General features: G+C 49.7%; 1 protein-coding gene across 1 annotated transcript; it reads left to right on the forward strand.

Moving 5' to 3' along the window:
- Positions 1-9,430: 9,430 nt before the first annotated feature.
- Positions 9,431-42,221, forward strand: LOC144112883 (fibroblast growth factor receptor 4-like). The gene is made up of 17 exons (XM_077645706.1): positions 9,431-9,551; positions 16,548-16,820; positions 20,125-20,234; positions 20,844-20,999; positions 21,847-21,970; positions 22,331-22,527; positions 22,774-22,909; positions 26,593-26,810; positions 27,118-27,257; positions 28,126-28,241; positions 29,038-29,148; positions 29,626-29,816; positions 30,177-30,299; positions 30,395-30,465; positions 30,911-31,048; positions 39,273-39,378; positions 42,098-42,221. Exons 1-17 carry the CDS (start codon positions 9,488-9,490, stop codon positions 42,194-42,196), a joined length of 2,373 nt encoding a protein of 790 aa, XP_077501832.1. The 5' UTR covers positions 9,431-9,487; the 3' UTR covers positions 42,197-42,221.
- Positions 42,222-71,676: the final 29,455 nt, after the last annotated feature.

Here is a 71,676-nt window from a genome sequence, read left to right on the forward strand (position 1 = left end):
CTGTCACGTCATGTGCTTGATAAAACGACCATGTCGAATGTTCACTTCCATCTCAAAAGACGCGCAAAAAAAAAACACTAGGCGCTTTCAATCATTCCCGAAAGTGGAGAAAGGGCAAAGCGAAAAAGAAACACCCTAGAACAGAGAATGAAACGCGTCCAGAAGACGTGATGCTCGCAGCCACGCGACCCAAGCGCCGATCAATCACGCCCGAGATATCGCCGCACGGGGAAGAGGTAAGAGAGGGCCAGTCGAACCGACGTCACAGCGTCGTGTCCAGGGCAACCAAGAAGAGCAATGAATGGGCGGCGTGTCGCGTGGAGGCATGGAGGGGATTGGGAGAAGCATTGCAATTAGAAACATCGCGATGAAACCCGGACAATACGAAAAAACGACACACACGAGCGCTGACTCACAACCGAATTTTTATTTTGAAGGAAAGATGCATAAACAGAAGACCTGAGAGGGTGGGTAACAGGGCTGCTGCGGCGATAACCGGCAATCAGTGTGGTCGCGTCACAAGATTTCAAAAACAGGAACAAACGAAGTAAGCGATAAAAAGACGGTGTAAAGAGCCGCAAAAAGGGGGTCAAGTGACAGTAACAAAACCAATGAAACAAAAATATAACCAATGAAAAATTATCCAAAAGGGCGGAGAATGCGTTAAAACCATGATGGACACAGAGGGGAATATACAAGTGAATACATAAAAAATGAAGAAGGTACAAGCTTTAAAAAGGTGCCCAAAAAGGGGAGATTATAAGCGTTAAAATCTTGTAAGACGCTGCGGAGGATAAAACAAGATAAAGACACTACCAACAAGGGATCATTGAATCATTCAGCTGAATGTGGCACAAAAGAAACCTTACGTGTTCTGAACCTTTTTTTTTTTCATTTACTCACCGTTGTATCGAGTCTTCAGCGCATGTTAAAGAACTCGGAATGGTTGAAAATACTGGCGTCTATCACTCCGGCATGCCCCATATCCTTGATGTATATTTTGCGAGTAAACATCATTATTAAAATTCAACTGCATTTGTATCTGAAGAAGACTCACGTTAAGCACTTAACGAGCGGCGCTTTTTGCTCGAAGAACTATTGGAGGGTGAAATATTAGCGGCCTCCTACTCACAGCAAAGGCGAGCACCAAGTTCATTCGCGCCCACGCCTTTCGCGCCAGCGGTAGCGGTCTTCTTGCGGAGCACAAAAAGGGCCCGCACGGGGGAGATGGCGGCGATGCGGGTGTTTGCACAACTTCGCCGGCTCCATGCGCCGTTCTCGGCCCCGCGGGGCGTTGAGAGACGCGGAGCACGTGTGCCGCGATCGGTGATTCATCGTCGTGCGTCTCAATCGATGTCTCCCGCCACAATGGCTCGTCGTCGGGCCGTCATTCTGTCGGCGAAAAGTCTAATTACTCCGTCGTGGCCGGTGATTGACGCAGGGCCACGCGCGCACACGCTGCAGCGCGCGGAAGCGCCGCGTATTGGGCGCCGCCTTTGTTTCCGCCCTGCGGGGAACGGAGCCCCCGTGTAGATGATCAATTTGTAATGCGTCTGGCCGACCAAGACAGAACGTTCTGCCGGGGCGCGGCGTAATGCAGGGGAGAAGCTATTCTTCCCTTGCGTAGGAAATCACCTGCGACTCGGCTAGCAATACTGAGCTGGGTTCGATCAGTGTCTTTTTATTTTTACGAAACTGTCTGTCCCAAACTGCTGTTTGCTTTTTCCACCCGAACATGCTGACTACGGACAGCTTTCTCTGTGGGTGGCATCTTCTGGAATGCAGTGTTGCCGTCATGAAAACTTTCATTGCACCGTCCAGCATGTGTTCTAACGGGCAATGCAGACAATTTGATAAGCCGGTAGGACAAGAAATGAAGGCTTAAATAATACTATAGGCATAGCCACGGCATTTCACGGACAACACCCGACCAATTTTCAACTAAACACAACATAAAATAAAGCACGTCAGTCCGTGTCACCATGCATCTCACCATACAGTGGCGACAAGGTGCGTGAGGATTCCACTGACGTGTTCTCTAAGAAAAAAAAAAACGTTGACCAGCACGAGTCGCTTCTGGACGCTAAAAACCTGCGGGTAAATTCATGAAGCTAACGCAAGTTTGATTCGCGATGGGTCGGTGCCCGCGATTTGATGGACGTCGATGTTCGCTCTCCGCAGGCGCACAATTTTCGATGGCGCGAGAAGTGGCCCAAGTTTGTTGAGCCACTGCGGCGAGGGTAATCGCGTTTTCGAAATTCTAAAAACAGATACGGGTATTACTTACGGTGGACTACAGTTTTCTCAATAAATAAGCAGTCCAAAGGTAACAGTTAAAACTTAACTATACAATATTAGTTAACCAGCCTGCTAGTTAGCTCGTTTTAGATGTACTCTGAAGCACTACACCGCTGACAATGCTATGCCGAAGAAAGCGCTCTTCAAACTGAAGAAGTCCATTTTTAGTTGTAAACTGCAGAAAGTTTGAGATAAAAGACCCTGTACATGAGAGGCAGCGTTCACACGCTCTCTCATGGTAAGGACAGCGGTCGTCGTCTTGAGGAATGATATGCGTTGCAGAATACAGCCTTGAGCTCGCGGCGGAAAGGTCTGCGGGCGAAAAATCCACGCAACTCAGCGCATATGTTCGAATATTCCTCAGAGTGCTGTGCGCACGCTTTTGCAAGCACCATCGCTTTTCCACGCATCCCATTTCCGTTGCAACCAAGCGACGCTAGATACCAAACACAAACTGCCTGCAACCGGCGCCGCGCAGTGCCCAGTTTCTTCAAAGTTCTATTTCCGCTTTCGCAAGCCATACGTATACGTCCGCCATGGAACTGCGGAACTCATGAACACTAGTTCCACTGATGTCACATGTCCCACGGCGCAGTGAGATGAAGGAGTCTGCGTTCCAGTCGGAACTTTGATCTGCATACTTTCCTATTTTCTCGGAATTCATGCGCAACAAAGGAAAGGGAATGCCGGCACACATCTTTGCCCCATCCTCTCATTCACGGCGCACATAAAAGTGTACGCAACTTGTTTTGCGCTGGCTTCTGTTAGTGCCGGGACTTAATGTGTGATGAATGGCTGGAGCTTACATTCGAACCCTGCTGATGTACGCTTTCGCGTTTCGCGCATATGCCGGTGCGGCACCGGAACATAGAGGTGCGGTTATATATATATATATATATATATATATATATATATATATATATATATATATATATATATATATATATTATCACGTGTTCTCTGTCTGCAATGAAAAAACTGTCGACGAGAGAGCGCACTAGCGTCTACTACCAACGTGCACGTATCATAGCTGGCAATTCCAAGCAGGCAAAGCGTGCAAATGTTAGAAGGCAATAGCGGGCTCACTTTACTTTTGTCCGCACGTGCACGTGTATGCGTTCACTTGTTTTGCGCGCCTCAGCTTTTGCACAAGCCCTGAAACTAGATAAGTTGTTTAATAGAGATATTTTATTACAGAAATGGGTTTTAAAAAGTACAATTGACATCCCGAAAACAGATTATAAGGTCATGACGTGGAGACGTCAGGACCCGACAGAAATTAATTAATCATCAGCGAGGGTTGAAATTTCGTGTGTGCTATGCTACACGTTTCTTATGAAAACTTGCAAATTTGAAAGTTTTCATCCGACCGGATCATAATTCGTGGCTGAAAGGAATAAACGCGGAAAAAAGGGAAATACGCCTGAAAATGCGGTTAGCACAAACAAGCAAAACAAATAAAGTAACAGCTAGAGTGTGAATAAAAAAGAAAGAGGAACAGCAGGGAAAAATAAACTTGCGTGCAAAAGCACGGTGCGGTGATCCTGGCTGTTGTTTTCTATTCGCATCCAAGTCATCGTCGCATTATAACATGATGCATTTTCGCAGTACAAATGAAAGTCTCGAATGAAAAATAGGATAGAAAGGGATAAGCTATAGCTGGCTTAGATAAATGCGCTCCATTTGTTGAAACATGTGCAGACTTCCATGGAAAGGATGTCTACCAGGCTGCTCACCTACACAGAATGTCATCGCCGCAGCCAGGGATATGTGCAGTGATCGATGGAAGCTGAAAAAGAAGAACAATTCGAAAGGGCTACCGCCAGGGTTGGATTTATGGGCTTCTCTGGAAAAAGGTGGCTAGGGGAGGGGGGCGGCAACTGGTATATATTTGCACAAAGAATTACCTCAAATATTTCGCCGAAAAAAAAACATTTTGGGAAGTCAGTGTGGTTTTCCTATGGAAATTCTTCTTGCTTGAAAGGGGCGACGGGTAGGGGGCTTCAGTCGGCTGCCGCCAACCTTCCGGTGATCTTGCAGCACACTGCTCGAGTCCCAAGCTTTGTCTTACGCATTCACGCCGCGTCGAAACGAGCCAGCGGCACAAAGCCTTTTCTTCTCGCGGCCATTTTTCAAAGCGGTGCAGGTTGCTGCGGCTATAGCGGTGCAGATATATCCGGATCTGGACCATTGTGCATCCCAGCACCCCGGCCTCCCGTTATATTTTTTGTTTACTCTTTTGGCTCTCTCGCTGTCTTGGCGCGCAATACGTGCCCGAAATAACGACGATGCAAGGTCGCTCGGTCGCCGCCGCCGTCAGTGCGTTGCCGACAACAAAAGCTGGGAGGTCCGGCACGCCGTCTGATAGGCGTGCACAGTTCGCGCGCTCGGCGCTAAACAATTCCCTTGGCGGCCGTTTGTCGAAGACTGTAGACACGGTTACGCCGCAGAGCAGAGGCTCCCCGAAGGCCAGGGTCCTGTTCGCTTTGTCGGCTAAGTGCCGTGTAGGAGGGCAGGCGAGGTGCAACTGGTGGCGAAGAATATGTTAAAGGTGTTGAAGGCACAGTCATGAAGACGAAAAATGGACCTAAACTCGCACTGAACATTGGGAGAACGGCTTGTGAGTCCAGCCAATCGGCCGTTTATGTAGCATGCTTTCCATGACCGAGGGCAAGGAGCTTCGTTGACGTCTGGGTCTTTTACGTGAATACGGGCCTTCGGTCAGAGAGGCGCCACGGTGAGCTGATCTGGGCCTACTGAAATTACCTTGTTCGTTATGAAAGCCGCTTAGGGTGTGCAACATTCACATGCCGCCTTTATGGAGCATAGAACCCACAATTGCGATCGATGATGATGTCCAAATGGTGCATTTCTCTTGCAGATGCCACCGTTAGGCAGTGAAGGCAACTCTTATAGGGCTGTCAGTTCTCTTTTGATCTGTTACAAAAGGATGCTGAAGGTAAACATTCAAAACACCTGTTAATAAAAACAAACAAACGAAGAAACAAAGTGCATTTTGTGAGCGGGGATATAGGCGGGAGAAATCGAATCTTGATGCAGGGACAGTAGGTCTACTGAATTCCTACAGATAAATAAGAAAAGGTACACTTTAGAAAGCTCAAGACTTTGCCGGAGAGGTGACTGATGGGAGAAAGAGGGCCTTCACGAATCGCTTTCTTGCGGCCTCTCGGGGGTCTGAACCGTATCCCGTGTCTGGCGTCCATCTTGGGCGCTCGGTTTCGACTCGGCTGCATGCTGTATGCAAGTATCAGCGCGATGTGCGGCGCCCAAGGACATCGTGACCCATGGAAACCGCTTCGCCACGCACACTGCGACCAGCGGGCGAGGCTCGGCGGACGATCCCTCCTGGCGGGCCTTTCTGCGAGACGCGGCGGCGCTATTTTTGGGAGGCCTACAGCGCGGCGCTCACGAGACCGCCCCGTGGCCTACGGAGCCGGATAAGAGACCCATCCCTACAGAGGGTGCACTCGCCATCTGGACCTCCGGACCACACGTCTTCGTCTTCCATGCACCAAGGTGCAGCAGCCCCTCCGTGCCTCCCCCCCCCCCCCCCCCCTTCTGCGCGACCTCGTCTGGTTCGCTCTGCTCAGCCAAGCTGAATATAATGGGGTGCAAAACAGATTCTTTCGTCAGGCAACAGCAATTATCGGTGCCAGTCAAGTGACCATTTCATTTGATTCTTGCTATAACCCCTTCACCTCTATGACGTTTCTTCTCAACGTAAGAGTGCCCAGATGTTATTTTACTGCGAACTCTTAATAAGTAATCGCCGTTCCGCCCCTCAAGATACCGGCTTGTCAAACCTCCGGGTAAAGCCATGTGAAGTTGATACGACTTCACTGGTGCAGCTAAGCTCCTTATCATACCAGACGTGGGCTCATGCAACATGACAACATGCGCTTTTGTGCATGCACCATGGCGGCGGAATATCGATGGAGTGGAGAGGCGTTCATCATGGCGAGATGAGAGATCAGCCGCACTGCTCTGCTGCAGGCGGTCGTCGTTCAACTCTGTTGATTCCCGCTATAAAGCGAGGATCGCTTTCGTTTTCGGCATTATGCCGGAACGTTTATCTTTTTAATACGCTTAGTTCAATTGCTTCTGCTTCGGCTAACGCCCTTTGCTGACACCCGCAAAATTCTGCGACAAGAAAACAAGCATTTCAGAGTGACAGTATGCATAAATCACCTGCCACCGCCACGAGGACAGAAGGAGCTAGGGTCTCAACGCTTGTAGAGACGCGTAAAGATAAATACCTCACCGAAAAAGAAATTACGGAATAATTAAGGGCATTCCATGATTCGAACTTGCTGGCGTTCTATAGAAATAAGGTCAAGCCGTCAGCTGCCACAATCTAAACTGCTTGCAGGAAAGGAAAAAAAGCCTCCAGCAACTCCTGTTGCCTGTAAACGGTGTGTTCTTAGACACAGTGTGCTGGTATACGGAGAAATCTCGCGGCGCCAACAACCCACGATGAGGACGCTTGGCCCGTTTAGTGCCGAACGGGGCGGCGATGAATGATGTTCTCTCGGTCGCGCGCCCTCAATGAGAACTTGACCCCAATGTGATGGCGACGGTGGATGTCTTCGCTGGCGTGTGGTCCACCCACCGCCTACACGGACTGCTCGCTACGGGACTGCTAGTAAGGGGCTGCACCCTGAGCGGGCCAGAATTGGCGGGCCAAAACGGAAAGTTTTGTTTTCCACAGTTTGCTGTTGTTTCCAGTTTGCCTTCGTCCTGGGCCTTTTCTGCAAGTGTGCCATAAGCGAGCAGCGCAGTGCAGGCGGTGGCACAGAGGATTTATTGACAAATAGTGAAGCAGAGCTTGCGAGTGGCTCTGCGCAGAGATTATTAATACTATATGTTATGAGCACGCACACAATTATGCGGCTTAGAAAAAGACTGTCGCTTCAGCAGTGTCTCGTCGTCGAAATTCATGTGGCTCGTTTTTCGTGGTATTCTTGGGGAAGTAGACTTAAATTTCTGCGTTTTATGACATTTGCGTGGAGTCATTGAAGTCAACCAGCTGTGACACTGCGGGATGACTTTTGTTCTTTTACCGCTACAAAATGAGCTGGTGCGAACGCTGAAAAAGGCAGGGCACCGAGAATTTCTTGCCAGTAACCAAGTTGGAAGCAAGGCTATTAAACTATAGCTGTCCGCCTTGAAGGCACCAGGAGTTTCTCTTGCCGCTTGCTTGGGTCAGATGAGTTTTGTCTGCAGTGCCGTGTCCGTGATGATGTCCTGAGTGCCGCAGGTGGTCCCATAGCCTAGCGCCTCTCGTCTGGGCGCGCCTGGCTTTCCGCTTCCAAGGCTCGTCGGAACTTGGCAGCGTCATCAAGAAGGCGCCGCGCAGACTCGCTGGTTTCCGCGGGCCCCGCTAAATGGCTGCTCCATTTCGTCCGCGCGAAGGCAGGGCCCTGAGTGGCACTCGCGAAGGGAGTCGACGGCGGTACGGGCGGCGTCCGAAGACGGCTCTCGCTGGCGGCAGAGGAGCGATTCCGTGCAGCAGCCATGTTTGTGGGGAGAGGAAAAGGGATGCCTCCCGCGTTGTCTTCCACGCCAACTTATGTGCTCGCTCTTTGTTGTACTGGCAGCGCAAGATACATGAATCTACCGCAGCTGGGCTCGCAAAGAAGGGTGTCTCCGCTGCACAATAACGCGCTTGCTATCATAGAATTTCGCTCGAAATGCCTGCTTTGATTAAGCGAAGGTCTCTACGCATTTTGACATGGAGTGGAACAGTAGGCTCGGCAGCGTGAGGCTATATACCGCTTCGGTAGATCTCGGATGCACGAGGCACCAAGCGCGGCCTGGAGCCACCGTTGGCCGCAAGCTAGACTGTCCCTGCTACGCTGCATGAAACTGTGGGACCAGCGCTGTCCCAGCGTCGTCGTCATGGTCGCGGTGGCCTTCGTCACCCCGCCGCCAGGGCGGTTGCGAAGACGGCGCCTTCCTCAGCCCTCCGAAGCACGCCACCTCGCCGCAGTATCGCTCTGTCGATGGATGCTCGCAAGCGGGCGCTGACAGCTCCCAAGGTTCCATTATGCTGCTCCGGGAACGAGAGGCAGGCGCCCAGAGCGCGGCAGATAAGGCGCCACCCCGAGAGGCGCCCTGCGATCCCTATCGGCGCCCGTGCTTGTTTCCCCGGTGCCTCGCGGACCAGCGTGCAGTGGACGCTCGCCGGCCTCACGCAGCGCCGTCGTTTTGCCGCGCGAACGATTTATCGCGTCACCTCGGCCAGCAATCCGGTCGGCACATCGAGTGTGGGGGCGCTGCGAACCGTCGTCGTGCAGTTGAGAAAACATCAGACGCTCTCCGATGCTGCCGAATACGCTTGGCAGGGAATACATGCTTGCATTGTCTTTTTGTCACGTTCGGTCAAGTCCCGGAGAGTGCACACGCGCCCTTACACCGGTTGAACACGGTTATGAGTTCCTGCCAAATCCTTCTGGCACGACGCACAAACAGCGACCAGGCTGCGTGAACTCGGTGGTCGGCCCGCGTCTTTTCTCAGTAAATAATTACAGCACGGAAAGCAAGCGTAGATGAGGGAGCACATACACGTGTTCTCGTTAAATGGCCCTTTCCTTACCGCCAAAGACAGTTGACATGGTTTTCGTGCGAGAGTATCTTGCTCTGTTGTAGTGGTTTCCTCCCTTGTTTAAACTTCCTGAGACACACTGATATTTGTTTTTATATAGAAAATTCCGAATGAACCAGAATATATCAATTGCAGCGCGACCAGCGGATCTTTTTACTCATATATGTGTGAAAATCATGACAGTTGTGGTTGTTTATTATGAAATCCTCGAGCCATTTGCGACACGATCATCTTCCAATGTGCTCGTAGGTGCCTCCGTTTGCTTCTGATAATTGAACAAATTTTGGGGAACTGCCCACAGGTGGCCGAATATTGTGCGCACGGCAATCTTTCAGTGCGTGTTTTGAGAAACTGCTGGCCTCAGGTGTGATGTCGGCAATGTACTGCAGTTAAAGCTGCTCTTCTGTTCTGGCTCCGTCCTTTGGGCGGGTGCGATGATATGGAATGTTGCGAGTGCGGTCCATTGCTTGTTTCCTACTTACCTCGTTCTTTCCTTGTTCTCTATTGCTCTTCGCAGAGACCTAGGGCATGATCAGCTGAGCGAGGAGCCTGTACCAACGGACCATGTGTCGCTTCCGCCTAGGAGTCCTCACTTTCATCAGCCTGTTCTGTTTCGCCTCGTCAGAAGGTAGGTTCAGGCTCTTGTGAGGCCTGCTGTTTCTTATGAGTACGACTCTACCCTCTGAGCGACAAAAAATGATGAGGGGTTCTATGTAAACTTAGTACCGCATTTTTTCGAATGTAACGCGAGTTTTTTTTCCGAAAATAAAAGTGCGTTACGTTCGTGTTTACCTTTATCCGCCCGCAGAGTAGACCCTCACGTTACAATCGGGTAAATACGGTGTACTGCTGTGACCGAAACACGGAAAGTGGCCGAATGACACATCTAATCAGCCAAGTAGTCATTAACACAAAGGAATAATATGAACCCAGCGTCTCCCCTTCTTGATTTTTAATTTGTAAAAAGCGAGGGTGTTAATATCGAAATAGGTAGATTTTGGTGCTAGGTTCCGATTTCAAAAATTGGTACTGGCCACCCCTCAGTAACCGTTAGCTAAGCAATCCTGCTAGTAATGAATCAAGCGACTGCGCTTTGTATTCGATATGCATCGTTCATGGCATCGGCCTCAAAGCGACGCAGCTGCGCGATCGTTTTAGCCACGCGACAAAGGGTCTCGTACGTGAAGAACTGCATTTCAAAGCGTCATTTAAAGACAGTTTCAGTCAACCAAATTTTCCGTGCATCGCGTAGCGAGCCTGAGACTTCTTCGGTGTACATTTTGAACGTACTTCTACGTTCACCTGGTCAGACATGAAAGCTTCCTTCAGTCAATAGTAAAACTCGTCACTTCAAACAAAGATCCTGGACGACACGCGGGATTAAACGTGGGTGGAAAACGTGAGGTGAAGTTTTTCATTCCCAAAGATTCCTGTCTTTGAGTTGGTATTTTGCCTCCTTTTTATTATTTTCGCGTCTCGACGCCTCACCCGCGCTTGATTTGCTCTCTTTAAACCGCGGCCGTTTTGATAAAGAAGTCATCTGTCATAAAACTTTTGACTGGTTTTCTTTCTAGTTGTACGCTGCTGTGCTACTTATTTTGGGAGAGCTATAAATACAGTTCTTTCTCGTTTCACCTCACACTTTTCGACGGCGTAAAAACCGGCAGCATCTTTTCCAGACGATGGTAGGAATGTGACGAAAGTTTATAAGACGAAAGCCCCGGCTAAACTCTTATCTCTGCTTCAGGAGAGAAAATTTAATTTCCTCGGGGTATTTCGAGCACGGACTTGTTCTGCGCATGGTTCTCCTAAAAACGTTATTTGCTCTCGCTTCCGACAGGTGTCAGCGTCCGGACGTTTGCCTCTTTTGCTCCGTGTCGATCCCTTTTCGCAATTTCTTCCTTCCCTTCAGCAGCAGCGCAGCAAAAAGAGTGCGCTTCGCACGCGGGAAGGATTCGGCTTTCCTTGTCTCTCAGACAAGTGCGGCACGTCAGAGCGCACCTGCTAGCTGCTGCTTGCAGTCGTGGGGCTTCGATCCCGTGGTCTCTTCAAAGCCGTGATCAGCGGTCCTCGCCGTGGAGACGTGCAAGACCTGAAATTAATTAGAACGGCGGGGCCAAAATAGGCGGCGGGAAGGCGCTGTGGCCCCGCTGACGAAGCTGCGTCAGACTGCGCGAGGCGAGATGCCTAAAGGGCGCGCCGGGTAATCCCGGAAAAGGGCTTTGTGCCCGCCGCGAGGCCAAAATTAACTCGCCTCTCGACTCGAGCCGTGCGCACGCCGTCAAATGGCCACGCCTCCGCGGACCGACAACAAACCCCATTCGGTCCGCGCGCCGGCATAAATCCCGAAACGGTGTAAAGGAGCCCGGCGCTTATATGCGCGCTCCGCTCGCCATTGACGAGCGGCGAATTGACGAGCAATGAATAGAGTAAAATCGCAGTACACAGTACTGATGGGCGACTTCAATGCGAAGGTGGGCAAGAAGCAGGCTGACGACCACGCGGTAGGTGACTATGGGATAGGCTCTAGAAATAGCAGGGGAGAGTTATTAGTCGAATTCGCGGATAGAAATAATTTACGGATCATGAATACCTTCTTCCGCAAACGAGAAAACAGGAAGTGGACCTGGAAGAGCCCCAATGGTGAGATTAAAAATGAAATCGACTTCATACTATGCGCTAAACCGGGCATCATTCAGGATGTGGCCGTCCTCGGAAGGGTGCGTTGCAGCGACCATAGAATGGTAAGGTCTAGAATTAGCTTAGACTTGAAGAGGGAACGGAAGAAGCTAGCGAAGAAGAAGACCATTAAAGAGTTAGCCGTAAGAGGGAACGCACAGGAGTTTAGGATAGCGCTGCAAAACAGATACTCGGCTTTAACTGAGGAAGATGATCTTGATGTTCATTCAATGCACGATAACCTGACATCAATAATTACGGAGTGCGCAGTAGAAGTAGGCGGTAGGACAGTTCGAAAAGATACCGGGAAGCTATCTCAGGTGACGAAAGATCTGATTAAGAAGCGCCAAAACATGAAGGCATCTAACACTACCGATAGAATAGAACTAACGGAGCTATCAAAGTTAATAAATAAGCGCAAGGTAGCCGACATAAGTAAGTTTAATATGGAGAGAATCGAGCATGCTATAAAGAACGGAGGTAGCCTTAAAACAGTGAAGAGGAAACTAGGCGTAGGTAAAAACCAGATGTATGCATTAAGAGACAAGCATGGCAATGTCATTAGCAATATGGATAAGATAGTTAACGTAGCTGAAGAGTTCTACACAGACCTGTACAGCAGCCAATGTAATCAGAGGGTTAATGTGAAAGACAGCAGTGCAAAGCAATGCGTCATCCCGCCAGTAACGAAAGATGAGGTAAAGAAAGCCTTAGAAGCAATGAAAAAGGGAAAAGCAGCTTTGGAGGGCCAGGTAACAGCAGATCTGTTGAAGGAGAGAGGGGACATCGTGCTAGAAAAACTAGCCACCCTGTATACGCAATGCTTTCTGACCTCGACTGTACCAGAAGCTTGGAAGAATGCAAACATTATCTTAATTCATAAGAAGGGAGATGCCAAGGACTTGAAAAATTACAGGCCGATCAGCTTACTATCCGTTGCCTACAAAGTATTTACTAAGGTAATCGCTAATAGAGTAAGGGCAACGTTAGACTTTAATCAACCAAATGATCAGGCAGGCTTTCGTAAAGGATATTCCACAATAGATCATATTCACACTATCAATCAGGTTATAGAGAAATGAACCAAACTCTATATATAGCTTTCATTGATTACGAGAAAGCATTCGACTCAGTGGAAACCTCAGCAGTCATACAGGCATTGCGTAATCAGGGGGTAGAAGAGCCTTATGTCAAAATACTGGAAGATATATATAGCAACTGCACAGCTACTATAGTCCTCCATAAAGTCAGCAATAAAATTCCAATAAGGAAGGGCGTCAGGCAAGGAGACACGATCTCGCCAATGCTGTTCACCGCATGTTTGCAGGAGGTATTTCGAGGCCTGAATTGGGAACAGTTGGGAATAAGAATAAATGAAGAATACCTAAATAATCTGAGATTTGCTGATGACATTGCCTTGCTGAGTCACTCAGGAGGTGAACTGCAAATCATGATCAACGAGTTAGACAGGCAGAGCAGATCGATGGGTCTAAAAATTAACATGCAGAAAACCAAGGTAATGTTCAACAGCCTAGCAAGGAAACAACAGTTCACAATTGGCAGCGAGAGCCTAGAAATTGTGCCGGAATACGTCTACTTAGGGCAGGTAGTGACAGCTGATCCGGATCATGAGAGGGAGATAACTAGAAGGATAAGAATGGGATGGAGCGCATATGGCAAATTCTCGCAGATCATGAGGGGCAGTTTACCAATTTCCCTCAAGAGGAAAGTGTACAACAGCATAATCTTACCAGTACTCACCTACGGGGCAGAAACGTGGAGGCTAACGAAAAGAGTTCAGCTTAAGTTAAGGACAACGCAGCGAGCCATGGAAAGAAAAATGATAGGTGTAACGTTAAGAGATCGGAAGCGGGCAGAGTGGGTGAGGGAAAAAACACGGGTTAATGACATCCTAGTCGAAATCAAGAGAAAGAAATGGGCTTGGGCAGGGCATGTAATGCGAAGGCAAGATAACCGCTGGTCTTTAAGGGTAACGGAGTGGGTTCCAAGAGAAAGTAAGCGTAGCAGGGGGCGGCAGAAGGTTAGATGGGCGGATGAGATTAAGAAGTTTGCAGGCAAAGGGTGGATGCAGCTGGCAAAGGATAGGGTTAATTGGAGAGACATGGGAGAGGCCTTTGCCCTGCAGTGGGTGTAGTAAGGCTGATGATGATGATGATGAATTACGGCTGCAGGGCCCTGATTCATGGTCGCCGAGACACGCGCCCCGAGCCAGAAGCAGCTTCGAGGTGTAGCGCGCAGACCTGTGCTAAACGGCGATGCCGGTGCCGTAACTCTACCGGCGCTGTCAAGTAATGGCAGGAAGCGGCCACGTTGCCCGCTTGGGTCTCTGCGGTCGTAGAAACCGGAGCCCAGGCTGCAGGATTCCCCCCCCCCCTCTCCAAGTCTTCGGCGCAGGGATCACCTTCGACACTGACGGTGACCCTCGCCAAGAAGCAGAGACATCGAGGCGCCCGGACGTCAAGTCCGACCCCCCCTCCCCCCCCCCCCCCCAATGTTAAAGCTCATAGTTAGAGCGAGCTTTCAGTGGCCTTCCCGTCCAGCACTTGGCAATGCACAGCCCACCAACAGCTCATCCGACTCAGCTGAGGCCGTGTTCAGTTCTGCTTCGAGGAGCCTCGCAGGCCATGGATCTTTAGTGACGAAGGAAGTGTCGCGCTCTACGCGAAAACCTTTTGATACGTTGTGACTGGCGCCAACAGAGGTGGATGAGATTCGCGACCGTAAAAACCAATGACACCCAGCTAGTTATACTCCGATGCCTCCTCGCCTCATTTTATCGCAATTCCTTGTTGCTCGTGCCGTTCTAGCGGCGTTAGAAATGGCGAAGTCATCGCAGAAGCAGCATGTCATAACAGAAAACGGTGCCGACAGGGCGGCGAGTAACTAGTGCGCCTTTTAGTGACAGAAGGGATCTTGAATGCGACGGTTTCAATAAAACGACAGTGTCTTCCAAAAGCTTTTATCTTGTCCCCAATGAGAATGGTCATTTGCCGCATGAGCACGCTAGCTGGCAGAGAGTGCGCCATATATGGTCATCCTAAGTCATCTTATGGTCATGTAGAGTTATCTAATCGTCATAATGCGCAGTTTAAGCGTTCGTGCATGTGTGGAATTTCAAAGCTATTTCTGACTTCGCTGGCGTTTAGTCAGCACTAAATTATTTTCACTTGGCACATCGACAAGATGTGCGACAAGTTGTGTGTCCTGATGGACTGGACCCGCCAGTGAGTGTCAAAGGGTTCTTTAGATGCCCAGGACTTCTCCCAGTCAGCCTTAGTTCCAATGCCGCTATGCATGACGGCGCCTACAAGAGAGTGATGTATCGCAAGCAGCGTCAGTTCCCTCTGAAGGTACCCGAACGACTTGGGAGGTTGAAGCAGGTCGCCTTTTGCCCTGCGACGACCTCTCCTTATGAGGCGGCTTTTATCATTCTGTATCAGTGTAATACTAACACAAGGCTACTTTTTGCTTGCGACATAGCGTATGCGCGTTTTATTTTTTTCCCCCCTCTCTTATCGAAGAACGCGACTCTCGGCTTCCTTGCAGAATATGTGCATTTCCAGCGAATCGTGGAAGGAATAACAGCGTCGGGTCGTGCGAACGACGCCATTTTAGGAACTGGCTGATCATGCCAGCTTGCACCTTTCCTTATTTTATTTTTTCTATTTTACTCCCTGGCTTCTCGCTGCGCTCACCTATCATTACTCTCTCCGCCGAGGTGGTGCCCATTTTTGTCTTTTCCTTGGCGCCAGCGCAAATTCTGCGCTACGCCCGATAACCTTGCCGGCAGGTTGCAGCAGCGGGTCCCTGAACCGCAGGATGCAACTCGGAATACAGAGACTGTGAGGCGGATATCTACCACCTGTTGTGGGACTGCCCGACGCTGAAGCCGACGAGAATTCGGCACCTGGCGGCAGTGGGACTGTCACCGGACAATCCGGATTGCTATATTGCCTGGCCACAGGGCCCATATCATCGTTCACTTCTCGATTTCATCAAATGAGCCCACCTTTTTTCATTTATTTAAGCATCTTACTCATCTCTCACTTTATAGTTTTTATGCCCTGAGGCAATAAACATCGCTTAAAAACATGCATTCCGAATAAACGCTCAGGCGCGCGCACTTCCTGCCTTGGTGCGACACGCCCCGTGTTTGGCCCCGCATGGGCGAAAGGCAAGCAGATTTACATTACGCAACCCAGGGATGGACTCGACTAATTACAGCCGCGGCCAGGGCTGTCAGCGTGGCTCGCCGACAACGACGCGCGCGTGCGCTGCTGATGTGTGGACTCAGCGGGCTGGAACAAACGCTGATGGGCGCGGCGAAGCTTTGGCAGAGTGCGGCGGATAAGCAGCGGGGCTGCAGGGCGCCTCTTCTGCAGGGGGGGGGGGGGGGGGAGGAGGGGAGGATCGCTTCACCGAGTAAAGAACTGAGAGAGAAGGCAAATTCTGCCGTTAGGGCTATGTCCCTGGAAGTGGTAGCCGCTTAAGGAGAAATGGGGGTCTCCGAGTCGGAATGTCGTTCAGCCAAGAGTCGATACCCAACTAAAGCGCTTTTAGCTACTCTATTTATGCGCCGTGGTGCAGACACCATGTCGGATCCGAATAGGTTTAAGTGTTAGCGAAGGAGTACCAGCTTGTGCAATTCGTGGCAGTGCGGCGTAGCGCGCGGTGATTGATTAGCGCGCTGCAGTTAACCGTTTGCCAAGAATCACGGCAAGCGCCTTTGAAATTCTTCCAATGGAATCCACAGTCTTCAGCCTTCTCAGTGCCTCTTGTAGATCCAGTGGTGGTTTAAGGTATATTGGGGACGCACTTCCATTCGCGCACACGCAGGGAGGTGACTGAAGTAGCACTATGTATGCACTCGGAAGCTAGATGTATACCCTTTTAAGCGAGACTGACTGGTTGGTTGCATCCGCAGGCCCTCCGGTCATCAAGAAGGACAACGAGAAGACAGTCTACGAGGTGATGCCCGGCGACACGGTGCGGCTGCGCTGCGCCGCCTCGGGCCAGCCGCGGCCCCACGTGGCCTGGTATCACGGCGAGAGCGAAGTGACGCCTGCGCGCGACAACGTCCGCCAATCTCGGCACGCGCTGGTCATCCAGAACGCGCAGCCGCGCGATGCCGGACGCTACTTCTGCAAGGCTTCCAACGACGATGGCGTGGCCTGGAAGAACTTCACCGTGCTAGTGGGTAAGCACACTCTTAGGGTTGTTCGTTTCGCGATCGAGCTCTGATCCCTGCCTTTTCGGTGCTGCCCCTGTGTGGCTTCTTTCTTGTCGTGCCGTCGTTGCTTCTCTGCAGCACTCCGTGTGCTGTCAGTCAGCATGACAGCGCTAACACGCTGTTATGCATTTATGGACCATGACGTTATCGCGGTTACAGAAAATAACCAGGCGCAGTCGTTAGTACAGGGGCATCACCGTGCATGTGGAGAAATCATATTCGGCGCCGATTCTCGTCTTCCGGCTCCATCGCGCTACATCGGCTACATCGCGGCTACATTCCGGCTACATCGCGCCAGAATACATGCGCTTTGAAGAAGCTTGCAGAGAAAGCAAACTCTCCAGTGCACGTAACTCGTCGAAATAGCCAAAATCTGTTGGGCCACAGCGCCGAAAGTAATCGCGTTTTCGGAATTCTAAGAACTGATAAGAATATTACTTATGGTCGGCTACACGCCTCTAAATATTTAAGGAGCCTAACAGTAGTACAGAAGTTAACTATTCAATATTAGTTAACCAGCTGCTAATTGGCACGTCTTAGTTGTTTTCTGATGTACTACACCGTTGACAATGCTATGTCGATAAAAGCGCTCCTCTAACTCAAAAAGCCTACTTTTAAAAATTTTGGAAAGCCATAGATGAAACACCCCGTATAGGTGGGGACACAGTGGCCTGCGCCGTATGCAGAAAAAGTACCTTAGTTCGTGTATCGGCACCACCACGAGATGACGAGATGACTGCACGCCCGATACAGTGTTCATTTCAGCCCCCCTCCTTTATCAAAAAATAAATAAAAACTAAATGCACTTACCGCACGTGTATGGCGTAGATGCGCTGACCGGTGGCCGACTGGCAAAACCCCAGAAACAAGCACGGGGCACTAGCATCCGTTTTTTATGGCAACGAGATAGTTCATGGGTGTTCTTGCTTCTGCCGGTCAAGTTTCGCCACTCGGCCGATAGAAGACGCTGCGTTTGCAGGCCCGGTTTGGAGGTGCTATAGAGTGGTACTTCATCTGGCTGCTGGCGTCCAGTGCATTTAACATGTTATGGCTCCACATAGATATCTTACGCCGTGATCATGACCAAAGATGGAGCCCATATACTGTGCTTGCAAACCTGGTCATTCGAATTAGCGCCGACATATGCATGCGGCGCGATTAAAGAAGAACGAATTAAGCGCGTGTGATCTCTACCAGAGTCGAATCGAAATTGAGATTATTTGCACTCTGCACTGTGCCGCAGTCTCGTGCATTAAATACCTGAAGGGCACGAGAGCAAGCGCACCGCTTCGAAAGGCTAAAGACGGCAGCAGATGTGGAGCCGTCCTCGCTTACGCCCGCGCCCTCGGCAGGGCGCGTGCCTCGGCCGCCAGCACTGCGTCAGCAATGACGCGTTCGCGCTGCCGCGGGCAGCCTGCACTGCTTCGGCATCATGGCGGCTCCTTCATCGCCGGCGCCATTTCGGGGCCGACGCCTGTTTAAAAAGTGAATGCTGCGGCCCGCTCGAACTGCGCTCGGTTTATTTCCAGTGGCTTCCTCCTGACAGTGGCACAACAGTGGCGTCGCAACTGAAGGAGCGGAGAACTGAGACTAAACGTCGTCATCTCCACTTTTTTTTTTTTGAGCGGAAACCTCGCACCACCGAAAGATGCGGTGGTGGTGGCCGCAGCAAATCAGATATGCCAGGTGTCTCAGGGAAGCCCGCCACTCATTTCTGAGAATAGGCTGTTTGAGTTACGAAGATGGCCTCTGCGGCACAGTAATGTTGGCGGACATGAGGTGAATAGTGTTAATTGGCAGGCTGGTTAACAGTAATCAAGTTTTCGAGGGCAACTCTTATGGCCCGTTCGTGAACCCAACATAGCACAGCCTCACAGGTGAACTCTGTTGGGTGCACCTCATTTCGAGACCTAAATTACTGCATCGTCAGGCTGGCAGCGAGAACGCCCGCCGAAACGCTCGCAGCCCACAACACTGCAGAGCAGATCGTGTGCGCTTTTTCTTTTGGCTCGTAAAGCTCGAAGCGGAATCGCCATCTCCCAGAGTCTTTTGCTTCTAATGGACGACGACGCACTGTTGGAGCGACTTGTATCATGGGAGGCTTCCGATTCCTTGGAGCCTTGTAGACGCCTTTGCTTCCGTGAACCTGCTAGCAGCAAAGTTGCTGCGTCTGATAGAGCGCTAGCCTTATCCGGCAGTAATCCAGATCGCGGCAGCTATTCAGAGGGCCAGACTAACAAATCGACGATGAGCAGATTTTTGATATGAGCGAGCCTTCGAGTTGGAAGCTAATGTCTGCGGATTGCTTGAAAGGGCTCTGAATGGGGCTCTCAATAAAGGTGCGTTATTCCTGGAATTTTAAAGGACGTAGCTTCACGAATTTCCTGCAGCAAGAATTTCTTTAATGCCACTTGTAGAAGCTGAGTTATCTGCAGTCAAAATTTGAATTTCATTGTCTTTGCGCTTTTCCGTCTCCTTCCTCTCGTCAATTTTTGCACGCTCAAAGGTCAGCGCTCCCCCCCCCCCCCCCCGGGAATTCTTCGATGGGCGGAGCTTCCTGACCCTCCAGAGCGACGCTGCTGACCAGCCGCAACCATGGTAGCTGCTTAACGCACGAAAGAATGCCACCAATAGCCATGTCTGATCAGAATTACGCGGCAGCGTGCGACGGAGGAGCGCGCGAGCATCAAAAATAACCTGGAAGGAGTCGCCAACTTTCGCGCGCGATTGTGGGTTCTCTGCTGCGTGTAGAAGTGTATTATTTGGCTCAGGTGCTCATGACGAGAGAATGTAGGGAATGAGCGAGTTTATGCACTCACCTCAGAACATGTTTCAGAGCCCCTTTAAGGTTCATGCATGCTGCGATACTTTGAACTTTTGCCACACCCTGCAGGCACTCATGCTATTGATATAGAAAAGCTTAAGCGTTGCGGTGTAGCTGTCGCCCTATTACGATGTCACTGTAGGCAACCCTTCTCAATGACGCGTTTGCGACAGCGCTGAGCGCCGATAAGAAGAATTCGCGTTCAAGAAAGTGTAAAAAACGAGACGGGTGCTGGAAAAATGCGTTGGTAGACACGTTAGCAGGGTGTTCGCTGGTAGCGGTTGGCGAATGCTCCACGCAAGTGGAGAGAATAGCGCAACAGCAACAGGCTGAAAGAAGGAAACGAGGCATGCGCGTAGCATATGCTTCCGTTTTTCGTCATATCCTTCCTCGCAAGCAGCCACAGAGGTTTGCGAAACTGAAAGATCGCCGTTCTCTTTTCTTCAGAAGTTGTTTCTGCAGACCAAGCGAGGGGCCGAGACAACATCCTGCACACAAGAAACGCAAGCGCAGTCACCATACCCTCCATCGACGAAACGGAGGATCTCACGGAAAAGCCAGCTAAACGACTCCCTCTTGCTCGTCTGTACGGACGCGCTGCAGGTGAGGCACTTGGGCAGAGCGGTGTTTAATGCGGCACCTGCGGAAACTCCATCAGCATTGGGGAGCATTAAACGTGGAATAGGAACGCTTTCACGCAGCTTTATAGAGTCTGGAAGTGAATGGCGAGAATTTTGCCCCCACTGCAATATCCGCGATGCAAGTAGCGAAGCCCCAAGTTGCCTTTGAACGTCTTCCAACTGCAGGGTTATTCTAGCATCGAACAATACCGGCGCCAGCGTTGTTTGAACTCGCCTTACAGCAGGTAAGGAAAGGTCGCCCTAGCAAATTTTAGCACAAAATAAAGTCAGCATTTGTGTTCAAATCGAATGGATACGAAAGAGCCATTACATGGACCCCTTCATTTGCCCAGAGATTATATAGCTCTAGCGGAAATTACTCTGTAAATGAAAGAAGATAAATGAAAGAATTCCACTCAGGGTGCTTTCCGAGAAAAGGATAAAGCTGCAGCCACGATCAATGCATCAATGCCAATTTTCCGAAATGAAGCTTGGCAAGCTCTCGATGCGCTCTGCTGCAGCTTGACTGCGCCACTTGCTCGTATTGCAGAGCCGCCTACGCTCGCGAAGGTGAACCCTCACCTGGTGGTGCAGCTGGCTGGAAGCAATCTGGTGCTGCCGTGCATCGTCAAAAGCAATCCTCCGGCGAACATCACGTGGCTCAAGAACGATCAGCGGCCCACGCGGCTGCTGGGAAAAAAGGTACGCGGTCCAGACTACCACTTTTAATAAGGAGCTGCCTTCCGGCCCGCCGGAGGCTGAATGGTACAGCTCAGAGCCCACCGCAAACAGGAGTGTTTGAAAATGTTAGTGCGACTTTGAGGAGGAACAATGCTGAGCAAATAACATTCACAGACGATTTTAAAATGAAAGCGGAAAGCCGCCAGAACGTTCACCCGGTTCTTACCCTATTAAAGCGGCAGGGAAGGTGACAATAGCGGACCGCGTTGACCGGTGATGGCTAAAAAAGAAGAACACATCCTAAACGTGGCGTCAAGAGTGTGCAGTTTCATGCAGCGCCGGTGCACGCGAATCTGTGATAAGCCTCGCCGGCTTCATAAAATTATGTGCCTGTCTGCTTGCTATTCGGCACTTACGTTTAACGGTTTTACCTTCGTTTCCTATCAACTGTTCTGTAACACAGCAGCCGCTTAGTACGGCACATGTGACGTTGTGTGGCCGACAGGTGACACGTCGAGAAAACGGCTACGAGTAATTTCTATTTTAGCTCGCTTTTGACAGCTATTTACTTCACGTAGACCACACATTTAAGCCACTGAAACAAAAGAAGAATGTGGATAAATGCAACACATTTAAACACAACGCTGAAAAATTTTTGTACAGCGAAAACACGGTGCCTCAAAGATTATGAAAGGAGAATCGATGAAATGAAATGCAGCCGTCAATATTAGCATGCCACCGAAGGCAATGCTAGTTTCGTCAGCGACACGAGCCGGAACGCCTGTATGAGAGTTCTGAAGTCTTGTTGTCTAACTTGTTTTCAGTTCGGCGTGGGAATGAGGGTCTAACTGAATCGAACTCTGCTCAGATTACTTACAGGAAACAGAAGCTGCGGATGAATGACGTTATGGTGTCGGATGCTGGCAACTACACCTGCATAGCCGTCAATTCTCTCGGCAACGTCAGATACACCTATAGAGTTGAAATAAAAGGTTAGTACATAACTTCTCTCTCTCTCTCTCCCTGATGACCCATAGCAAAGCAAACTTGCGTGTATACGTGTGTCAGAATACGTTTCAGCAGCAATTCAGGAATGTTCTTTGACCTACAAGTGTCGCCAGCTGCAGAGAAGTAACACACTTTCCTATGTAGCCGCTGGAGTGACTTTGGCCTGCGCTTTAAAAAGCGACAAACATTGCTTCTTTGTGTGGTTTTCAGTAGGCAGAGGTGCTTTCTCTCTCTTTTTTGTCCTCGCAATAAAACGAATGCCTGCAGAAAATACCAGAGAATTATGTCGTCATGCCACGCTGCATGTGCAGACCTTGAGCTTAGCACGTCATTGGCGCTTGCAGAACGAATCCCTCTCCGGCCAACCTTTTACGAAGACTTCTTCGAGAACAAGACATTATACGTTGGACAGCAGGCGCAGCTCGAGTGCCGCTTCATAAGCGACCTGCAGCCGCACGTCAGCTGGCTGCGACACTACTCTGTCAACGGCTCGTGGTTCCAGGATGACCTCGAGACAACGCCTTACGTCAGCATCGTTCAGGTGAGCAGCTGGACGGGCATTTCGGGCAACTTTACACGGAGCGTTCGAGTGCATGACATGGCTGTTTGTCTTTTCCTGCTCACTCTTCCTTTGAAAAAAAAAGGAATCGGTGAGTACAGCAGATGTAATGCGGGCGCCTTAGGCATACGTGTGTGCGTGCGGGAACAACAATTTGAAAGCATGTTCTCTTCCTGCGCTTCTTTATATTTTCTTTGTCACGACGTTGTTTTTGCCTTCATCCCACAGAGTGCGAATGAAAGCACAGATCCTCGAATCCTCGTGATCGAAAACGTGACCTTGGACGACGAAGGCTGGTACACTTGTCTGGTTGGCAATAGCGTTGGCATCAGCAGCAAGAGCGGCTATTTGAGTGTTAAGCCATGTGAGTACCACAAGCCCCCATGTCTACATTGGTCGATTTCTTGCATGTTAGCTGTAGGCCCCGATAACAGATGCCAAAGCCTCAAATGATGAGTTCCGGTGCGCACTCAGGTTACATTTGTGGAAAATAGTGTTTCTTCACTTTCCGCCGTTGACCCGCCGCGGTGGCTCAGCGGTTAGGGCGCTCGGCTACTGATCCGGAGTTCCCAGGTTCTAACCCAACCACGGCGGCTGCGTTTTTATGGAGGCAAAACGCTAAGGCGTCCGTGTGCTGTGCGATGTCAGTGCACGTTAAAGATCCCCAGGTGGCCGAAATTATCCCGGAGCCCTCCACTACGGCACCTCTTTCTTCCTTTCTTCTTTCACTCCCTCCTTTATCCCTTCCCTTGCGGCGCGGTTCAGGTGTCCAACGATATATGAGACCGATACTGCGCAATTTCCTTTCCCCAAAGAACATTTATTATTATTATTATTATTATTATTATTATTATTATTATTATTATTATTATTATTATTATTATTATTATTATTATTATTATTATTATTATTATTATTATTATTATTATTATTCACTTTCCGCCATTTAGTTCGAAGTATTCAAAATGTCAGCGCTTTCTTTTCGGTATAATAAGAGAGACGCTAGATGTTACATAGCTTTGAGAAGTTGCATGAGCTTCTAACAACGCACGTGCGGCGCTATGCTTTGTAATAACCTACCAAGGTACTGTAACTCAATGCGCTAAATCAATGCGCTAAAGAATACAATGAAAAATTAGTTTCCGCCAAATTGAAGTTTTTTTCTTCCGACTTACATTCCATCCTCCAAACAAACCCTAATAAATTCTGGCATATTCTTTCCCCCGAACTGCGATCCTGTAGAATTGAGCTTCTTAACGCTGACCGTGAGCCCATAGACAGTAATAAGTGTGCGGCAGTCCTTAATAATTACTTCTGTTCAGTGTTCTTCTCAGCAACTAGCAGCCCAAATTTTTTGCCAGCCATCGCTGCAATACCCATGCCACAAGTCACAGTCACACCGGCAGGAATAGCGAACATAATCAGTTCTCTCAAACTTCATCATCAGCTGGCTGCGATAATATAAACAGTAAACTCCTGAAAAATACTAGTTCAGTCTCAAGCCTAATCCTGCATCTAATTTTTACCCAATCATTGGAATCCGGAGAAGTCCCAGATGACTGGAAGATAGCTGAAATCATTCCAATATTTAAGAAAGGGGACCGCACAAATCCTTCCAACTATCGTCCCATTTCGTTAACCAGCACTCCTTCAAAATTACTTGAACATGTTACAGCGTCAAACTTAATGAGCCATCTAGATTAAGTTAACTTCTTTCATCCCCACCAACACGGTTTTCGAAAACACTATTCCTGTGAAACACAGTTGGCCGAATTCACTCATGACATCCCACAGTTTATGGACAATAACCTTCAAATAGACGCCATTTTCTTAGACTTTTCCAAAGCCTTCGACCGTGTTTCTTATTCGCACCTGCTCGCAAAACTCTCCTCCCCAGGCATTCCTCATAACCTAATAACCTGGATTGATCATTTCTGAAATGGGCGCATGCAATTCACTTCATCCAATGGTTACCGCTCATCTCTTACAGATGTATCATCAGGTGTCCCCCAGGTGGCCGGCTTATCCCCACTGCTATTCCTCATTTACATCAACGAGCTTCCATTAAACACAAGCACCAAATTAAGACTGTTCGTGGATGACTGTGTAATATACAGCCCCCTTCGTGATCCCACCGATAGTCACCTCCTCCAAAAAGATATCGACACAATAGTTACATGGTGCGACACATGGCTGATGCCTTTAAACCTTGATAAATGCCAACTGTTGTCGTTCTCTCGCAAACGCGCAGTTATTCATCATTCATACAATATTAACTCAGTCCCGATTGTCCCAACAACGTTATGTAAGTATCTCGGATTGCATCTGACATCTTCACTATCTTGGGTAAACCATGTCCAAAGAATATGTTCCGATGCCTCCCGTGTCTTAGGTTATCTACGACGTAACCTCAAGTCAGCATCTCCCGAAGTAAAAAAACTTGCTTACCTAACATTTGTTCGTCCCAAACTTGAATTTGCATCATCCATCTGGCATCCCTCTCAAGCCTACCTCACCGCCGAACTTGAGGCTATCCAAAACCGTGCGACCCGTTTTGTCACCTCTGAATATACAAAAGAAATTAGCATCACTGCACTCAAACGTTCTATCTCCCTCCCCACACTTGCGTCATGCCGCATTATATCACGCCATTGCCTACTACACAGCTTTTTTTACCATCCGACGTCAATACACCCCCTGCTGAAACCACCGATCCGAACTTCCAGTCGCCTCAGCCACAGCCACCCCATAGCCAGCATCAAGAGCCGTACTTTAGCAATGAGCAGTTCTTTTTTTCCTGACGCAATAACCCATTGGAATGCCCTGTCAAACGACATAGTTTCATGCAACGATCGCAAAACATTTCACGAGAAACTCACTAGTCATTTTCAGAACACGTGAACCTGTTTTGCCCTGTACTTTTTCCTGTCGTTTCCCTGTATTTTTGTGCTTTTTTCATTTTTTGCTTACCGTTTTTGTAACCGCTTGATCCTCCTTATTTTACCCTTTTTTATGGTTTACAGTTCCAGTGTTAAGTTCATTGTGCCTATGTTTTCATCATGAGTGCATATACACAAAACCATTTGTAAGCCCCTCCTTATGTAATGCCTTCGAGCCTTTAAGGATGAAATAAATGAAATGAAACTTGCTGTCGTGGCTCCAGGCTTAAGCGGGAAGAGGCGAGTGAGGAACTAGGCTAGACCTTTGAAACGCGCTGGGCAAGCATGCAAAGCGTCTATAGTGCAAAAATGTATTGATTGGCGCAGCCGCTCATGAATTTCGCATTTTCTCGACCATTAAGACTTGATTACTGGCGCCAGGCGAAGCCGACACGTGCGAAGGGATGAACGTGCTAAATTTTGGGAAATGGGAAGGCCAGGCGTAATTGCTAATTTATCCATGAACTGCTGACAAATTAAGGGTTAGTTCCCACATTCGAAGCGAAGAACCGAAAACTGTATACTCAGAAATTCTGGAGAGGCTCATTTTTCAACGAGAAGTTGTTTATGAACGCATTTTTTTTTTGCACGTCGTAAGATTGCACCACCATAACAATCAATATATCCACAGATCCCATCTTTGGTCGCTTGTAGTTTTATGCTACTTATTGTCAGAAACTCACCCCATTAGTTTTGTATGGCAGTCTTTAACACTTTGTGCGAGCGCAGGAGCAACTTTAAAAGCAAGGTTTTGCTATGCATCGGAAGGTTTGACCACTCCCATCAATATGTTCATAACAGTCCCTTGCAATATTCTGCAGTTGGCTCACAATTAAAATTGATGTCCAAGAAATCTGGGCGTGTCCTTGCTGCTGCCGGTTCTAGCCACGCCATTCGTGCAAGGCGCGCGTACCCAGTCGAAAAAACTCGTTTGGAACTTGTAAATATATATTTGGAATTAGTTGTAATCCAGCTGATTCCATATGGTCTGAAGCTGATTCCAATTTTGTTTTTGGAATGTCAGTTTTGAGTGAGCAGAGAAAGCACTTCAGGCGAGGGTCTTGGCGATGACCCCATATATAAAAAAAGACCAATGGCTCACACGCAGTGCCACAACCGGAGAAGTCCAGATTCGCGCTTACGCTGCTCAAACATCCGTGGATGCTGGCGCTGGCCATCGTGCTGGTCGTGAGCGCAGTGGTGGCCGTCGCCACGATTCTCATCCGCCGCTCCGCCATGCTGTCGCTGCAGCAGAAAAAGCTCGACCTGGCCCAGAAGCAGCACATGGTCGTCCGCAAGAAGGTCATCCTCGAACGCCAGATTTCGGTGAGTTAAGCCCTCCAGTGCCTCCCACATTCTTTAGCAGCTCTCGAAGGCAAACTGCGACGTACACTTGCAGGCTTCAATTTGACTTCAGTCGCAGAAGCTCATTTTGCGCCAAAATCAGCAGTGCACGAGTGAAGGACACACTGTTTGTGTATGTTGTGTATCTCCCTATGGCACCAAGGAACAGATACTCCGTGTGCTCACGTGGAACTTATGAAGATGTAGGTCCCCACGTTCTCGCTTATAGCCGCAAGCTAGAGACGCAGCTGCAAGAAAACTAATCTGAACTACGCTCCTATTCCCACAGGATTCTGGACACTACGAAGACTCATTCATTGCACCACTTGTCAAGATCGACCACCAGAGCGGTTTCCTGCCGTCGGAGCTGAACACCGTGTGCGAATACGAGTTGCCTTTGGACCCTAACTGGGAATTTCCTAGGGAAAGGTACGCGGCAACCATTGTTCGATTCGAAGGTGCACAGAAACATGCAACGGTTCCATTCCCACGTGTGTGGGACACTCTTAGCCCTACCCGAATTGGTCCGAAGTATAATTACGCTATGCCGCCTACAGAGCTGCATTGAGATGCGAATATATTCACGGTGTTATTGTTCCGCTATACCGCGTGCTCTGCCCCGCGGGCGTGTGAAGGGCTTCATAGAACCACTAGAAACGTCAGTACTTTTGCCGCAAAGGTAGCTTATTGCGGCAAAAAGGGGCGCACGAGAAATGCAAAAAAAAAGATGTTAAAGCAATATTTACGGCACATGTTTCCTGTACACAGACAGCAAAAAAATTAACACATACGTAGTTACGAATTTTCTTTTTCTTTTTTGGACGCCCTTGTGCTGTCAACCGTTTAATTTTCACGAAGAAGTCGTGCTAAGCGCTAAAAGGCAGAACCGTGGAAAAATCTTACGCGCCCAACCATGTCAGTTTCAAATCTCTTCAGGAGGTTCCTGCATACAGTCCAGTCCTCTGTTCGGTCTATGTGAGCGCACGCTGGATGAAATTCGTCTACGAACCTGGTTTGGAGGTGCGCGCACACAGAAACACCTTAAGTGGTTGTGCAGTGTACGGTGGCCGCATGTCGGCGAAATGCAAACGACGCCCGCATGCTGTGCGATGCCAGTGCTTGTGAACGAGCAGCCGTCCACTGCGGCGCCTCTTTCTGTCTTCCTTCTTTCACTTTCCTTCATGGCGTGGTTCGGATGGCCACCCTGAATGAGGCAGTTGCTGACCCTTTCTTTTTCCAATGGCCATTTATTATTGTCGTTATTACTGAGTTACAACTTGTGGCTCTAACTCTACAGGTTGATCCTGGGCAAGCATTTGGGAGAAGGAGCTTTCGGCCAAGTGGTCAAGGCGGAGGCCCACGGCCTCGGCGACAAGGAAGGACCGACAATTGTGGCCGTCAAAATGCTCAAAGGTGGGAACACTTCCTGTCTCCAGAAGGCGGAATGCGAGCTCAGTTAATGCACAACTGGATACTTTTTCTTACTCATCACTGCATATTTTTTAGCTGCATGCAAATCGTATGAGAGTTCAAATTGAAACTTCTGGTAGAGAGCACCGCGCACAGCTAAGACCTAAGTACACAGGGAGCTTATGTTAGAGCTTGAATAACATTTGGGAAAGGACGTCGACAGAGACAGAGTGAAAAGAGCGCTTTTATCGCTCGGCCTCTGTCATCGTCCCTTCCTTGATGTTATTCGCGCTCTCACATAAGCTACAATCAATCAGCTAGCTCAGCAAGCAACCATACACAGGGAGGCACACCGACACAAGTGCTGACATGGTACTTACGTCTACCTGAATCTCCGTGCCCATGCGTTTGTTGTGCGCAGTGTTTTCCACCAGCAATATGGAACCAAGTGGTACAAACTATATACTCCTTTACAAATTCTGATTTCGTGAAGAATGCAGCCACTATGTAGATGATGTACATCATTCTTCGAAAGCTTCGATTTTCCTAGCCCGAACAACGAACAACCCACTCCTCACGGCTTTTTATTTGTTAGGGCTAGGGGAGCGGAAGGGTTAAGAGGGGAAGTTGAAAAGAAGCTGAGTACCAAGGCCCGTGTCTTGGACGACGCCGTTGGCTGGAGAGCCCCCTTTGAGAGACATTCGCCGCTGCATTCTTCAGTTCTGACTGTAGTAAACGCTAGCTCTTTACCTCTTTACCTGTTTTTTCCTCTACCAAACCGTTGCGTTTCGTTTTGCAGATGGTCATACCGACAGCGAAATGGCCGACCTCGTTTCCGAGATGGAGGTTATGAAGACCATCGGAAAGCACATCAACATCATCAACTTGCTTGGATGCTGCACGCAAGACGGCAAGTATAACTACTTCCTAAACCCTACCGACGAGTCGTCGTTGCGGGCTCGTCACCAGACCGGCTAATCGAGTGGGCAGTGGGAGATTGTGCGACCATGATGACAGTGTAGTCTGCCGGCTTTGCTCTGAACGCACAGTAGACGCCGAACTTGCACTGCCTGCAGTCAGAGTCTTGTTCGATACGCGGCGACGCAACGTCGGCGTGGTGGCAGAGCGTTAATTGTAACCGACCGAGGTGCTTGGCGCTTAGGGCTTGTCACTTGTTAAACGTCAGCAGATTAGGAAATAATCGCAGACCTCCCACTGACGTATTTCGCTAATCGCCCTGGAGCACCGCCATTGACAACCGCGCAAGATGTTACTATCAACTAGAGCTTATGCCAGCATTTTGCGCGTTACGTGCATAGTCACAGTGTAGAAGTGCTACGTGAAGTTGACAATCACTGTGGCCCATCTGGCGTTGTTCCTTCTGCAGGCCCACTTCACGTCATCGTCGAGTACGCCGCCCACGGAAACCTCCGCGACTTCTTGCGCACCCGCCGTCCGAGCTCTGGTTACGAGGAAGCCATTGGGGCTGACTTGAAACCAAAGACGTTGACGCACAAGGACCTGGTCTCGTTCGCGTACCAAGTCGCTCGCGGGATGGAGTACCTCGCCTCTAAAAAGGCAAGCCACACGGGTTGAAATACGCCCCTTGGGATGTCGCCGCATCCGCAGACACGTGTTGAACGATGGACAAGATCGTCGCGTTCCACAGCGTCTTCATTCTTTCTGTCTGCTAGAAGTGTGTCATCGTTCCACCACGGCTGCTGTCTTGAAACCAGGCTGCTTAACTAAATAACGGTGTCATTCATAAAAGAGCAGCTAGCTGACCCCACGCATTGAGAATAAAGCCTCTGTTGTGATACCACATAACACTGAATATCGAGACCTTGTTCGTATTCCACACGCCGTTCACGTAAAACGGCCATCGTGCACGCTGTCCTTCACTTCACCCCGTCTGAATTTCGATTCTTTTTCGCGCAGTGCATTCACCGTGACCTGGCAGCAAGGAACGTGCTCGTCGTGGAGAACAACGTGATGAAGATCGCCGACTTCGGTCTCGCACGTGACCTGCACAATATTGACTACTACAAGAAGAAATCGGGCGTAAGTGTCATTGTCCGTGTGGTCATCCCATCGACATGGAGGGCGCACCGGCCCTGGCATCACTGATGTGTCTTATGTGCCTTCTCGTTGCGTAGGGACTTCTGCCTGTCAAATGGATGGCTCCGGAATCCCTCTTTGACAGGGTCTACACCCCACAGAGTGATGTGTAAGTATATGTAACGTATGTAACCCCAACCACCCCGGCAGAAAACTTCCACAACCGCTCGAGCGCGTTTATAAATATATAGATAATAAACGCCCCAAAAGAAAGATTCTATCTTAGGCTTATAATGTCCATGTAGACTCAGAGTCGCAGCACTAAGTTAACTACAACACGCAATTAAACGGAACAGGCAAGTGAACGCAAAATGATCCTGTCAATGATCATGTTCTCCTAAACAGCACCCCTGAACAGTCTTTTTTTTTACTCTTTTACGTATACGCAAGCCAAGCGGTGACGACACAAGGATTGCGATGCAGTTGACGGTGGCTATGCTCAGGCTAGTAAGAGGCGTCAGCGCAGGCTTCCGTTGTGAGAACTTGAACCTTCAAGATGTCTTCGCATGTCAGTTACAAACGCACTTTCTCTGCTTGCGCCGATGCAACTGCAGGTGGTCTTACGGCATCCTTCTGTGGGAGATCATGACGCTGGGCGGCACGCCGTATCCGTCTGTGCCCATTGAGAAGCTCTTCCAATTGCTGCGAGACGGACACAGAATGGAGAAACCTCAGGGCTGCTCGCTGGAAGTGTAAGTTCCCCTTTGGGACTCCATTCAAAGGGCACGAGTGCAGTGGCAAATGGCGCTGCCCGTGAAGCAGCGGCAGTAGTATGACGAAACAAGATTTCACTCGGTCACGACCCGACAAGGTGCCTCGCGTAGCTTCTGCAATGAGACTCTATGTGAAAGTATGAAATCAACAATTTTTTTTGCGCGTGCGTTCGAGATGTTACATCTCCAGAATCTCACGCATTGTTCAACGTGGAACTACTCGATAGTAAAGATGGCAGTTCCCATATTGCGCTTTGGGGATTTCTTATATTCTACGATTTTCTCCCTGCCTGAATTCCCGACGTCCTCACTGATTCGAAAGTTAATTATTGGCCTTAAAGAACAACTTGGTATATGAGGAAAAAGGAAAACTCCTTAGAATACTGATTCGCTCTAAATTTTAGCAAATTACCTAATTTTCTATTGATCACTGGCTCAAGTTTCGTGGGATGCTCTGTATACATGACGTTTCATTTTATGCAATACAATTTTTTATATCAATACACTATAAGAAGTCACAAAAAACCACTTTTGAAGATTAGTTATCCGACCAGATGGATACCTCGTTCAACTATCTTTGCGAATATTGTCGTAGGCGATACGAACTGCAGTCGCGAAAAATGTTGAAAAAAGGGCAGGCTGGTGTGGCACTCGAAAACAGTTCACTGGACTGACTTGCGTCCATAAAGAATTGAACTACTCGACGGCGTCGCAAGTCAGAATCACTGTTCCCCTCGGTCGCGCCCAATATAAAAGCGACGAAAAACTTTCGAGACAAGGAGCGAGTACAGACAGGTCTTTTCTTCCGCCTAGCTACTTAGAGGCGCATGTTGATTTAGCGTAGGACTCGTAGTCTCGCAGACTTGCAGACGATGGACAGACAACGCACGGATAAACAGTGGAGCTGGACGTTGTAAGACTTCAAAAACGGTACAGGAATAGATACACAGAAAAGTAACAGAAGCTTTGTACTCAGCTACCAAAGCTGACTCAACGCTGAATACTCAGCTACCAAATTTCCCACAATAAGTAACACTTGAGCTCAGTGCTCGCACCTCACGACTCCCGAAAGACGGGGCCTGCTCACTTCGCTGTGCGAAGCCTGAACTATGGAACTGAATAACGTCATGCAACACGCTGTTTTAACCTGGAACACCGCTTCGCAAGGTCGCCGGGAGAAGGGGGGGGGCGCATTCGAGTTTGTTCCAGAACAATCTTTTCCTTCTCCGGCGGACGAGCCGCAAACTCCCCGCAAACCCACAGCAGCTGTTGTAATTAGCCTGCAATTAATAATAGAAAGCGCCCTGGATGCGCGCAAAATATGCGGGGGCAGCCATCGATGCAGGACATCGTAGTACTGCACGCATGTTCGTACGAATTGTTTAGGGGCAGAAATTCGTTTCACAGCCATTATCATGCAGTGCTCTGCTCTTCAAATTTGGCTACTTTCAACGTCACAGCATCGCATTAAGGTTGCAGCTCTCATGACAACAACCTCTGCCCCATAGCAGAGAGAGAAGTGCAATTTCTCCAAGTAGTTCGCTGGTGGCAGACCTCTTGCAAATGACGGCTGCCCGAGGTTTAGACACGGAGTACTCGAGGGGGTCCAGGATACTCTTCCGGACTTGGTAATCTCCTGAGTTAACCCACTGCTGCAACCTGCTTGGATCTTCAGCGGGAGGGATGGGCTTTACGAAGCGCCGACGCGGTATCCTTGCACCGTAAAATGAAGCGTGCCTACCTCTCACATACGGGACAGCGGTTAGCGTTCAGTACTGCGCATCAGATATTATTGCGCCCGTGTACGCTGTTTGGTCGCACTGCACAGTAATACGCCAACTATGTTGTACGCGCTGCATTTTGCAATGTATCGCTCATAAACAGCGCGTCGCGCTGTTCTTGGAAAGTGTGCAGGTGCTCGCCACGCTTCCCTTAGACACTGTCTTCCCACGTGCGAGTGATATATGTGCGTGTAATCGCAACGACGAACGTGTGTACCATTGCGCTAAACAAATCGAGTGCCCCTCTTGCGAAAAGACCCCAACACAATGAAGCCGAGGAGCCACGCGCTCAAAACGAAAAACAGGCATTTCGCAGTCGCTGTGCAAGCACATCGTCCTCGCCGCATGCGTTGTGCACGGCAGCAGTTCTCGACAAATTCTCGAAAACGTGAAAAAAAAAGTGTTTCCGAGCGTGTTGCTTGAACAAGAGAAGCGAAGCATCATCGGCAGCCTTCACGGCGCGAACACACGAGCAGCACGAATCTGTTTCTGTCCCTAGCTCCGAGCCCCGCAGCGGTGGCTCAGTGGTTAGGGCACTCGACTACTGATCCGGAGTTTCCGGGTTCGAACCCGACCGCGGCGGCTGCGTTTTTATGGAGGAAAAATGCTAAGGCGCCCGTGTGCTGTGCGATGTCAGTGCACGTTAAAGATCCCCAGGTGGCCGAAAATATTCCGGAGCCCTCCACTACCACACCTCTCTCTTCCTTTCTTCTTTCACTCCCTCCTTTACCCTTTCCTTACGGCGCGGTTCAGGTGTCCAACGATATATGAGACAGATACTGCGCCATTTCCTTCCCCCCCCCCCCCAAAAAAAAACAACCAATTATTATCCTAGCACCGAGTCTGCACAGGACGTTCGAGTCACTGCTCGCGTACTGCGGAATCGGAATTTTGTAAGGTCCAAGGCATAAGATTTGTGTTTTAGGGCTCAGAAGTTATGTGCTAGATCACAGTTTATGCATTTAGAAGCATTTATTTTGCTCTGACAATCACTCAGTTAGCAAACAGTTATTCACTATCGCCCTTACCTGATCCAAATATTTAGGTCATGCCTTTCTAGGCTATTGGGGAAAATCCACCTTTCTATTCTTTAACTGGCTTACTGACCTTGAGATGTATTTTTATCCCTGTTTTCTCACAGCCATCAATATTGCAATGCTCGCGCCACACGGGCGCATTTAATGTCACTATGCATGTGCCTTAAGTTCTCATGCCACTAGCGTGGTGCCGCATGCGTAAATTTAATGGCATTGGCCATACTGCCATCCACAAGCTACGGAGCTCGCCACAACTCATTCGCGTATGGAATAAGCACTTTCGCCCCCATTGCTCACGCATGGAACGTCGTTGAAAACAACCTCCTGTCAAGTGTCAAATAATGTATAGAAAACTTTCAGTCAAACGAGGCATCTCCGCTGTATGTTCATTGCGACCTGTGTCATTTTTGGCGGCTCTTCTGACTGTGTGCTGGTTATGTGCTGACATCTGAGTTGATAGCTTCTTTTAGAGGGAAGCTAGCTCTTAGGCACCTGTTCCTGGCTGCCGCAACGTAGTCTTCGGCGTAGTCGCCGCAACCGGTTGTCCAAGAAGCAGAGCGAGACGCCACCTGGAAGGTGGCATTTAATCGTTAGGTGCTGCAGTCTTGGCATTTCTCAGCGCCGTTGAAAGCCACGAACTTAGAAACAGAGACAAGAAAAACGCACAGAAGAAGCACACAAACACTGATACACAAACACGTGCACAGGCTTGGTTTCCAAGAAATGCCAGACGGTTCCCGTGTCCGCGCTTCGCCGTGCGTTTCGAACAAAAGGGACTCCTGCACCTCTTTAGTCGCAAAACCGTGGGGATGCGTCGCGGAAACAAACACACAAGCATGGAAAGGACGGTCTCAAACCTTAGGCTCACATCGACGGAAACAAACAGATATATGAAAGGATGCGCTCGCTAACATGCTGAGGCGGTCGAGCTGATCGCATCTCTCGATCCTTCAGTGTGCCGAGAAAATACCTCAACACCCATCCAGGAAGGGTAGGGAAGGGGTGTTGGTCACTGACGCACTTACCGCTTCCCAAATTCATGAGCTTGGGAAGCGATAAGTACGTTGTTTTCCTACGAAAGTAATGCATGTTGCTAAATGCTAGTAATCTCTTCGGTGTTGCTGCTTGAAGATGGGAGAGCTGCTTCCTGTTTTTTCCATGCTGCTTTGACCGTTTTTTAGCCCCCATATTATCTTAGTTCGGTTTACCTTGTTATCTAGCCGCCTCCTCAAATGAGTGGATAGCTGGGCATGCGCATTTGATTCCTCGAGCACGTCATTTCGCTTCCAATTGTTCAGTTGCAAGTTACCTCTCGTCCTGTGGCCCTCTCATGTCCCTGCTTCTCTCGCGCTAAGCCCCCCCCCCCCCCCCACCCCTCAAAATCCACCAGATTGCACGCCTCCAAGCGACATCGGAGGAGGAGGGCGAATTTCGCTTCCGGAGGCTAGCCGAACAGGCGGGAGAGAGAAGAATCTCGGAGAAGGACCGGAGGGAGAGGAGCATGACGTAGTAGCTTGGCTGGGTCGGCTGCAACTACGCAGTCAACGAGTCTTTTCGAAAAATGTTTGCGGCCTCGCGTTCCGTGGACGATGTCTCACAATCACAGGGTCTAGAAAATATTTTCGGCCAGAGGGTGGTCGGTGGCCCTTTAAAAATCTCTTGTGATTAGTTCTTGCTGTGAAATTAACTTAAATAATGAATCTGTCTTTGTTATTGACGAGTTTAGTTCATTCGATTTTCTGATTACCCAAGGAAAAAATGAGTACCTGAACCTGTCATTAGAAAAGGAATACCGGTTAGTGCATGTTCGTTTCAGTGCCGTGTCATTCTGGGTTGCGAACGCGAAATGTACTGGCTGATCTGAGTTTTGTACTGACAATGCAGAGTTTGTAAAAAGTAACTTTGGTCGAGCTTGTCTCACCCTCGGAGATAATGGGCTAAGGTTTAAGCAAGCTAAGAGACGTGAAGGTGAGTCTGTGCGACGACATTTGATGCGAATGTACCTTGCTGCTTTTCTTCGTGCGCCTTCAAGTTTAGCTATGTTAGTTGCTGCATAAGAAAACGAAATTGTGCTAGCGTTTTCTAAAATATGTTTCAAAAATGTTTTGTAAGCTAGAAGCTTCATATTCATTTGAGCGAGCTTTAAGCGTCTTTTTAGACAAAATAGATTTCGAGCACAGTAGTTAGTTTAGTGTATTTCCCAAAAAAGGTTTATGTCAACGTTATTCCTAAGTATTGCTATTTTTCTACCTTCCAAAGCGGTATTCCATTTACGATATTGGTGGAGGGAGATATTTGGTTTTTTCTTGTTATTTTCACTGCCACTGATGTATTGATATTAACATACATTTGCTACTGGGAGTACCGCTCGGCTAACATGTTAAGGGATTCAGAAAGAACAAGATGGTCGTTTGGCTGTTAATTTCTTTACATATGATACAGTCATCCGCAAGGAGTTGAGTGTTGACTGGTGGTCGACGTGCTCGGCATTTAAATTGTATACGGCAGAATAAAGGTCTTGTATTACTGCTACTATCATTAAAAGATATCAGGAACAGCAGTGGGCCCAGAACCGAGCCTATTGGAACTCCAGAGGTGACACGTACATCAGAGACATATGGTTGAACATAACAAACTGGACCGATGTGTTTAGAAATTGGTTATTCAAGCCGAAACTTCTCCCTTCCCAATAACCTGGCCAATTAGCTTCTCTTGAGTAACGCAATCAAAAGCAGAAATAAAAAATCATGTCAATTTGAGAATGGATATTAATGCAGAGAGTAAGGTCATGAGCTACCTCTGTTAGTGAAGTGATGGCTGACAGTCAACGCGAGAACCATGCAGGTGATTTGCTAGTAAATGTTTACGTTCTCGAAACGTGGTTATGTGTTTATAAATGATGCGCTCTAAAAAATGGATGAAGTGCAGGTGATCGTTATGGACCTCTAGTTAGCAACATTTATTCTGTCTCCCGTCTGGTGTATCGGTATTATTTTGGCCTTTTTTTCAGTCATGCGGTAGATTAGCAGTTGATAGTGTCTTACGAAAAATCTGCCTCAGATATTTGCTGCACCACTCAGCTAATTTTTTTTATGAATTGGTTTGGGATGACATCAGTGCCGTTCGCTTTTTTACGGTTAATGTTGAGTAGAAGAGTGGGCATTCCGGCATCCGTTATTATTAATAAATCAAGCACCGAGGTACAATGCGGTGGCAGAGGGGGAAGTATACCGTTGTCTTTCGTGAAGACTAACTGAAAGAAAACGTTGTAACCATTGGCCACTGTGGTTTTCCCTTCAACTGCCTAGACGTTTCCAGAATCTTTGTGGGCTATTTTCCAGGAAGTTAGGAAAGGTAACCTTGTAGTAGAATTGCGTCGAATGTTCTAGGTTTCCCTTGAATTCCATAACAGCAGACCCTAACTTGGAGGTTGCAGATGGTTTCGGGTCATTTTTGTTAGCCTTACGAAGTCATTTTACACGCCGCTTAGCATGGCTAACTTCACGTGGCCTCGCTGATATGTTAACGCACCGGAAGTAGAATTCAGTCCATGAAAAGGATAGGCATCAAGAGGAGAAAAATAGTTTTTCCCCAATGTAAGGCTAACCAACGAGTGGTATGCCGCCGCTGTGGCTCAGTGGTTATGGCGCTCGGCTGCTGACCCGAAAGACGCGGGTTCGATCCCGGCCGCGGTGGTCGAATTTCGATGGCGGCGAAATGCAAGAGGCCCATGTACTGTGCGATGTCAGTGAACGTTAAAAAACCCCAGGTGGCTAAAAATTCAGAGCCCTTCACTACGGCGTCTATCATAGCCGCAGGAGTCGCTTTGATACGTTAAACACCCATAAACCAAAACAAACCAACCAGCCGACTTTGGAGCGTGTATAGCTTAGAATTCCTGCACTTTGAACTTTATTGTTCCTCGAACAATGAAGACTAAGTTCAGAAATTCCAAGCACTGTTCGCTGCGCGTATTTGTGTTTTCTCTTCCGCACTCTACCACGTAATTCAAGCAGGGGTGACCTTCGAGAAAAGTTAACCGCCATCATACCATCTAATGCAGTGTGTTAAAAAAAAAACTTGAGGAATCTTGTTTCAAGCTTTATTCAATCAGAATTTCCTCCTAAACGCAAGCAAATGAGAGAAGCATGCGAATGACTCGTGCATGACCACTCGTGTGGGTCGACACCCTATGTTCGGAGCTGCAAAAAGTAATGTTGTGGTTGGAGTGTCGTATAGGTCGCCCAACGAAAGCTGTGAACCGCCAACGTGCGATTAACACGTCCGGCGCAGCGTATCGCATATCGCTGATGCAGCGGTGGAGTCAGACACGCGCAACTGGAGACAGCTCTGTATTTGAGCCCGGCGCACATACGAGCTTAAAGACATGACTCACAGCAGAGCACAAGATTGAACAACCTCTTTTTCGTTCTGTTAATGTTTGACAGACACCCTTGGCACCCGTAGTGGTGTCACCGATGTCGTACATTAATGGCAGTAATTTATTGAGCCGGATTGTTTGTAGTATATTATCTAGAAAGAAATTTCCTAATTTCCAACGAATTCTTAAAATTCCCTGAAAGGTCGCAATTATTTTTTTTTACTTCTGGCCCAATTCTGGACCAGGAAGACCCCGGAAAAGGGAAAATTCTCCGAACGAAACACCACTGCTCCATAGTTAAAACTGTAAACTCTGTTCGAAACTGCTTAATGTAGTCAAATTGGCGGTTATCTTTTCAACGCAGAAAATATCTCACTTACGCAAGATTTGTCGTCCATCTGGACTGCCACGATGTGTCTCATTTAACACGTGTCGCACTAGGCGTCATACCATTTAACACGAAGAAAACCCCCAAGGGGTGGTCAGTTGCTTTATTTTGTGAGCAACTAAAAATAAGTTGCCAAAAAAGTTATGCATGATAGGTAGGCTCCATCTTTGTAGCCATGGTTCTCGGCTGTGCTCGGCGTGTGGTTTATTGCGATAAAGATGTGACTAATTGGACGAAGCTTTTGTCAAAGTCTCGAAGCAAAAAGGAGCTCCGAGATGTCCAGAGTTTAAATTGGCCCCCAGTCGCCTCACTGTGCAGATATATTCCGACTTGAATGGGGAGCGCTATTAACGCAGATTCGACGCCCCAGAGAGCCGCGCCCTACAGTCCCTCCTACACCACCTTAAGTCGACAAATGAATATCTTTGGCTCGATTGTAAAGTAGGCCAAATCGACATGGACCTATAAAGAGGGCTTTCGAGCTCTCGAATGTCTAGAGAGCCAGTGCAGTGCACAGTATACGTTGTCAATGGGGCCAATCTCCTGCTCGAGCATCGCACCAAGTGCCAGCTGCAGGATGGTTCGTGGTCTTAACTGTTGCACTTTTGTTTTGCAGGTATGTGATAATGAAGGAGTGCTGGCACCAGTCGCCATACCAGCGACCTGCCTTCACAAAGCTCGTGGAAGACCTCGACCGGATCTTGACTTTGGCCACGGACCAGGTTGGTCTGACACTTTCCCAGGGCAGACACGCCACTCGTCATTTCAGTTGCTACTGCCATCTTTCGTTTTTATATAATATTAATAATAATAGCAATAATACCGTCACAAAAGACCCAAAGGCATCCCTGTGCAGGCTGGACAGGTTGATACTTAATTGAAGAGGAAAGTTCGCGCTTTTAGAATTTTCATACCACTTTTTATAATTTCGAATACGCGATTACCCTCGGCGCTGTGGCCCAGCAAACTTTGGCTACATTATGCCAAAATACATGCGCATTCGGAGGGCATGCAGGCAAAGCAAACCCTCAAGTGCAGTAACTAGTCGAAATAGTCAAACTTTGTTTTGCCGCAGCGCCGAGGCCAATCGCGTTTTCGAAATTCTATAAAGTGGTATGGCTATTAATAACGACTGGCTACAAATCTCTAATTACAAGCAGCCGCTTAACTCTGATACTTGAAAAGTTAATTATTGAAAATTAGTTAACCAGCTTATCAGTTAAGTTGATTCACCGGCTTTCTGGTGTCCTCCAACCCTGGCAATGCTATGCCGCAAAATTCATATTTTTATCTCAAAAATCGTATTTTTGAAAATTAGTTTGTCTTCCCTGAAACACCGGGTGTGTGTGCATGAGGATTATATATATATATATATATATATATATATATCCCACTGGCGTCATGGATGTTTTTTCTGCTGCTTTATAAGTAATCTTTAAAACCAATTGATAGGCACTACAAATTAAAAAAAAAATAGAAACATTCTCCTATGCACCTTGGTTTCGGTGACTGTTGGCTTTCTTAATATGTTTGTCAAACGAGCCCCTCATTTCATATGCCTTGTCTGCTAATAGCTTAACGGGGGTCTCGGTTCTGGCAGTCTTGATGCCATAGGTAGCATAAGAGGGTTTTCGCACAGCGTCCGCCCTCATTGTTAGATGACGTTCCACGTCACACTCGCGGTAATACAGGACGTGCTACGTTCGCCGCTATGGACGAGGGTGGCGCTGGTGAACACTGTCAATGTTCGCTTACACGCAAGATATAAATACCCGCGAAAGCAGCAGATTGGACCGCCGTCGCCGTAGCTCAGTTGGTAGAGCACCGGACGCGATATTTGGAGGTCGTGGGTTCGGATCCCGCCGACGGCATGGTTGTTTTTTCTGCTGCTTTATAAGTAATCTTTAAAACCAATTGATAGGCACTACAAATTAAAAAAATAATAAATAAATTAGAAACATTCCCCTATGCACCTTGGTTTCGGTGACTGTTGGCTTTCTTAATATATATATATATATATATATATATATATATATATATATATATATATATATATATATATATATATATATATATATATATATATATATAGTGCGTGCATGCGTGTGCGTGTGTGTGCGTGTGTGTGCGTGCGCACGCGCGCGCAGCCGCACACCACGTGTTACAGGAAAGCTCGCACAAAGCTTTCAATCTTTTTTTCTGTAAATAAGTGCTTTTTGCGGCGTAACGCGTTAACTAGTAAAGCGATTAACTAAAGCCTAAAAGTTACCTTATTAGCTAGTTTTCATATGCACCTGATTTCAACTTTTCAGCGACGTCCATCAAACGCTTCACTCCGTGACGCGCGTGCCACATGACAATCTCCCCGCTCCTCGCCAGTTTGCTGCTCCTGCATTAAATATCCAAGAAATTTAATACAGGGGGTGTAGTTTAGTGGTGCGCAAGAATAGGGATCACAGTTCGATGTACGCGAAATTAAAGAACTGTCGAGTTAAACTTTCACTAAATGAATACAGAAACCAATCAGTTGTGTTTTACATGCATTAATATTGGTAATATTTTGTCCAAACCAATCCATAGCTTTCCCAGAAGAATTCAGAAGACCATCGATGGCATGAGGAAAGTGTTTTTATCATGGATGGTCGATCATATCGTCTGCATGATGGCAGAGGCGAGTCGGTGCTAAGCAAGAGAGAAAGTTAATGAAATCTTTGGGTAATAAGGGGCTCAAGATGGAACACTGGGGAACGCCAGCTTTGATATCAGCGAAATCACTGCGACACTTCGCGATAGAGACTAAATGCCGCCTATTCTGTAAAAAAAATTATTAACAACAGCAAAAATGGGCCTGTAAATCCCATCAGTGAAAGTATAGTTATAAGAAGACTACGGCATATGCTACCAAACTATTTACTCACATCCAGGAAGAGGAGGAGGAGGGACTTTAATGGAACAGGAGAGGTCTGCACATCCAGGAACAGTGCTCACGCGAATTGATTAGCTTCAAAAGGGGAATTCAAGATATCAACAAAATCCATGAGGAGTTAAGTGCCTCTGTCACGAACGAATCCATATTGGGACTCTGTGAGAAATGACTCTACGCTTATCCAGGAGAATGTGCACTGTCAGGAGTATATGTTTTTCCAGTATTCTTGAATAATGCTGGCAAAACAGAGATTGGGCGATAATTTCCTATCTTAATTCGCGCCCCAGTTTCAAAACAGGGCCCGATTATTGCCGTTTTCATTTGGACAGGTATTTCGTCTGTTTCTATAATGGCATTAAGAATCGTCAGTAAAACAGCTTTAAAGAAGTGGAGATTTATTCCGCTGGAAGCTAGCTGAACAGCAGAGACCGAAGGTCATTTAAAAAATAAAAGGTAGAAGTGCCGAGTCAGACAACGTGTGCTGTAACGAAATCCCCCTTCCTGTCTGCTTGCAGGAGTACCTGGACCTGTCGATTCCTGTGCTTGACACGCCGCCCAGCTCGTCCGAGAGCGTGTCGTCGCTCTCGTTCGCCGCGCCTCACGTGGCCGTTTGAAGACGTTGCCTAGTGGCGCGACTGCTGCCCCTGTCCGCCATCGGCGACGATGCACAGCCCGTCCTACCAAGCGGCGCATGCTAGTGGCGCATGCTAGCGCCTCTTCATTTTGTAAAAAGCTGTGTATAGCTGGATGTATAATGTAAAATGGATGTTATTTATTGTGTAAGTATCGCTCATTTCAGGGATGTGAACTCCTGCACATTGTGGTCGTCACGAAGCAAGCGAACTCACGCTAGGTCATGTTTAAGCGGCACTGTATGCCGGATATGCGAACTGATCTTTAGCTTAGCTTCGAGCGAGCTTATAGAGAAGGCAGCACAGAGTAGCTGTTTTCTCTCGTGAGGGCAATTGCCGTTTAATACGCGTTCTCCTAAGGCGCGCAAAGGTTAAGAGTGTAACTACTGTTCTGTCATGTCACAGCGCTTTGACTCCCGCCTTATCTGCGGGACTCCGCCAGTCACTGAAACGTAGTAATCCATATTTCAGCACTGCGCAGCGCTGGATCCAGATAGCTCCCCTGTTTGTTGTTGTTGTTGTTGTTGTTGTTGTTGTTGTTGTTGTACAAGGCCCTCGTTAAGCATAGCGCTCCGAAAATCGCCGCCTATAGCCCTAGACGTTGCAGTAGACACCTTGCGCGCGCCCAGCACCGGAGCAGCGACGAGCCTCGTTCATAGGCGGAATGAGTGCCTGCTACATGTGCGTGCTTTTGCAAACGCGAAACGTCCAGGTCTAAATCATAGTGCCCGCCTCGCAAAGCGCACCTTCGGCGAGCGTTACGAAGGTGACTTTGGAGGAAGACAGGGAGCCAGCACGTTATTCTGTGCTCACGGGAACCAACACGGGGGCATCGCAAGCGCACGGGCTCCAGCAGAAGCCAACCTGGCAGTCTCCGTTTCCAGGCGCGCTTTGCCGAGCGTCGAACATGTGTGGCCATCGCCTAGAGGCCCGTGTGCTGCTCTTCCAGTGCATCATGTTGCGCGAGCAGGGCCATGCAAAAACTCCAAAGAATGGCGTCCCTTAAGCTGCCTTCACCTCGGATCCGCGAGTGAAAGGGCGCGAGAAAAGGTTTTCAACAGCTTTCCAGTGGCCTTGACCAGAAGCGAGAGCACTTTGGATAGTGAGGGCGGATACTTGTGGCATGTTGTGGCACGCCTCAGGTTCCAGTATAGCCAGATGTGGCTCTGTGATGGTTTTCGCCCCGAGCTTCCGTGAGGCAAACGAGTGTCAAAGTGAATTTAATTTTCAGGTGACTAAATGCTAAATAAAATATTAACATCTCACGCGTTCCAACTGTGCCCACTCCAACAATGTTCTCAACAATGATTAAGCATGTATAAGTGCAATGCATAATTACTTACTTGCCATTCTTGCAAAATGTGTTTCTGCAGACCCAGCAAACACTGGGTAAACATGCTCCTCGTCAGCCTCTGTGTGTCGTAAACTGTGTAAACACTGTGACTCTGGAAGTACACGCAGGCAGTTAGTATAGCCTAGACACTATCACGTTTTCCTAAGCTGGCATCTGCTGAACTGCTGTGTTGGCATTTATGTAAATAGTATTCCTTCGCTGTCCACACTTGTTTTGTTTTCTGTAATATAAAATCTGAGTCACAAATTCACTTCTCGAATTAAGATCTTTCCATTCAAAGCAGAGAAACCACCTTGTGAAAGCTGCAGCCGTGTATTTTAGTATTTTTTGTCGGCTTTTTCATCCGATTGCCAGATGTACCAGGAAGTTATAATCTTCACACTGGTGCTTCGCTTTCGTTTTTATTTTGTTTTTATGTTTCTGTGAATAAATAGTTTCAGTCGCAGACAACATAGCCGCAAATTAGGCCCACGGGAATAAAAATACGCGTGGACTCCTTGAATTTACGTCTCACTCCGCCATTGGCAGAGCGACAATCCACCACGGGACTGGTTGAAGGGCTTCGTTAAAACATTAAGTTGGGCTAGTTGGTAACGGCTTAAAGGAATCATATTCTTAGCGGTAAGAAACAGACACAACACCAAGCTACACACACACAGGACACTAGCGGGTGTCCTGTGTGTGTGTAGCTTGGTGTTGTGTCTGTTTCTTACCGCTAAGAATATGATTCCTTTAAATGGTTGAAGGGCACTCCACGCGTTGGTTGACTCCTCCTACCTTCAGCGTTGAGTTAAAAAAAAGCGGGAGTCGGGATATTTAATTCGATTTAAATTAGGGAAATCGGCCTCACAGGACAATAATTAGAAGTTCATAAGAATGCTCGGAGCGTGTAGATCGAGTTCCCGCGGTTAAAAGACAACTTCAGATTCCTCTTTAGGGCACCTTTAAGCTCTGCCTTAAGGGGCGATGCTCCTTGAAAACACTTTTTCTTTAATATTGAACCTAAGGTTATGAAACTCTGGCCACTGATAGAGTTTTTAATGCTGATTCCAAATATGTATTTAGTGTCAGCATACATTTATCAGTTCTTATGTAAAAGGGCCCACACAAGCACAATATAGGGCATTTTGTGCACACTTTTTTGATAATGAAATATATGTTTAGAGCAGCTTGCAATAGCTCATTGTGTTGCTTTGGTAAGGTAGTATGTATAAATTTGCTTCAAATTTATTCATTTAAGCCCATAATTGTAAAAACAATTCAGGAACACCAAAGTGTATATTTTGGGCACCATGTGTCAACATTCTGAATTTTTTTCAAAAAGTGTTGAAGAGATATTTTATAATCAGATAGAAAGCAACATTCCACACACTTTGAAGAGGCTGTGTGCAAACGTTCATCCAAATGTGACTATTGAAAGTACTTGAAATTTGTTGCACAACACGTAAAAGTGCTGAAAAATACAAATGAAGAAAACTGCATTTGAAAGTTTCAAACATCTGTATTTTTCAGAAACTTCACTAAAGCACATGAAACTTTATTGCAAAATAGAGAAATATTAAGCAAACACTGCAAATGGGTTTGGCAGGCCAAGAATAGCACAAAATTGCGACAGCTGCTCGTGCCCGACGTCAATCGCGCGCGCAGCCACCACCAGTTTTACGTTGACGGCGAATCTGTCGCGAGAGCTTCCTCTCTGATAGTCCCGATTTTCGCTGGCGCCGTCCACAAATTCACTGGGCACATCGCGGCTCGAGGTGTGCACAGCAGAAAGCACCGATGCTGGGCACTCACTATTTTCACAGTGCAGCTCAAGAAAAACTGAAAGCCCCTTTCGCTTTTCCGCCGGTTCGCGTACCGCAAGGGTACAGGTGCGACACGTAGGGCAAGTAGCACCGCTTACCAGCACCGTAAGGGTGCCTATTTCGCATATCGCAGCACTCGCAGAATGTCGACCGCATGCTGCTTTATCTTCCTTGAAGAGTCCAATCTTCACCTCTGAGGCGTCGATCTCATCCGAGTGCCCGTTGGCCTGGCTAGGACTAGCTGGCGTCGGGTGACTGCTTTTCGGTTGCCGTTTTCTGGCGAGGTTTGCGACGGCATCCTCGGTACGGGTTGTTCGTCCGAGACTTTCGAGCTCGGAAAATCTCGCTTTTGCGAGTTGTCCATCGCGAATGAAGAAATGCTAAAAGGCCGCAGAGCTCGATCGAGACGCTGTACTAGACGTACAAAGCGAGAGCAAGAAAGGAAGGAGGTAGGCTTCGCCACAGCATCGCATCAGTCTGGGCCAATGGCGGCCTCGCTAGAGCACCTCGTAATCAGTAGAGCCGCTGGAGCATGCGAGAAAAACGTGTTTTTCTTATTATTTTCGGCCAGATACGAAACTGCAAGAGGCGCTGTCTTCGAGAAAAAGGCTTACTCGACCCCTCCCAGCAAACGGCAATGGCGGGCAACGCCCCGTTTTCGAGATGCAGGCGCTCGAAAGTTGACGATTTGCACGAAAAACAGCACTTTCTCGAGCCACCGTGGTTGAATAAAATAAACTTTTTACTAATTTCGCGATCGAATTTTGCCTTGATCTTATGGGAAGTTGTAGCTGAATGTCCAAAGATAATTTTACAGGCAAAAACTCAAGACTGAAAAATTACTCGGAAAACTCTCTTTTTCGACGCGCATCTCCCCTTATGGGTATGACGCGATAGCGTTAATGGGCTAACGCCCATATATGCGGAATTGGTCATTCTCGGTTTTACATTCAAAGGTCCCTGGGAGTCCTCATTCCACTGCTAGTGGAGTGGTGCATCTGTCAAGCGATGGCCCTGCGATGGCAGGTGCTGCCATCGGTGGGGCTTGTGCGACCCAGCTTGCTCCTCCTGGGCAACTTCTCGCGAACAATGATTTATCTAACAGCCACCTGCCACGGAGGTCAGTTTGCTCACAATACGGTCGGAAGGTTGTGATCACAAGGTCACCCATATAGGTTGCCAATATAGGTTGCTTCTCGGGGGATTTTTCGCTCACAACGCCGACTCCGACGCCGATGACGCCGGATGTTCATCACAATGGGAGCCTTAACGCTGTCGCTTTAAAAAGATCTTGGACGACGCTTAACCTGCCCTTAAGAATACAATGCGATAGCATGAGAGATCCCTCCCGCGCAAGTACTCCTTTCTCTTTCATGGATTCATAGGGCAAGGGGAGCCCTCATACCACTACTAATGCAGTGGTCTCCGTCAACTCCATGGCTGTTCCAATCACAGCAACCCGTGGGGCATGCGAAACCATCTTGTGCTTCTCGACAGCCCGTAAGGCTCATTTTTGCACATATAGTTTCGGAACGCTGTCAGGAGGCATTCTAGCAACGCGCTGATGCGCAGTGCCACGGTGGGCTGATGGCAATTGCATTGTACTCGGATTAAGAACTAATTTGCACGTTTTAACTTCTGGATCGTGAGGACCCATTCTGCGGACAAATTTTGCGGACACAAGTGAGCCATATTGTGCTTTCTCATTAAAAACTTAGAGTTGTCTTCAGCGTCTTTTTAAGCTGGCGGTGAGGAGCGCCTTACACGTCCACTCTGCAAATGATACATACATTTTTGCTTTTCTTACACCCAAGGTTTCCCCGCACAATGGGAAGGGACAATGCAGAAAGGTCAGGACCCCATACTGTGGTTTCTCTGGAGCTCAAAGGACAACTAAGCACCGCGGATTCGAACTTAGAGCCGGAGGGTTCCGATCTGCCATCGTCCACACTGGTGAACATACAACATACGGAAGGAAGACAGCGGTACCGCAGCAAATAGCAGCTTTCACAGACAGCTCACGAAGGAGATCCCCATTGACGCCGTCCAGCAATCACTCTGGCATCAATCATCCTGTTATGTAGGATGCGCGGGGAGAAAAGGCCCCAAAGCGCGAACAGAGTGACACACGCACAAAGGGAGCCGCTACCACGCGAAGGCTCCCCCGGCTACGCTGTGGTCTCCGCGATGGCTCCAGGGCCGGGACACGAGAAACTGGGGACTCGTACAGTCTTGGTCAAAAGTCTTAAGGCCAAAGGCTTTTACTTCATGCCGCATAACAGAGCCGATACGGCACTATTAAAAAACGGAATGACCTTGAATAGCTAGCAGAAGGTATCTTCTTGCGGTAGAGAAGCTTCCTGCTTGACTTGTGTTCTGAATGGTCCACTACACGGAGCATTCTAGGAACATTCATTTCGCTGCAGCTGAACGCTATGGCCTTAAGACTTTCCATTCACCAGATCTAACGTAGAGATGAACTGTGTCCCACTTACCCGCTTAACTCTCTCTTCAATATTTGGAATAGGATAGAGCTGGTCTCTGGTGATTGCATTAAGTTTTCGATAGTCCACGCATGGACGACGCCCTTTACCTGGCACTTCGACGAGGATCATAGAGGAAGTGTAATCACTTTCACTTGGTTCGATTACACCGATTTCGAGCATTCGCTTAATTTCTGCCTCCATGATGTTGACGTGGTGACACTCGATAAGCTTTTGATTTGATTGGTTCGGAGGAGGTCAGCTATATTTCGTGAGTGATCACGTAAGTTTTTCCTGTCCGACTGCTAAACATCGCTTTGAGTTCCCCCAAAAGCCCCTTAAGTTCATCTACCTGTTCCTCTTTCAGAACGTCAGTCTTCGCAGAGCGCGCAAGAATGTCCTGGATGCTGCAATCCGCATTGCTGTCTATCCCTGACTCAGGTAGATCAGCTTGTACTTCCTCGAGTACGCTTAACATCATGTTTACAACCTCCTGCCTGCCTACATAAGGTTTCATCAAATTGCAGTGGCAGATGGGAACCTCATTTCGTTTGCCGGGTTTTTTCAGGACGTAGTTTGTTTCTGACAGCCTGTGCTGAACTTCCACCGGCCCCTCCCACTGCACTTCCATCTTGTTTTTCCGGGAATGTCGCAAAATCATGACTTATCGCCCGTCTGAAATGTTCGTTGCCTTGAGTTTCGGTCATAATATTTTTCCTCTTTCTGTGCCGCTTTCAAGTTTTCCTCTACTAGAGCCCGCGTAGATCTTAGTCGGTTAAGCAATTCCAACACGTAATTCACGACAGTTTGACTTTCTCCTGTTCCCTCAAAGAATTCTCACAAAATCCGGAGAGGAGAACGTAGGGCTCTCCCACAGACAACTTCAGCCGGGGTGAATCCGATCGCTTCATAGGAAACTGTTCTGAGCGCGAACAGCGTTGCCGGAAAACAGCTCTCCCAGTCTTTTTTCCGTTCATAGCACAACGCGCGCAGAACCCTTTTGAGCACGGAGTGCATTTTCTCGACACTGTTCGACTGCGGATGATATACTGAACTGTGTATTAGATTGATCCCGCACCCCTTCAAAAAGGTGGTTGCTAAGGCGTTGGTGAACACGGTTCCCTGAATCTCCGCGCGAAAACTGATTCGTGCAAAGGTGCTCAGCAAAGCGTCCACTATTTCTGAAGAGCTTAGTTCTTTGAGGGGGACTGCTTCGGGGAATTTTGTTGCTGGACACAGCATGGTAAGGAGATACTTGTATCCCGATTTCGACTGCGGTGGGGGCCCTACCGTATCGATCACAAACCACCGAAAAGGCTCGGTGATCAGTGCAACCAATTTCAGAGCAGCTTTTCATTTGTCTCCTGGTTTGCCGACTCGTTGACATGCGTCACAAGACTTCACGTACCGCTCAACGTCTTTGAAGCATCCTGGCCAGTAGCACTCCATTAAAAGTCGCCCTTTGGTTTTGTTGATCCCCAAGTATCCCGACCAGCTGTTCCCATGACACAAACTCAAATAGTCAGCCCGGTATTGTTCCGGAATTACTAGCTAATCAAACGGCTTGCCTTTGCGATCTCTGCAGTGCCTGTACAGCAGTCCGCCTTTCTCGAGTATCGTGATGTTACGCCTCGCTATGACATCTTCCGAGGTAGCATGCACGCGCCTCGAACTAGGGTGGTTCTTTTGCTCTGCCTTCATCATCTCTCGGTCTACCTCCAAAAGTCGCTCAAAACTTCGCGAAGTGGGGGCAAATACTGATGCTCCGGCGGGCACTATTTCCTGCGGTTCCCTTGGCGTCGCCGCTGCGTTGATATCTCCTGATCTAGGGACAACCTCGACCCCTTGTTCAGCCACTGGGTTTGGCTCAATGATTTCAGGTGCTGCTCTGATTTCCGTCTCTCCCTGTCTCAGGTCCTGTGCGGCGAGCTGACGGGTTTTACAGCGCGTTAGTGCCTGTACTTTTCCTTCTCCAAGGATCTGTCCTCGCTCACCCAAATGCCGGTCACACCGGTTTCAGAACAGATAAGGATATTCCAACAGCACTGTTTTCGAGACGGCTGCCTCCGTCACCCGTTTTCCAAACGGACCTTTAATCTCCACCCTTCCCATAGGTAAGCAAACACTGTGCTCTTCCAACACCTGCTTATTCCAAGTTACTTCTCCTCTGAAATCCTCTGACTTAAAATAGGATGGGTGCACTACATCCATCGCTGCCGCACTGTCCCTGAGCACCTTACAAGGCTTGTCATTTACCTCTAACTCATGAAGGTAGGGACGAAGTAGTTCTAGGTTTTCATCACAACCGTTTACGTACGAGAACACCATTCTCTGGTTTCTACACCTTCCAACGATGTGCCCTGTTTCTTGGCAATTATAACACCGCAACGGTTGCCCGGCTACGAACTCCTTTTTCCGCGCCTTTTTTACCCCTTCGTCCTTCGTTTGACTGCCACTCTTCTCTGGAGCCTTTTCGGTGACCTTTTTTGTGTTGCACCCTGCCCCACGTTCCCACTTAGAGCCGGCAGTCTAGAAGAAAAATACTTTCTTGAGGTAGTTCCTTTTTCTGACAGGCCTTTCTCCGCATTCGCCTTTCTCTGCGTCGAGAATTCGTCTGCTAGTTGAGCTGCTCGCTCGACTGTCTCTACCTTTTCTTTGTCCTGCACCCAGCGTTTTACGGACGATGAAATGCTGCAGAAAAACTGCTCCAGAGAGACGCACTCACCCTGCCGCTGTGGCTCAATGGTTAGAGCGCTCGGCTACTGATCCGGAGTTCCTGGGTTTGAACCCGACCGCGGCGGCTGCGTTTTAATGGAGGCAAAACACTGAAGCGCTCGTGTGTTGTGCGATGTCAGTGGACGTTAAAGATCCCCAGGTGGTCGAAATTATTCTGGAGCCCTCCACTGCGGCACCTCTGCCTTCCTTTCTTCTTTCGTGTCCTCCTTTATCCCTTCATTTACGGCGCGGTTCAGGTGTTCAACTTACCTTGTTGCCCCCTCAAGCCACTCTACAGGGTTGCTTGTCAATGTGTAATCAAACTCCGCATAATCCTCATTTCTTTTTTTGTCCCCTCCCTCAAGCGCTGCCGAAATGCCTAATCGGAAAGGCGGTATTTTTTTAGCAGAGCCGATTTCACCTTTTCATAATTTTCCGCATCCTGTTCGCTAAACCTGGTGATCACATTATCCGCCTCACACGGTAAAAGACCTAGCAGGCGTTGTGATCACAAATTTTCTGCGATTTTCTCTTTTGGCACGCTCTTTCATAGCTAATTAGGTACAGACCGATGTCTTCGCCCATCTTGTAAGGATACATCCAATTGCCTGTACGGTGAGACTCTAGGCTGTTTAATCTATAATTAATGCTTGCTCCCCCGTTTTGGGTTGCCAGACGCTGGCTTTCAAGTTGGAGCGCCATCATTTTCTGTTGTCTCTGTTGTGTGGCCTGGTTTTGTTTTTCATCCTCTGCTTTCTTTTTCCATTCTCTGCTTTCTTTTTTGACGTTCTAGCTCTTTTTTTGCCATTTCCCACGCAATTTGCATCTCTTCTTCGTCCGCATCGCTATTATTGATTGCTTTTATGATTGCAACTTTCCTCATTCCTTCCTCCAGTTCTACACCCAAGTCTTCACATATCATCAACAGCTCTTCCTTATCAACCTTCCTGAAGTCCATGATCGCTGCCTTAAATGGTGGCTTTGCCCACTCACTAATGTTCTATGCTTCTGTGAAAACTACACTGTGCTACAGGCGCCCGATTACCAGCAGTTCAAACTTTTTACCCAGAGATTGAAGCCTGGTGAATCATAGAACAAAGACAAAGCGCTCACCCGTATATGCCGAACGATGTCACCTGGTCCATTCCACCGCTGCCAACCAGTTGTTGAAGGTGGGGATCGGGGTCGCTTCTCGACACAACCTAGGTCAAGATGACGCCCGCTCCGACCCGGACAGGAGTGCCGCTGAGTGAAGGGTTCGTTAGTGGAAAAAGAAGGCTTGGTTTATTTTACATATTTACAAGCTTTTGAGTTCAGAAGTGAGCTTCTTTAACGGCATCTGCCGTCCATTTTTGTACACTGCGTCTTCCCTGAATTCCCCAGGCAGGGGACGCCTTCGCCGTGGTGGGTGTGGCCAAGTCTTTCACTCTCACGCACAAACGGACACCTCCGCACACATGGACATGCCCCTGACATAAGTTGAGCCCTAGCGAGAGGGGTATGCGGTCAGGACCCGGCCGGGCGGGTAGGGGACGTCAGCTGGTCGGCCCGCTCTTCCCCGGTCGGTGAACTTCAAAGAAGCCGAGGCGCAAAGCCGGAGCGCCCCGTCGGGAGATAATCCCAAGTGGTTCTGCCATTAGCGATAGCCGCCGAAGCTTGTGGACGAGCCGCTGTGGCGATCCGTTCCCACGCCGGAAGCTCTGCACCTTTTCAGATTCCGGGAAGCCAAGAGTAGTCGGGTCGGTAGATTCCGGGGAAGATCTGGAGACAGCCGGAACCACTTGGCTGACGGCGGCGGCGACTCCTTAAAGGGATATACGCAGAACCCTGCTCCCTGCTTGTCCCACGCCACGACCGGGCGAGCGCGATAAATGCACCCCGCAGACACCTGGCGAGCGATGCTGTATTGGCGGCAATCCTCGAGACCTGCTGGCGCCAATCCTAATACCAGCTGGCGTCAATTCCTAATAGTGGATACCATGGACGAAGGAGGTTCTGACGCGGTCGGAAGAATGCGCAACCTGACGGTGGTTGCCAAAGGAATAACCCGGCGGGTGGCTACCCTGGAAAGTGGAGGGGAGGAGGAAAGTGAAGTGAGAAGAGGAGAGGAGACATCAGAGAAGCGCTCGCTGTCCGAATGCCACGCTTTCGTTGAAGTGGCAGTGTACTAGCTAGTTGCAGTAGTCAGATGAAATGCCGAATGATATCTCTAAGATTGTTGAGCAAGACCGATTATACGCACGCGCACATCAAGCACCGAATGGTGGCCAGGCGCCTCTATCTGTCCGGGATGGTGAATAAGGAAGGTAAAGCGGGTGCAAACACATGTGTGTGCTGTGTCGTGCCATGCAAACGAAAATGAAAGTATAATGCTGCGTAATTACGTCCGACCGGCGCATTGATCCCCTATCAGTTTCTTTTAGTTCCTTTTGTGGCTGCATGCGAGAAAAGAATGTGTGTGTGTGTGTGTGTGTGTGTGTGTGTGTGTGTGTGTGTGTGTGTGTGTGTGTGTGTGTGTGTGTGTGTGTGTGTGTGTGTGTGTGTGTGTGTGTGTGTGTGTGTGTGTGTGTGTGTGTGTGTGTGTGTGTGTGTGTGTGTGTGTGTGTGTGTGTGTGTGTGTGTGTGTGTGTGTGTGTGTGTGTGTGTGTGTGTGTGTGTGTGTGTGTGTGTGTGTGTGTGTGTGTGTGTGTGTGTGTGTGTGTGTGTGTGTGTGTGTGTGTGTGTGTGTGTGTGTGTGTGTGTGTGTGTGTGTGTGTGTGTGTGTGTGTGTGTGTGTGTGTGTGTGTGTGTGTGTGTGTGTGTGTGTGTGTGTGTGTGTGTGTGTGTGTGTGTGTGTGTGTGTGTGTGTGTGTGTGTGTGTGTGTGTGTGTGTGTGTGTGTGTGTGTGTGTGTGTGTGTGTGTGTGTGTGTGTGTGTGTGTGTGTGTGTGTGTGTGTGTGTGTGTGTGTGTGTGTGTGTGTGTGTGTGTGTGTGTGTGTGTGTGTGTGTGTGTGTGTGTGTGTGTGTGTGTGTGTGTGTGTGTGTGTGTGCTTGTGTGCGTGGGGGCGGTGGGGCGGAGACTTAGATAAGAATGGTATGCGTATGTTTATATACCAGGAGGTGTTTCAGGACAACCAGTTACTAATTTTTAAAAAGAGAGTTTTTGAGGTAAAGAGAAGCTGTCTGTGGCATAGCAATACCAGCGTTGGCGGTGGTCAACAAAACAGATGAATCATGTTAATTAGTAAAGCGAATAACTAAATTTCAATAGTTAACTTTTAACTATTACCGATAGGCACGTGATTGTAATTAGTGATTTGCAGCCGGCCGTTAGTAATAGCCATATCAGTTTTTTTTAATTTCGAAAACGCGATTACCCTCGCCGCTGTGGCTCAACTAATTTTGGCTACTATGTACCAAAATACATGCGCTTGGGACAATCACGCAGGCAAAATAACCCCTCCAGTGCACGTAACTAGCGAAATAGGCAAATTTTGTCGAGCCACAGTGGCGAGAGTAATCGGATTTTTGGAATTAAAAAAAAACTGATATTGCTATTACTAAAAGCCGGCTACAAATATATAACTGCTACCAGGTGCCCATGGCAATAGTAAATGTTATCGATTAGAATTAAATTACTCACTTTAATAGGCAACATGTTTCGTCTGTTTTCGACGTCCGGTAACACTGGCTACTATGCCACAAAAAGGCCCACTGTACGCCAAAACCCGACATTTAAAAATTAGTGGCAGGCTTCCCTGAAACACCTGGAATATAAACACCGATGTGCTGGTTACGTGCTGGTTACGATGTGCTGCATAACGTTCCTCCACCAATTTTACTGAATATTCCGGGCCAAAGAACGATTCTGATTATTTATTTAATCAGATATATCACAACAGAGAGTATAAATACAAGACAAGTTCTTTGCATCTGCACCATAGCCTCGTACATCTTTTGGCCACTTATTGATATATTTAACCAAGAATAACACGAACTGGAGACAAACAGAAAGTCAAACAGCACAGGTGTTGGCTTACAACTCGACATTATTCAGTTAAAATTATAAATACAGACACACGGAAAGTTGACCTGAAGGGGAAGAGACAACAAAGAATGAGTAACTTTGGCCAAGGAAAAAAACAGGCACACACATGATAGAAATAATTTGACGTTCAGCTTCCGTCCCGGAGACAGAGGCTGATGGCCGAAGACGACGACGTCCATCGGAGGCCGGAGTCGAAGACAGAAGACGACGAAGGCCGTGCTCCTGGACGTGTTCGGTTCAGACCTAGATGACACTGACCACCAGGGCCAGCAGTGTCCGGCAACAATTGCGTGGCGCGCCGTTTCTGTCCTCCCCAACCTCCATCAAGGCGTCAGAGCAAGGCATGGAGTCGACCACGACGCTCCTCCACGAAGTACAGTGCCCTGTCCACGAGTACCCGGTTTCCAAGGAGGTCATGCGAGCCATCCAGAACATCGACCCGCTGTGGTTCGGTGCGCTGAAGTCGGGCCCGCAGTTCGTCGAGCAGAAGAGGTCCCCACAGGAGATCTGCGTGCTGACTGACCAGACGAAGGCCGCCGCAGAGTCGAACCGGATAGAGAAGAGCGGCGGATACGTGTTCCAGAACCAGACGTTGCCCCCAGCGTTCAGCTCTGGTGGCACACCCTTCCGCTAGCCGCTGAATTTCTACCGGTGAGCTTCCATTTTCTGATTGCCTTACTTTTGCTTTTCCTTTATTTTCTTCTGTTTTTTTTCTTTCGCCTTTCCAACCTGCTTCCACGCACTCATGCTCCGCTGCTTTTCGTTCATGCAGATAGGGCCTCTGCTATCATCTGCTCGACCGTGGGGACACTCGACTGCCAAGAGCACATAGCCAGCGTGACCGGCTGTCCGTAACCTGCACAGTTATGGACTACGGCCCTTGTGGAGGCACTCACGACACCACTGCGCATGCTCAATAATAGTATGCTATCGATTTCTCACCGATAACTAAGTGAGTGAAGATGCGCCAGGGATACGTTCGTAATTTATATGCCGACCGTATCTGCGTTTATCTTGCAGCTCTCTACCATCGCCATTGTCAGTTTCGCTTTGTAAAATAAAAATGCGTTCTTTTTTTACCACGTTCTCTTGCATATGTTTCGCGTCCAGATCCAACACGTCCGGCCGAGAGACCCCCACGTGCACATTCCTCTGCGGCTTCCTGTTCTGATTACCCACGTTTCCCAGGCACGCTTGCGAATTTGCGCAAGTCGTCCGGCTTTATCCACGTCCTCCTACGTCATGCTGCGCGGCCGTACAAGCGAACAGCCGAGGTCTGCACACCCAATCTGTCCTGCGTTGATTTTACTCAGTAATGGACTTAGATGGCTACGCTCAACGATTTTTCAGTATTCTAATATTTTAGGGTCGACTTTCAATGTGTCACAAAACGCATCTGCACTGCACCACAATAGTTGCGCTAGAATCGCTACAATACCGGGTGTTTCAGCGAACACTTTCAAGTTTTTTCAAAAATAGGCTTTTCAGGGTAAAAGTATGGCTTTTGAGGCATATTATTACCACAGTTCCTCAATACTTTTGGGACTCTGGTATTACTAGTGTTGGTGGACAATTCAAAACCGGTGAATCATCTTGAGTTGTAAGCTGTTTAATAAGTGAAAACAATTGACATTTTAACTAGTAGAGTTTGGCGCCCAGTTGCAATTAGATATCTGTAGCCGGTCGTAAGTAATAATAATTGGTTTTGGGGGAAAGGAAATGGCACAGTATCTGTCTCATATATCTTTGGACACCTGAACCGCGCCGTAAGGGAAGGGATAAAGGAGGGAGTGAAAGAAGAAAGGAATAAAGAGGTGCCGTAGTAGAGGGCTCCGGAATAATTTCGACCACCTGGGGATCTTTAACGTGCACTGACATCGAACAGCACACGGGCGCCTTAGCGTTTTTTCTCCATAAAAACGGATCCGCCGCGGTCGGGTTCGAACCCATGAACTCCGGATCAGTAGTCGAGCGCCCTAACCACTGAGCCACCGCGGCGGGTCCGTTAGTAATATCCATATCAGTTTTCAAAATTTTGAAAACGCGATTACCCTTGGCGCTGTGGCTCGACAAAATTTGGCTTTTTGACTAGTTACGTGCACTGGAGGGGTTACTCTGCCTGCATGCTTTCGAAAGCGCATGTATTTTCGCACGACCCAGCCAAATTTTGTCTAGCCACAGCGGAGACGGTAATCGCGTTTTCTAAATTCTAAAAACTGATATGGGTATTTGTAATGACCAGCAACAAATTTCATTGCAACCAGGCGCTAACTCAACTAGTTAAAAAGGTAATTACTAAAAATATTTAACCAGCTTAATACTTAAGACGATTCACCGGTTTTCTGGTGTCCGCCAACACTGGTATTACTATGCCACAACACCCATATCACTTCAAAAAGCCTGTTTTTGAAAATTTTTGAAATTGTTTGCTGAAACACCTGGTATATTTCTACACAGATGTGCAGGATATTTTTGATCGGGTAATTAGTGTCTGCGTGCATGGGGAAACCGGAAACATCCCCGTCGACCTGCTGGCCAAAAGGACTGGTGTCCAGTCAAACTTGGGAGGGGCACCCTTGAGAAAGAGAATAAACGTTTATTTCTTAGTTAAGGTTGTCAATCTGTCTTATGGTTGGGATCCTTAGTTCAGATTCCCATTGGCGGTCGCAATCACCCTTGATCAGTCGACCAGCCTTTGCTGGTACTTTTATAGTGACCTGGAGAGCGCCGCCTCTCAGCAAGCTAGGATAGGCTAGTAGGGTTGGGTACAGAGTTGGCCCCTTTGTGTTTGGGGAACTTCCAGAGTTGGTGGCAAAATGTGGGGATGCCGACGCATGAAGTACAGCTGTGAGTGTATTGGGAGGATTATAGGTGAAGGACACGAAAATTAAGATATCTCACCGTCTGATGTCTGGGCCAATTTATGGCGTCTTGTCAGCAGAAGGACCTGCGTGGTGGGCGAAGCATGCTGCGTTCGTCACGGTAGTGAGCTAGTGTTAGAGGGACAGTGAGGAGAACTCTATGAATTTTTTTTGGCAAAATCAGATATTTTGGCATTTCATGGCTTTTTTTCCGCTTTTCCGTGAGCAAGAGACGCATTTATTTCAAAGAAATGGGGATACGACGTTGAAAAAGTTTTTCCCGCTGCGCCGATTCAAATTCGAGAACTCTTATGACGTCATAGGACGGTTTGACGTAAAACGTGACGTAAACGCAGACTCCGCTAGGAGGTGCCGGCATGAAAGCTACTGCGGCCGCACGTTGAAGGCATCTATCGGGGGTCGCTACCGTCGCTTCGTTTACGTTTGCACTGGCGTCTTGCCAGCGTTACGATGAATCCCGCTCCCGATCCCAACGACGAAGTTGTCGCAAAAACTCCGACCTGCATTTCGCGACCTCAGCCCCACAGAGCATGCGATGCTTTTGAGGAAGCGTGGTTAGGATAGGCGCCGTCGGGTCGTTTCCCCCTTCCGCCGTGAGCAGCCGTTGCAAATTAAATATCACAACCTCTGTGCGCGGAGTCGCGAAGGGCCAGGAAAAGGTCGGCGCATCGCGCCCATCGGAAGCTGGCAGGGGCTTTGGGGCCAGCGGATTGTGATTCCCTGAACGGCGTGGTTGCACGGTGCAACAGGCGATGTCGAGGTCTCCCATGGTTGCGGAGGGCCAGTTTATTTATTTATTTTTTTGCCACAAAAAACGGATGGTTGCTCCAGGGCGCTCGCGTTTAAAGTTGGCGGCTTGAAACTAAAGCCGGCGCACGACGCTGCAACGGCTTCCGCTGGATCCAACGGCTCCACTGGATCGGGCTCTCTCGCCCACTTGCATGTGCCTTCGGATGTGTACTGTGAATGGATTAAATTAGCCGAGAGCTCGAAAAGAACAGCTTCGCCCAATTCGGAACCTATTGAATTACGTCACAACGCGCACCTCGTCGCGGAGCCGAATCGGTCTGGCCGGGCCGGCGGAGGCCGGGGCACTCGGCGCAAAATAGATACTTGCTCCAAGTCTCCGTCAGTGCGGTGAGAGTACGCCGAAGCCGCCGAACGCGTCGGTGGTCAAGCGCAGTTTGAGTATAGAGGGTGTCGCTTTGGGCGACGTGACGTCGCCGTGCAGCGCGCGCACGCGCGTTACGCCGGAGTATAAACGCGCCTTAACAGAGCCTATGCTTAACCGCCAAGCAACTTATTCGGTGGCGGCATCTATGGCAGCCACTGAGACCTCCCACCCACTCACTGAATTTAGATAAATCCTGTGTCGAGGCTTGGAATCGAACCAGGGCCTTTGGCGTTATAGGCGGAGACGCTACCACTCCACCACGACGGCTCAAGTTGTAATTGACAATAAAGGCGCATCTAGTGAATGCTTTCTTCCGATTCAGAAGTCTCCGTGCTTTTGCTACGTATATCCTGGCCTAACAAAGCTAGGTCATCAGCAACTTTTCTTAACTGCCTTGTACCTTGTCTCCCATCCCTAATAAACGATTTCCGTTATGTAGTTTGAAGTTGACTGGCACAGCCCGGAATGTTTCGCCGGGCGAGCGTGCGAAGACACAAGTGCTCTTTATACTGCGAACTGCCCTGTACGATCACCGACCATCGTGCCATCATAGTTTTTCATCAACCGTGGCGCTCATCTGATCAGCCTTAACAGGCTCCTTCAAAGATTAACTAGTCTTTGAAGCGGCATTTGGAGTTTCTCTGCTGTTCGGCGCTTGTAAATCGAGGCGCGTCAAAAACAAACCCACCTGTGGCGCCGCCAAGCATCGGTTTTCTTTGCTTCTAACATTCAGGTTGTCTTTTGTCTGTTTCCTTGTGTGACAAAAGTGCACTATTGGCTTTAAAACAAAACTTACCTCAATACTGAACCGCGCAATCTTCCTTTGTCAACCTCAGAGATTCTCGATCCCCATGTAGGAAGAAAAATTCCTCCAAGATCGCGTCTCTTCTCCTATGACGTCATCACGCTTGTACTTACGAGATTGGCCTGTGGCAGCGATACCTGTATTTCGGTTCTTGCTATTTTCTACCTTACAAGAGCTTTGTTTTCAGTAAGAGCGGCGTGTTTGTGATCAGGATCGAGCTGGTATTCTATCGACACAAGCCAACTTCAATTTCTCCTCAGTGTCCCTTTGACACCTCTCCCCCTTCACCCAACCTCATCTGATCCACTGAAATGGTTCTAAGCAAAGTTATTACCAACCAACCACATGACGCATGAAATCCAGAAAAAATGGCTGGCGTTTCAGCATTGGTAAGCATGATATGAAAAAGCACACCATGTACCCGAAAGCGCGGTTAAGGGGTGCACTGAACCAGGGAGCCAGTTAGGCGCGTTTCCTTTCCTCAAAATCAACGGAGTCTACCCGTGTGCTGTGCGAAACACTGCACGTTAAAGATCCCCCAGGTGGTCGAATTTACTCCGGAGCCCCCCACGGCGGTACCTCTTTCTACCTTTCTTCTTTCATTCCCTCCTTTATCCCTTCCCTTACGGCGCGGTTCAGTTGTCCAACGATGCATGAGGCAGATAATGCGCCATTTCTTTTCCCCAAAAAAACAATTATTGTATTAATATTATTATTACAAACATGACACGCAAACAGTGCACGACACGCGCAACAAACGGGCTGTTTCTACACCCGTAGGCAAATAAATCTCTCGCCACTTTCAAAACCATTGCAAATTCGCCATACGGCTTTCTGACCGCCTCCAACTCCGACTTCCTCGGCGCGGTTTTCGCGAAGCCATCATCACAAACGCAATAAGGCGCGCTGGTTTGGTTGCGATTTTCGACCGAACACTGCCCCCTTGAAAAAAAGAAGCGTCAATTCAAACCATTTTATCTTCTTTTCTTTTGCCACGCACAAACTTCTTTTATCAGAGCGAATAAAAGCACGAAAAAGCTGTAGTGAAGGCAATGAAAACACAGAGGATTTTTCTCCTAACCAGAAGCAAACAAGCGGCACCAAAAGCTGCCCCACACCCTGTGGTCGTATGTACATGAACGCGTCCACTCCTGCATTCTCTTAAGCCGCCGTTTAGTATTTCGATTCAAAAGCAAATATTTTTCGGCCCAAATAGCGCACCAAGGTGACGCTGCGTTGACTCAGTGGTTAGGGCGCTCGGCTACTGACCCGGAGTTCCCGGGTAGTAGTATTAGTGGTTCTATTAAAAATAATAGTAAAAAGGGAGGTAAAGATTTTGCTAGCCGCGGCATCTGCCATCGATACTGAAGCACCTGAGCTGTGGTAGCGGAAATAAAGGATAGCAGGCAGAATGGAGAAATGAAATCAAAGGGGTGAGGGAACAGGAAGAAAGGATAGGGGGAGAAGTAATATGTACAAACTATTTACACAATTAGAAATGTGTCCAGGCTGTGCGCGTGATTAGTTCATTTTAGAGGAATTAAATCACACACGCGCACAGCACTGTGTTGGTTACAACTGGAGTGGGGCGTCCAGTTATTAATCGTTCAAGGTAGAACTCGCGGAGCGTTTGGTTGAACAGACGGGACGTCAAGCCCGTGTGTTCGAGGAATGCACAGAGTCTCACCAAAGTTCGCTCACGAGTGCGCACACTGCCCTGCGGCCACAATAGCGTCTTGATGGAGTCTGGTAGTGTGCCCTGCGCCCTATAGGCCGCGAGCATATCGCGACGAGCATCGTCGAACGCGGCACAGTGATGGAGCAGGTGTTCTAGTGTTTCCACTGCACCGCATCCGTTACACACATCACTGGTCGCGATTCCGTGACGCACCCGTCGTTCCCCGGGCCACACGCAGCCAATGCGCGCGCGGCGGATCATTGCACGTTGTGACCGTGTAAGTGCGCGACAGCCGGTGACACTGTCGATGCGCTCACCTCCCGCGATGCGTGCGTCGGGGTTCTGCTTTCGGAGATGGTCGTGGATGGCCGCACGCACGTCCTCCAGCGCAAGGGGCAGATCGCTGGCAGGTAGTTGGTGTGCAGCGGTCGCGAGGTCGTGCCGCAGTGACCGGGCACCCACTGTGCACGCACGGCACAACCTCTCTGCGCGAGGCGCTCGATGCGCGACCGAAATTCCCGCACTAGTGGGGTAACGCGGCCGTTAGATTGCAGGCGGCTGAGGGCGGCGCGGGAGTCGCGGCAGTCGCACAGCAGAGCAATCCTGGGCGGCGGAGGGGAGAGGGTTAGCAGCAGGTCCAGCCCGAGCCGGATCCCCATCAACTCCGCCGTGGTGGAGGAGCCCAGGAAGGCTGCGTGTTGCTGGCTGTGCAGTCGCAGGGAGGAGTTGGTGGCCGCCGCAGCAAAGGAGCAGCTGTCGCGGGCCACTGAAGCATCGGTGTACAGGTGGAGATGGTCCTGGAGCTCCTCGCGTATGACGGCTCTGGCCAGCTGCTGCACAGCCCAGAGGGCTGTGCTCCACTTTCCCGCAATGCCGACGATCTCTCGCTGTACCTCCGAGGCAGCAGGCCAGGGCGCGCAGGAGCCATAGGGGGGTGGGCCTTGTGTCAATTGCTCATACTCGAGCAGCGCCGTGTCCATTCGTGAGCGCGAGTACGAGCGCATACGCTGCAGCAGCGAGCCGCCGTCCGGTGCGCGGTGAAGCCGGTCGATGTGATCCAATGCCCTGCGCGCTGCTTGGAGCTCAAGTGGCCACGCTCCTGCCTCCGCCAACGTTGCGGCGCACTGCGAGTTTTTGGGCAGGCCTAGGCACACGCGCAGGGACTTGCGGTGCTGAAGCTAGAGTTTCTTCCTGCGCGGCTTGCGCACCGTGACGAGAGGCAGCGCATAGAGCACCGCCCCCAAAGCTGCGGCATTGTATAGCCGCAGCGCGGCTTGCTGAGAGATGCCCTGGCCTCGAGCGGGGAGCTTGTGCACGGCGCCGGTGAACCTCTTCATCTGCAGACAGGCCTTGGTCGCCGCGGGGCGGAAGGAAAGGCGCCAGTCGATGTCCAGGCCAAGGTACCGCACTGATTTACGCCAAGGACAAGGAATCGGAGTCCCGTCCAGTCACAGTGGCGCAATGTGCGCGCGCTTGCGCGAAACGCAGGCCATGGCCACCGATGTGTCCGCGCTCAGCGACAGACCAAGGCCTCGCAAGCTGGCATCGATTGCGGTCGAAGGCACCCCCGCACGCGGAACGCCTCGCCCGATGGTCCCCGGCACCACAGAGCTATGTCGTCTGCATATATGGACATGTACACATGGTGTCGGCCGCTTGTGGGGAGGGAGGCCGGCACCACCGACATGGCCACATTAAACAGAAATGGTGATAGGACAGAGCCCTGCGGCACGCCCATGTCCACCGGGCGAGGCTTGGAGAGCTTACCCCCTACTCGTACGCGCATGGTGCGCCCGCTCAGGAAGCCATGAACGTATCGCAAAAGACGCCCGCTCACACCAGCCCCCTCAAGCACCGCGAGAATTGGTGCGCGGTGAACGTTGTCAAAAGCGCCCGAGACGCTCCAGTAGTAGCAGCAGTGCAACCTGGCCTGCTACCCTCACATGCTCCAGCGCTGTAACAATGTCCGATATAGAATCATCCGTGCACCGCATCCCACGGAAACCCGTGTGCCGCTCGCCAAACAAATCAGCCTCCGCAGCCCGCTCGTTCAGACGCTGCAACGCCATATGCTCCATGAGCTTACCTGCCGCCGATGTTAATGCCACCGGCCGGTATCCGCTCAGCTCCGTAGGTGGGCGCCCTGCCTTTCGGATGGGACAAACGACCGCGGTTCGCCAATCCTGCGGTAGCTCCCCGCGTTCCCACACCAGGTTGATCTGCTGCAGGAGGATCTGTCGTTGCTGCGCATCCAGGTTTCACAGCATCTGGTATGTCACCCCGTGCGGTCCGGGCGCCGAGCGGCGGCGGCAGGGCTGCAGCGCATTGTTCAATTGCACCGCGTTGAACGGCGCATCACATGTACCTTCCAAGGCGACGGGCGAGGGACTGGCGTCGCTTTTGGGGCTCTCGGGAGCAGCTATGTTAGCCGCGTTTGCGGCGCTGGGCGGCGCGAATCGATCGGCAAACCGCTCTGCCAACTCTAGAAAGCTGATCCCGCTGGAGATTGCGAGGGCGGCCAGCGGTTGGCGGTTTGCCTGTGGTTCGGTGATGCGCCGCATGGTGTCAAACAGCCTCCGCGAGCTGACAACTTCCTCCATCCTTTGGCATAGTGAAGCCCACTGCCGGCGGTATAGCTAGTTGGCGTGGCGGCGCGCTGCTGCGTCCAAGCGGTTGTAGACAGTCCGGTCGGCGGCTCTGTCAGTCCTTCGCGCCCGTCGCTCTGCGCGATCTCTCTTATCGCGCAGATTGAGCAGCTTCATATCAGGTGTGGGCTGCCCTGCCCTAACCTCTGCTCGTTGGGTGGCTGCAAGAGCGCTTCGGACTAGACTGGAAAAGAAATCTGCGCCAGTGGCCGCCGCCTCGTCGACCGCCCGCCTGAACGCACTCGAGTTGGTAATGAAGTAGGCACGTTTGGGGCGCGCCTCCAACGCAGTGGGTTCGATTAAGATGGAGTAATGATCCGAGCCCCAGAGAGATGGTGATCGGCGCCATGTCGCCTCGATGCCTCTGGATGCGAAGGCAACATCGATGCAGGAGCCGGTTGTTCCGCATCGTCGAGAGGTGGGCTCGCCGGTGTGAGTCCCATCTGCGTTGCTGCATCGGGCAGGTCGTCTCCACGCGCTGAGTGGCGCGCACTGCCCCACGCACTATGGTGGGCGTTAAAATCACCACAGATGATTTGGCGCGGGGCACAGCACGAAGACACAGCACAAAAATAGAGCGCGTTCCACGTGACAGCTGGACGCACATAAACACTGGTCACCGACGTGTCAACACCACCGACGGGCACTGTCACCACCACGCACTCCTGGGCGTCAGATGTCGCCGCCGCCGAGCCCACGAGGGTGTGCTGGACGTCCTGCCACACGTATATCGCGCACCTTGATTTCCCGGGGCGACGAGATGTGTCACAACAGGGCACTGCGGCACAGGTGGGTTCCTCGCAAGTGGTGGCTGAGTTGTAGCCAATGTAGCCAGGTAGCCGCATCTGGGGCTCCCCGTCATGTGAACGTACGTACGTCTCCTGCAGCGTGATAACTTCCGGCGAATCCTGTGCCATGCGCACTCGCATTTCGGTGTACCGCGCCGCAAGTGAGCGCACGTTCCTCTGCAGGATGGATGGTATACGGGAGGGAGTCCTGCGGTTAGCCATCATGCTGGCTTATCTGTGCGGGAGCACCCGCTGCTTCTAAGCAAGTCCGGTGTCCATCAGTTCCCTCCGGGAAAAGTGCGCTGAGGGCGCGCAACGCCAACTTTAGGCGCGCGATCTCCGCATCCCATGCGTCAGGTGACTGGCCCTGAGAAGTGGCGCAGACTCAGGTCGCGCTGTACGGACGCCGGGCAACAGGATCGCCACTGCCGCTGCAGGCGCTGCCGTGGCTTCGGTGGCTGCGTCTGCTGGGGTGTTCCCCTGACGGCCTGCGCAAAAGAAAGCGCGCGCGGCGTCTGCTGATGTCGCTGGACTGGGGCCGCTGTTTCAGCCTGGACGACGGCTCGGACAACCCGCCTGGACATCGGTGCCATGGATGTGGCCGTTAAAGTGGCCACGTGACGCTCTCGCTGCCAGTGCGGGCACGCTGGGTCAATGGCTGCGTGCCGCCCCCGCAGTTAATGCAGCGGGGCTTGCTCGCGCAGGTACCAGCCTCGTGCGGCCCGCCGCAGCGCGTGCATCGGGCAGGAGCATGACACACCTTAGTGGCATGCCCCAGGCTGGCGCACTTGGCACACTGGAGCGGCCGGGGACGGCAGGGGCGGACCGCGAGCCTGCGCTTGAATATGGTGATGAACGCGGGGGTGTCGGCGCCGCAAAACGGAGAGCGAGTGTGCTGCCCGACAGAGACGCCGACATCATCGGTACCGTTGACTCCGCCGCCGCTAGCAGCTCCTCTGCCGTCCTGCGCCCGTCCACACCGAAGACCAGGCCGGAGCTCTGATTCCGAGAAGGAGGCTCCTTGGCGCACACCGGCACGCCGCGGATGACGGCTGTGGCTAGCAGAGCCTGGAGAGCATCGCAGCTCCCCGCGTCCACTGCCACCACATTCAGCCGCATGTTTACCCGGACGGCGAGGACGCCCGGGCGGGATCCGATCTCCTCGGCCAACTCCCAGCCCTGTTCCCTGGTGAAGGCGGTGCCCCGGTTCGCCGGCCGAAACAGCACCGTCCCCACCAGGCTGGACGGGACCTCCACGGCAGCCGCGGCTCGCTCCAGGGCAGCTCTCCGACGCCGCTGCGCCTTGGTAGTGCTAATGCGCCACGGGACCAGGCTGGCCCCAGCATCAGCGTCGCCGCTGTCTACGGCGCATTGCTGCGGCGCGACGCGGAGTTGGTCGCGCTCGCTGCCAGCAGACGAAGCCCCAGCCGCAGCCTGGTCTCGTGCGGCAGGATTTGGTGAGGTCGCACCCGGTTTTCTTCCGGACGCCGTCTCCCCAGCAGCAACAGCAGCAGCATCAGCAGCAGGCTGGAGGTGGGCTCCATGGGGCTCGTGCTTGGCAGGCCATGCTCCTTCGAGGGTGGAGGGAGACGGAACCGTGACGGTAGGGGGGCTTCGAGCTTCCCGCTTGACCACCGCAATATCCCTTTTGGTTTCCGAGTCCCTCTCCTCCTCGGACCCCGTTGAGCGTCACCGTTTCCGGAAAGCAGACTCGTCCATTGGGGTGCACATGCTCTCCTCGGCTGCGAGCCCGCAGCAGCAGCATCAGGGGGAGAGGGCATTATAGCCGGTTCCCCAGGTGTAACAATGGCGGAAGGAAGCGCAGGTTCGAACCCGGGCTCGAACATGGTCTCTACGGCCGCGTTTCGATGGAGGCGAAACGCAAAAGGTGGCCGTGGGCTGTGCGATGTCAGTGCACGTTAAAGATCCCGAGGTGGCCGAAATTATTCCGGAGCCCTCCACTGCCGCACATCTTTCTTCCAGGCGTCCGCCGATATGTGAGACAGATACTGCGCCATCTCCTTTCTCCAAAAAGCAATTTTTAGTTTTAAAGGCCTGAAGAAATCCAACGGTAGCCACCATGTTATTCTTCTATATGCACATAAAGAAATTTTTGTACAAACCGAGGAAAAATTAGGAACTAAAATTAAAACGCCACGATTCATGAAATTCCTGCAGACTATGGAACCATTTTATTTTTCGAAGATGCACATCTATCACGACATCGCAATGCATTATAGAAATTCCCGCCAAATCTACCCCCTCCTCACCTTTCTCTGACCAAAACCGAGCAGGAGGTATGGCGTCGATTACAAACCGCCACCGTTTCTTCGCCTTTCCTCCTCTCCCTCATGCATAGGTGTTGTTGTCAGGAAGAATGAAAAGAAAAGTGCACAGGCCTGGCCACTGACTCAACCTTAGCCACAATCGCTGCCACTTGCTGAAAGTAGGAGAGTCGAAAGATAGGATAGAAGGATTGGATAGAAAAGACGCGCGCTATAATGTCCCTTGCAGATCCCAGAGGCAGTGCTATACCGGGCCAACCTGTGGCGGAGGTGAAGCAAGCTGCGAGCGCTGCTCCATATTTACAAAATTAAGTTTGATATCTTGGGTCCAAATGGGACCCATAGCAGATATTAAATCCCCTCATGTACAGGGGGAGAAATCTCCTACCTGTCACTAATAATAATAATAATAATAATAATTGGTTTTTGGGAGAAAGGAAATGGCGCAGTATCTGTCTCATATATCGTTGGACACCTGAACAGGGGAGGGATAAAGGAGGGAGTGCAAGAAGAAAGGAAGAAGAGGTGCCGTAGTGGAGGGCTCCGGAATAATTTCGACCACCTGGGGATCTTTAACGTGCACTGACATCGCACAGCACACGGGCGCCATAGCGTTTTTCGTCCATAAAAACGCAGCCGCCGCGGTTGGGTTCGAACCCGGGAACTCCGGATCAGTAGTCGAGCGCCCCAACCACTGAGCCACCGCGGCGGGGCAACGGATTCTAAACGCACATATCAATTTGCCCAAACAAACCGAAACCTCCCTTCCAAGGGATAGAATCACAGAAGGGATGGGAGGCTGCTCTAGCTGCGCAGCTCACAGGCGGAGCTACAGCTTCGCAACGTGGGCTGGACGTTGAGGGTCGCCGCGGCCCAACAGTGCCCGGCCATCTAGGGCGGCTCGAGGGCCCGTCGCCGTCCTGCTCAACACCTCTCCCCCTTCACCCAACCTCATCTGTTCCACTGAAATGAATCTAAATAAAGTTATTACCAGCCAACCACATGAAGCATGAAATACAGAAAAAATAGCTGGCGTTTCAGCATTGGTAAGCATGTATGAAAAAGCACACCATGTGCCCAAAAGCACGGTTAAGGGGTCACTAACCCAGGGAGCCAGTTAGGCGCGTTTCCTTTCCTCAAATCAATGGAGTCTACTCGTGTGCTGTGCGATACACTGCACGTTAAAGATCCCCAGGTGGTCGAAATTATTCCGCAGCCCTCCACTGCGGCACCTCTTTCTTCCTTTCTTCTTTCTCTCCCTCCTTCATCCCTTCCCTTACGGCGCGGTTCAGGTGTCCGCCGATATACGAGACATACTGCGCCATTTTCTTTCCCCAAAATCCAATTATAATTATTAATTTTACGTTGAAGGTGACTATCGCAAGCGGATACTAGATAATAGCTTTGGCGAGAAATTTTGCCATTTTTTAAGCGAGGCTTGTCTACACTCCTTTTTCTCCCCTCCATATCTCCTGCTCCCTTTCTCATTATGCCTAATGGCAAACATCTCAAATAAAAAGTATCCACCGTGATGTGAGAACTACTGCGCCATTTTCTTCCCTCAAAAAGCAGTTTCTAGATCCACTACACCCGCCGCGATGGCTCAGTGGTGAGGGCGCTCGGCTACTGATCAGAGCTCCCGGGGTCGAACGCGACCGCGGCGGCCGCATTTTTATGGTGGTAAAACGCTAAGGCGCCCGTGTGCTGTGCGATGACTGTTATGAAAGGACGCTCTATTCCATGAAAACGGACATTTTATTAGCTCGAAAAGTCGTAACCACAATTTCTATTCAAGCGTGTTCTTTTCAACGGGAAGTTGTTTATCAACGCCAGGTTGGTTTTCTATACACAGAAAGCATACCGCGGTAACTATAGAGGACGATTTGAGGACAGAACAAGCGCTGTAGTTGCCCTCTTGAGTTACCGCGCTATGGTACGTGTGTAACCACGAACGAACATGCTCAACCATATTCCCTCCTGGTTTTCTATGGCTGACTGAAATACTCGATTCGAAGCCGCGACATACTTTAAAAGCAAGATTTTGCGAAGCATTCCTGGGTTACACTATTCCCATCGATATGTTCACAAAAGTATCTTACACTTTGCCTCTTACAATTTAACTATTTTGCAATCTTACAATTTGCCAATTGACAAGTTGCTTTGAAATTAAAACCAACGTCCAAAAAAGCTGGACTTTTATAAAAATGACCCGCCGCGGTGGCTCAGTGGTTAGGGCGCTCAACTACTGATCCGGAGTTCCCGGGTTCGAACCCGACCGCGGCGGTTGCGTTTTTATGGAGGAAAAACGCTAAGGCGCCCGTGTGCTGTGCGATGCCAGTGCACGTTAAAGATCCCCAGGTGGTCGAAATTGTTCCGGAGCCCTCCACTACGGCACCTCTTCTTCCTTTCCTCTTTCACTCCCTCCTTTATTCCTTCCCTTACGGCGCGGTTCAGGTGTCCAACGATATATGCGACAGATACTGCGCCATTTCCTTTCCCCAAAAAAACCAATTATTATTATTATTTATGAAAATGAACCATGGGTTTTGCCACCCCCAGGCGCTTTCGCAAGTAGAGTGAAATTTACTTGCGCGGACCTCCGAATCTAAACAACACTGCTATTCACTCCTAAACGGTGATCACGGAGCCCTTTTCGGTGTTTGCCTTACGAGTTTCAATCGGGTGGCACGAAAAATTTTTAGACGAAATTTTCTCGGCAATAAATGTTCCTTCTTTGCTGTTAGACAGAGATCGACATAGCCAGGAAAAGGCACGAAATTAGCCTTGTACTAAGAACGAAAGTTGGGTGCAGTTGTCCAAGTGTCCCCAGTGTCCCTTTAAGGGACACTGAGAAGAACTATACCAAATTTTTCTTGTTAGCAAAATCCTATAGTTCGGCATCTCATGGCTTTGTTGCCGCATGTCCGGGAGTGAAAGATGCATTTATTTCAAAAAAATTTGGATACGAAGTTGAAAAAGTTTTTCCCGCCGCTCAGATTCAAACTCGAGAACTCTTATGACGTCACGGAGGACACTTATGACGTCATAGCACCGAGTGACGTGGAACGTGACGTAAACGCAGACTCCGTGATCCGGTTGTTGAAGTTTTGCCTCGAAAACACGTACTTCGTTTTTCGAGGTTCGTTCTACAAGCAGGTGCACGGAACTGCAATGGGCGCTTACATTTCTGTCACGGCCGTCAACCTGACCATGGAAGCCATCGAAAACCGGGCTCTGGCCTCCTTCCATCCACGACCTAATGTGTTCCCGCGATATATCGATGACTGTTTTTGTATAGTCAAGAAGGACGCACTTGCCGCGTTCACCAGGCACATTAACAGCATGGAAAAGGCCATACAGTTCACTGTCGAGGAGGAGGTTGGCAACCAACTACCATTCTTGGACGTGTTAGCGGAGCGAGTGGGCCATAACCTCTCCTTTCGAGTGTTCAGGAAGTCGACCCACAGGTGCAGGTACCTACATTTTAACTCAGTGAACCCGGCCTGCCACAAACGTGCTGTTGCGGCTTCACTCATCGAAAGGTCGAGAAAAAATTTGCTCACGACATCAAGACCATGCCTCGGACCTGGTGCAAGTGCGCCGTGAGTTGACGACTTGCGGCTACCCCAGGAAATTTCTAGCCTCCGTGGAACGCCGCTCAGTGCTCTTAGAGAACACGGCCCGCAACCATTGCCAATCACGTGCCGCCATCCCCTATGTGCCTGGTGTAAGCGAAGCACTGGGACGTGTGCTACGCTCGTACGACGTGCACGTTGCCCACGTTCCCACCCACAAGTTACGACACGAACTTGTGAATGTGAAGGAAAAGATGCAAAAAGGAAAAATTTCCGGGCGTGGTGTACCAGATCCCTTGTGCTGAGTGCGATTATGTATACATAGGCGAAAGCGGGAATTTTCGAAGGCGCCTGAAAGAGCACAAGAAGGACGTAGAAAACCAAAAAGTAGTTGCCAAAGCTCTTGCGGAGCATGTCGTATCAGCAAAACATCGTATCTGCTGGAATGAGGCCTCTATTATCGCCAAAGAAAGAAACGGGCTTACACGCCAATATCTTGAGTCGCTGGCGATACAAACGACTAAAAAAACACTTAATCGCAATGACGGCAATCTCCCGCCAGTGTATGCAAGATGCCTCGGACGATTATTGAAACGTATTTAAGAGCCGGGTTTTTTAGTAAAGCCTTCAGTGAAAAGGCTTCCGTAAGGAAGCCGAAACGTCGTTTATTGACATAAGCCTATGGTCGGCGATTCATGTATTTTTGTTTTCCTATGACGCTACTACCCGACCAGACGAGATTTCGTCCAACCTTAGACTTCATCAGTGATTTCTGGCTGCTAGCACTCCGGTCTAGCAGCTTCCTAAATGAAAGCCACCGCCGCCGCACGTTGAAGGCATCTATCGGGGGTCGCTACCGTCGCTTCGTTTACGTTTGCGCCGGCGTCTTGCCACCGTTACGATGGATCCCGTTTCCGAACTCGACGACGTAGTTCTCGCAAAAACTCCGGCCTGCATTCCAGCGACCTCAGCCTCACAAAGCGTGCGATGCTTTTGAGGAAGCACGGTTAATTTAGGCGCCGGCGGGTCGTTTCCCCCTTCCGCCGTGAGAAGCCGTTGCAAACTAAATATCATAACCCCAGTGCGGGGAGTCGCGAGGGGCCAGGACAAGGTGGGCGCGTCGTGCCGATCGGAGGCTGGATGGGGCTTTAGGGCCAACGGATTGTGACTGCTTGAACGGCGCGGTTGCACAATGCAGCAGACGGCGTCGAGGTCTCCCGCGTACTGTTGCAAGGGCCAAGATATT

This window comes from Amblyomma americanum, chromosome 1 (assembly GCF_052857255.1).
Source record: "Amblyomma americanum isolate KBUSLIRL-KWMA chromosome 1, ASM5285725v1, whole genome shotgun sequence".
In the NCBI taxonomy this organism is placed as follows: Eukaryota; Metazoa; Arthropoda; class Arachnida; order Ixodida; family Ixodidae; genus Amblyomma; species Amblyomma americanum.

Bases quoted from the DNA above. Each gene is read 5' to 3' on its own strand.
- LOC144112883 (XM_077645706.1), top strand. From the start codon at position 9,488: ATGTGTCGCTTCCGCCTAGGAGTCCTCACTTTCATCAGCCTGTTCTGT. The intron at 16,821-20,124 runs GTAAGCACACTC...TCTTTTCTTCAG, and splicing joins GAACTTCACCGTGCTAGTGG to AAGTTGTTTCTGCAGACCAA. The intron at 21,971-22,330 runs GTTAGTACATAA...TGGCGCTTGCAG, and splicing joins CTATAGAGTTGAAATAAAAG to AACGAATCCCTCTCCGGCCA.